We start from the raw sequence: 62,297 nt of genomic DNA, 5'->3' as shown, positions 1-62,297 counted from the left end.
TGGTGCCGTCAAGATCAAGAAATCTAGAATTGTCTATCTCGTCTTTATGCCAAGAGATCAACGACTCATATAGTAGTTCATCTCTAGGACAATAACTTACTACAATCACCCGTCGTTCGACTTTTTCGTCACCATCACAGAGATTGCAGACGAAGTTGTTGTCCTTGGCGATCCACCTAGTGATGCCGATCTTCTCGTCTACACCACTCATTGTCTTGGCCTTGTTTACAATGAGCTTATCACAACAATAAAGACTCGAGATTCCGCGACCCCTTTCGAATGATCCTTTGATAAAATCATCGACTCCTTCATAATGACAAACAACACTCAAATTTATCAGTGGTCGATTTCGAAAATATAGCCAAACATCCAAACTTCCCTCCTCGTCCACTCAAGCATGTCACCTACTCCCCAACGCCTGGTCTCCTCCCTACCCCTCTCTCAAATAAACTATAACGTTTCAAATTTGAAGACTGTACTCACTGTACCAATATAGGTCTTTCTAGTATGTATATGCCTTCATTCAAATGCACCATGAGAAACTTAGCCGGGCTCACCTATCCCCATAACCGCCTCAAGTTAAGCATGTTAGAAAAAATTAGTTTTGTACTCATTTAGAATCGATAAAATAATTCGAACAAGCTACGCGCGTGACGAACAAAATTATTTTATCAAATAAAAAGATTGAATCGAAAGAATTATATATAATATTATCATATTATATATATATTAAAAATTTATTATTATTATTATTGAAATCACACGACCAATGACCATGTGATTCATGAATTGTGGATTAGCCAAGTCTCTTTGATTAAAAGGTGCATTCTTTTATTCAAACCTTTTGTATTGAAGTGATGTATCTTTTTATGAAGAAGTGGTCTTTTGATTCAAGGCTTTTCATTTTCTATAAATAAGACCCCTCCTCATTTGCATTCATCACACCTTTCTCTCTAATTTAGTTTTATACGCGAATTTTTAAGCATTAGTGCTTAAATTTCAAATTTCCAAGATATAAAATCTTGAATTGGATTTTCTAAGCTTATAAGCTTAGATTCGAACTTTGGAATTAAATTCAAGAGTTGTCTTTAGTTTTGAGTTTTTTTTTTAAGTAATTAAGCTTAAATCCAAGTTTTGCAAGATTTAAAATTTTCGCACTACAGTAAAATATGCCTTCAACAACACTCAAAAGACAACGGTTTTATTGAAAAACTGTTGTGTTTTTACTTTTAACAACGGTTTTAACAAAAACCGTTGTGGATTAGCGTTTTTTTGGACAAACGACAAGGTTTTTGTTGAGACCGTTGTGGATTAGCGTGGTTTTTGGACAATCAATATTGGTTTTAGAAAACCATTGTCGATTAGCGTGTTTTTGGACAAACAACAACGGTTTTCGAAAACTGTTGTCGTTTCTCCAAAAAAAAACACGCGCTAATTTAATATTACGACGGTTTATTAAGACATTATAATTTTTAAATTAGCGACGGTTTATCAAAAACCGTCCCTAATAGCGACGGTTTTCGCTATTTAAAATTTGCAATGGTTTATTAAAACCGTCTCAATTTTTAAAATAGCAACGGTTTAAACAAAAACCGTCGCCAATAACGACAGTCTTTTATTAACCGTCGCTAATAGCGACAGTTTAATAAAGCGACGGTTTTACCAAAAACCGTCACAAATTGTCTATAAATACTCGTATTTTCGGTCCATTTTCCTCCACGCCTTCCACATCTAAAATACATTCTCTCTTATACGATTTTAGTTTCCAATTAGTGTAAGTTTTTTCGCTACAATTCTTGATAAATTTCTAAGTGTTAGTTAAGATTATAAATTTTATTAGCTTAGAAAGATAGTAAATTTTTTTTGTTAGATTTATTAAATTATAAAAGTAAATTTTTTTACTTAAAAAAATTAGCGACAGTTTAGTAAAAAATCAACGATAATTAGCTACGATTTAGAAAAAACTGTCGCAATGTTAGCGACGGTATAACTTAAACCGTCGCTAATTAATCAAAAACTGTCGCTAAAATTAGCGAAAGTTTAGACATAATCCGTCTTTAATTAGCGAAATTAAAAATCATCGCTAATTTCAAAAGCCGTCGTCAATTAGAGCTATGGCAACATATGCACTTTCAACAATACTGCCGATTACAACAGTTTTAAATGGTCTACGACAACTGATTTCATCTTGATCATGACAGTCTAAATATTTCAATTCCGCGTGGCTTCAAAATTTGCAGTGCTAATATTTTAAAGACGTAGTTGTTGTATCTTGGTAAACGAATTGCCAACAACCGTGAGCACCAGGGCGGGGCAATATTGTTTTAAGGAAAAAGAGTCAAACTCTTGCCTCGACTATTTTCTCATAGCTATTTGGATCACTTATTTCTATCCCGAGATTTCCCAAGACAAAATAAAAAAGTTACCTACCAAAAATCTTAAAATGATATTTGAACCAAAATGGTCTCAACTGTTAGGTAAGGTTTATTTAATGTGATGGGGCCCACATACTAAATAAAATAATAATAAAACTTCTTTTCCCACGTATCCCAGATCGGAAAAGTTGCAAAGCTGAACGAGGAAATTAGTTATAAATAGAGCTCAATTCCTTCAGTTAATGTATCCCAAAATCAAAAGCTTTTCAGCTTTGATAAAAGAGAGTGCATACTGCATAGAAAAAAAGAGTGTATTTTTTTCTTGAGTGCGAGAATTCTCTTTTGTGAGTTAGAGAAAATATTTTTTCTCGGTATACTCGGGGTTGGGATCGTGAGATATTGAGTGTATTGGTGTATACACTTTTTGTAATATTTCTTCCAGTTATAAAAGTTGCAGTGCTCTGTGGACGTAGCCTATATTGGGTGAACCACGTAAATCTTTGTGTTCTTGTTGATTATTTTATTCTGCAAGTTTGGGTACTATTATCATCGTGGTCGGCATCACTTCGGGTAATTCCCAAAAATCACAAGTACAACGACTCCAAATGTCCATCATAGAGAAAAACCTGAAAAGTTCCATGGTACTGATTTCAAGCGGTGACAAAAAAATGCTTTTCTACTTGACCACCTTTGCTTTGGCGAAATTCCTCAAAGAAGATCAGCCAACAAGGAGAACAAGATACTCAAAAGAGGGTAGCCGTTGATGCATGGAATCATAGCGACTTCCTATGCAAAAACTATATTTGAATGGACTCAAAAATGCACTATACAACGTGTATTGTGAACTGAAAACTGCAAAAGAGTTATGAGAGTCACTTGACAAAAAGTGTAGATCTGAGGATGCCGGCTTGAAGAAATTCATTGTCAAACGATTCTCAAATTTCAAGATGATTGATTCCAAATCGATTACGGCTCAAGTGCAAGAGTTATAAGTAATTCTGCAAGAAATTCATTTGGAAGGAATGATCCTTAGTGATTCATTCCAAGTAACATCCATGATTGAAAATTTGCCTCCTATGTTGAAAGATTTGAAGAATTATCTCAAGCATAAATGCAAAGAGATAAATCTTGAAGACTTGATTGTGCGCCTAAGATGGAGGAGGATAATATCGCATCCGAAAGGAAGGCCAAAAGAGCAATTTTGAGGCGAGAGCAAATTTGGTGGAACAAAACATTAGCAAGAAGAGAAAGCAACAATGAAATGGTCCAAAGAAAGGAAAATCCAAAAAAGTCTAAAGAAAATTGCTACAATTGTGGCAAACCTAACCATTTGGCACGAGATTGCCGAGAAAAGAAAGGTAATCAAAAGAAGTCAAGGGACCTAGTGAACATCATCACAGATGAGAAATTGTAAAATGACATGATCGATCTCATGCTTTCTGCTGTTGTGTTTGAATCCAATATAGTGGACAATCCAAAAGAGTGGTTCATCGACACAGGAGCAACCAGGCATGTTTGTGCCAAAATAGAAATTTTCTCTACCAATACCCCGATTAGTGGACGACAACTCTTCATGGGTAACTCTACTACGTCAAAAATCGCGGAACTTGGAAAGGCGGTGCCTCAAGATGACATCCGGAAATGAATTAACTCTTATTGATGTGCTACATGTTCTGGACTTTGAAAGAATCTTGTGTCAGGATCAACACTTGTCAAGGCTGGATTTAGACTAGTGTTTCATTCTATCAAATTTGTACTATCTAAGAATGATATGTTTGTAGGAAAAAGCTATCTAGAAAATAGCCTTTTCAAACTAAATGCGATGAATGTACTCCGTAACAATGAAAGCAATAAGAGTAAAAAATTTATTTACTTGGTTGAGTCGTGTGATTTGTGGCATGATCGTTTGGGTCATTTAAGTTATAATTCACTACGTAAGCTAGTAAATTTAAATTTATTGCCTTTAATTGACATAAACAAAAAACACAAATGTGATATTTGTGTAGAGGCTAAATTTACAAAGGCCTCGTTTCCATCCTTGAAAATAAATACAACTCCTCTAGAGTTAATTCACACTGATTTATGTGATTTGAAGTTTGTCCAAACTAGAGGAGCAAAAATGTATTTCATTACTTTCACTGATGATTGCACAAGATATTGTCATATCTATTTGCTACGTAGCAAAGATGGGGCTCTCGAAGTGTTTAAATACTATAAGAATGAGGTTGAAAACCAATTGACTAAGCAAATAAAAATTATTCGCAGTGATAAAGGTGGAGAATATGGAGTACCATTTGACGAATTTTGTTGCGAAAATGGTATTATTCATCAAATTGCTGTGTCATATTCACCACAATCAAATGGTATTGCCGAAAGGAAATATCGCACTCTTAAAGAAATTATGAACACAATGTTACTGAGTTCAGGATTACCCCAAAACTTGTGGGGGAAGCAATCCTTTCAGTCAACTAAATTCTTAATAAAATACCACACAAAGTTAAGGACAAAACTCCTCACGAATTATGGAAAGGCCACAAGCCTTCCTAAAAATATTTAAAGGTGTGGAGGTGTTTGGCAGAATTTGAAGTGCCAAACCAAAATAAGAAAAAATTGGGCCTAAGACAATAGATTGTATATTTATTGGATATGTAAATAATAGTAGTGCGTATCGATTTTTGGTACATAAATTTGAAATAAGCGATGTGCAAGAAGGAACAATTATTGAATCAAAGAATGTTGTCTCTTTGAACCAACATTTTCTTATTTAGAAAATAAAGAAATAATTCTCGAAAAAGGACTTATGAAACAGCAGAGTTGAAAAAGAACAACAAGAACCACAACATAGTAAGATGGCTAAAACATCGAAGACTTTTGGCTCTGCTTTTCTAACTTATATGTTGGAAGATGAACAAAGGACAGTTAGTGAAGCACTATCAAGTCCTGAAGCCCCCTTTTTGAAGGAGGAAATGAATAATGAGATAGAATCTATTTTGAAAAATCTTACTTGGGAATTGGTTGACCTCCTTCCGGGAAATAAACCATTAGGATGCAAGTTGATTCTTAAAATGAAAATACAAGACTGATGGATCTATTGAAAAATATAAGGCTATATTAGTTGGCAAATGATATAGACAAATGGAAGGTCTTGATTATTTTGATACATACTCGCTAGTGACGAGAATGACACCTATTCATGTATTGATATCAATTGCGGTAATACATAATCTATAAATACATCAAATGAATGTGAAAACGGCATTCCTCAATGAGGAACTTGAGGAAGAAATATATATGGAACAACCCGAAGGGTATATGGTTCCTAGACAAGAGAAAAAAGTGTGTAGACTCATTAAGTCATTATATGGGCTTAAACAAGCGCCAAAATAATGGCATGAAAAATTCGACAAAACTATGTTGTCGAATGGCTTCAAAATTAACAAGTGTGATACATGTATTTACATCAAAGGCACACCTGAAGTATATGTGATAGTATGTTCGTACGTTGATGATATCTTAATTGTGGGAAGCAATATTAATATAATCAAGATTACTAAGAAGATGTTAACAAAAAACTTCGATATGAAAGATATGGGAGAAGTAGATGTCATTTTGGGAATAAAAGTACCAAAACATCGGAAGGACGTGTTTTGTCGCAATCTCACTATGTTGAGAAAATATTTGAAAAATATAATGCGAATGATATGTCCTTGATCAAAACACCCGTAGATCCAAGATTGCATCTTTCTAAAAATAAAGGTGAACTCATATCTCTATTAGAGTATTCAAAGATCATAGACAGTCTGATGTATCTCATGAACTGCACTCGTCTAGATATTGCTTATGCTGTCAACAAACTCAGTAGATTTACAACTAATCCGCGTAATGATCAATGGAAAGCATTAATAAGGGTACTTAAATATTTAAGATACACCTTAAATTATGGATTACAATATACGAGATACCTCGCGGTCCTAGAATGTAAGGCCCGATATTATATCATTTTAATCCGAGATTATTTAATTTACGAATTTTGGAATGATGAATTAAATAATCTCGGGGCCTTACAATTCTCGGATTAAAATGATATAATATCGGGTCTTACATAGAAGGTTATAGTGACGCAAATTAGATATCTGACACAAATGATTCAAAACCCACAAGTGGTTACGTATTTACCATTGGTGGTGGGGCTATATCATGAAAGTCTTCTAAACAAACTTGCATTGCTCGATCCACAATGGAATCGGAATTTATAACTTAGACAAAGCTGGAGAAGAAGCCGAGTGGCTTCAAAATTTCTTAGAAGAAATCCTTTGTCGGAATAAGCTAGTGTCCTCAATAATAATCCATTGTGATAGTAAATCAACCATTGGAAGGGCACAAAACACTCTATATAATGGTAAGTCTCGACACATCCATCATAGAAATAATACCATACGACAGTTGATCTCTAATGGCATTATCTCCATTGATTATGTAAAATCAAAGGAGAATCTCGCGGATCCACTTACAAAAGGTATATCAAGAGATCAAATGAATTGTCTATCAAGAGGATTGTGATTAAAACCCTAAAATAAAATCTTGCAGTGGATACCCAACCTAGTTGACTGGAGATCTCAAGATCTAGGTTCAAAAAGGACAACTAAATTACAAGACTGACAGAAACACCCTGGAGAAATCTTCTTCCTATCCCTATGATAAGAGGTGTTGTCCACAAAGGGGTGCGAGGCTAGATTTTACCTTTAATGATTTCTAAGATATACTAATATGTATGTTGGAGTATAGTGGTATACTCTCCTAGGAGATCATCTGCGTAAGTGCAAAGTGTGGCCGTTTCAAATATGAAAAGCACTCGCGAAACCAAGCGGTGTCCATGGCCGAAATGGACCCAACATTGAGAACATATTTAATGAAATATTAGAAATGTTATTGTGTGAATATAATTGTCTTGGTTTACACAAAACGACGAATAATTCAAGGCAGCACGTCCACTAATTGCCAAGTAAATCTGATTATATCTTACTAAGGAAGGTTCAAAGCCAAAATAGTACCCCTTTCATTTTTTATAAATAGGACCCCCTTCATTTTCATTCATCACACCTTTCTCTTCTTCTCATTTCTCTCTAATTTTGTTTTACAATGCGAATTTTTAAGTATTAGCGCTTAAAGTTCAAATTTTCAAGATATAAAATCTTGAGTTTGGATTTTCTAAGCTTATATGTTTAAATTCGAACTTTGGAATTAAATTCAAGAGTTGTCTTCTAGTTTTGAGTTTTTTTCAGCATTTGCGCTTAAATCCAAGTTTTGCAAGATTTAAAATCTTCGAATTGGATTTTTAAGTAAACGCTTAGAATTCGAAATTAGAAAGATTGCATTTCATTTTGACAGCGTTCTAAATATTTCAAGTTCATATGTCTTTAAAATTTGTAGTGCTACTATTTTAAAGTCGTTTTCGTTGGATCTTGGGAAACGAATTGCCAACAACCGTGAGCATCGGGACGGGGCAATATCGTTTTAAGGAAAAAGAGTCAAATTCTTGCCTCAACTATTTTCTCGTAGCCATTTGGTTCACCCATTTATATCCCGAGATTTCCCAAAAAAAATAATAAAAGAATACCTACCAACAAAGCACGCTTAACTTTGGAGTTTTTAAGTGATGAGCTACCAAAAAGAAGATGCACATTATTGTTACGAGTAATATCTATCAAATATTTCATGTCTCTCATTTTGGTATGTGTTGGTTCATTCAGGCTCCTCATTACCAAGTCATTGGTGGGGTTTCATCTTTCAAATGTTAACTACCCATATTATAGACCATATGTATCTCTTGGATTACTGTTTTCTCGCACTCAAGACATAACAAAAGTTTACAAATTTTAGTTTTACATTCAAAACGTTCCTTGGGCTTCGTATAATTTAAAACATTTATAAGATGTTTAGATCTTTTTATCTTTACATATTTAATGTTGGACATCAAACCAGTCTAGGATTAATAGAGTTGCTATTTCTTGTAAATTCCTACGACGGTTCTCTTTCATTTGATCATCTAATCAAGTTCATAATCGAATACTGGATTACTTGTTTAGATCGAAGTAGAGATCTTAAACAATTTTGCGTCGAGACTGGATCGCCTAAATTCCAAAAATTCGGCGGCGATGTGGCCGTGAATTGTTTTTTGTGAAAATGGGGTGTTAGATATGAATTTTATTGTGGCGATGATAACTAAAACCAGTAGACCAGCAGACCAATTCAACAGATTAGCTTATCAGTAGCTGCTGCTCTAGTAAAACTAAAACCAGTAGAAAAATGGATAACAATACAAACCAGTAGAGAACGTTTTCTAACGTTGCTATCTTAATTGTTACCGTTAAAGAGTTCCTAGTACCAGTGTTAATTACAGCATTAAATACTATACGGAGTCATTTAATGCATATTACCCAATTGAGTATAAAACAAGACTGATTGTTTTATAGCTTTTCTGCAGGAACCTATTTCGGTAATAAAGCTGATTGTATCAGTTATCTGAAGACTTCTCTGATTATGAACGTTGAACTCAGTCGATTATATATACTTAGATCAAATCCTTGTTCGACACGACACTTCGCATAATATCATTTTAAGGAACAAAGCTACTATCTTATCAAACGAATATCAGTTTTCCTTGAGCATTTTTAAAGTTCAACACAAAGAAAAGTAGCACACGCTTCATAGCTTATATCTGATTTTTTTGAAGATCATCTTGTGCTACTAATTCTTACACTCTTCACGATCTTTACTGCACTAATATTTTATCAGAAGAGTCTGTAATCTGAAAAGAGTCTTTTTAGAACCTTGTGTTCCGCATTTTTGTAAGTTGAGAAACTAAGAGTTTCAGTAGGCTGAGGTGTAAGTCCTTCTGAAGTGGGTGTGTACAAGTGTTGTACTGTAATATCCAAAGTCTTTTAGTTATACCTTCTGGAAACAGAAGAAGGGGAGACGTAGAAGAGTTTATCTTCGAACTTCCATAAACAACTGCTGTCTACTACTTTATTGTTTTTTCAACTACTTCATCAGATTGTTTCCGCACGTTCTACTGTAATCAGGTGAAAGTATTCACACAAGATCGACTACTATCCTTAACAGGATTCTAGTACCTCATCAATACGAAAAACGAGTAGAGTTTATTCACCCCCCCTCTAAACTCAACTTCGATCCTCAACATGGGGCGAACAAAATTTTATAATGGAGATAAGGAAAAATTTTGGCGGATAAATTTTTGTCTACCAAAATCTGTATGTAAAACTTGTGTTATTTCATATGACTCTCAATAAAAAATATTAATAAGATTTGATTCATGATCACATCAGAAATCCTTTTCATATTAGGATTCATAATATTAATCCCATTAGGATTCCTATTTTAATTAATTAGTTAAAATTCTCATATTGTATATATCATACAAAGTCTACTTTTAATAATGCATAATATAAGGTCCAAAATACGATAACATAATCCAACTAAATGAAAATCTAGGGAAAATGAAAAAAAAAAGACTAATTAAATGGTTTTAATGGCATGAATTGATTATGTTGTGCATGATTACATGTTTAAATAAGGTTTTTTGTTAGAATGCATAAAACTGTATTTTAAAGGTTATTCGAGACTGGGGACCACATGCGGGAAAATATTTTTATTAAATAATTTTTTTAAAATGTTTAATGTTTGGTGTATTTTAAATGGAATTTTTGAAAATTTGGTGTTTGAGGTGTTTTTATATGACGAGTAATATTTTAAACTGATAATCGATTTTTGAGAAAAATGGGAACTTTTTGAGAACTCGGCTATTATTTTCACAAACTTTCCTAAACAAAATATTTCCGTAAGGTTTTGCAATTCTTGTGATAGCAAACTTGTACTTGCTCGCCTATTCTGCCCAAGCCTGGCAATTGTTCGATTTTTCGCAATTTTCTCCATCTCTTTATGTAAATAACCCAATATTAGTTCACAGTCAATAAGATCTTGGTCCATCCACTAAAATCCTGCCTAATGGAGAGATATGTTCAATTACGACCTTATAATGCAATCGCAATTAACTAATGGGCTTAGTGGAACTATTATACTAGGCTAATGTGCCTAAGCTTGCACCATGTGTTTTAATCAAAATAAAAGACCTAAACCCCTACCCACAAACCCCATAACCTCACGCCCCTTTCACCTATTAGCACTAGGACTCTTCCATCAGCACTCACCACACACACCACGTGAGATTTTGAAGGAGGACGTCACGTTTTTGAATGGAAATTCAGCAAGGGTCTATCTCCGCCAACGTTCCTCGTATCGCAAGTTGTTTTTGTGCGTAATAAACGAAAAGGAACGTATTAATCTTCCTTCAAACATCTTTCACATCATATTATGTATATTTAATTATATTTGCATGAAAAATATGATGCACTACTTGTATTTTCGTTTTTATGGCTTTATACGCATAAAACTAGAGTTTTCATTTTTTAAAACTCTTGCTAATGATGCACAAAAGGGCTGAAATGATAGGGGTACTTGAAGGGATGTTTTTCCACATGTTTAAGGGTCCCTAGATGCAAAGGTAAGGGCTAGACAAGGAGGAAATAAAGCTAAACGAATATTAGGAGGTTCATGGACTAGAGTTGCGGTTTTTGCTTCCTAGGTGCATGCGTCTACTAGCTGCTGTTAGGGCACTTCCAGGGGTCTCAATAGGGCTGAGCCATGCTGATGCGAACACGGGTGGTCAAGTCCCAAGGAAAGCATGGGATCCTTTGCAGTTGCCGTACGGACCAGTCACGAGGGGACGATTAAAGAAGTTCAAGGAGGCACTACAGGGAGTCATGAGTAAGCATGAAGGGGTCGTGATGCATGGGAGTACGTTTGGAGGCCAACAGAATATGATTCAAGCATTGTTGGAGTCGACCGAGACTACACGGATGTGTACACGGACCTGCACACGGGGTTCGTGTCCTTTACAGCCGAGGATAAAGAATTCCAGTGCCTACACGGACCCGAGCACGGACTAGTACACGGGGTCCGTGTCCTATGATATTTGCGAAGACAGTGTCTACACGGACCCGTACACGGAGATGGTCACGGGGTCCGTGTCTCTTGTTTCCAGCTGAGGTTTATTTCCCGAGTGTACACGGACCCGGGCATGGAGGGCTACACGGGGTCCGTGTCTGAGATGGCTTAGCGAGAAAATTTCCTTTCTAGAGTTTTAATTATTTTGGAGTCTAGATTTTTGATATCTTTTGTTAACAAAAACATATGGGGACAAAAATTTGGAACATAATTCAGATTATTATTGATATTTTATAATTGTTCTTGAGCTTTCTCTCAAAAAATTAAAGCTTTTGCTTTGTCAAACAAAATCAAACTTATCAAAGTTTTTAAATTTTGGCGTTTGTCGATCGTGCTTGTGCGGATTGTCGTAGACTTGTTCTTCGAAGGTTCGTTATAATTTCGATTGTTTATCTCGTGATTATTTGTTGCTAGACTTCTCATAGTTTAGAGGTGAAAATCACAACACACTCTTGATTCAAAAGATCGGGACAACAAGGATTCTTTGTTCGTTATTGAATTGAGGGCGCGATTTGATTTTAATCGTGTTTGCTATTCGTTCGTATAAAGATTCACATCACATGCTCCTAGGTAGGATTTACGAGGGCTGGTTTAAGGGCTAGGGGCTGGGAGCAAAAGGCTTGATGCGTGTGGCTTGTGGGCGATGAGTTGAGTGGCTGCGGCTTCTAGGCCAGATAGGTGCTGTCCAATAGGGCCCCTAGGGCTCGGTCATGGTCCTAAGGGGGTTGGCTAGGGTCCAAGCTGGTTGGATGAGGGCTAGGATCAAAGAACACAAGGTTTGGTTATGGCTAGGGTTTGGTAAATTGGTGCTGAGAAATTCAGTAGGCTCGTAGGGGTGTTCAAGGGTTTTAATTGGCTTGATTTTGGATGTACATGGTATATTTAGGTGTTAATAAGCATTGATTCAAGTTTGGTTAAGTTTCGAATCAAAATCGAGATGTACGTTTAAGTTTAAAAATGAATTGGAAAATTAGTCGAGAAGCTTAAGTTTAAGTCTAATAAATATTTATGGGTGTATTTTAAGGTGTTAGGTTAGGTTTGTATTGATTTGGGTCGTTGTTTTAAATATAAGGATAAATTAAGAAAGTTAGGGTTTCAGGGGCAAGCCAGTCATTTTACGCTTGAAAAATGTTAGACGTCCTTGCAGTTTCCTGAATGCTGTAATATATGTTAAAATGTTTATTTCAAAAGTTTATGAAATCTTATGATGAAACGTTAATGTTAAAAGACATCTTGCATACTTTGTTTTAAAAAAAATGATTTATATGTGCATGAATTTTTATAAGTGATAGAAATATGAAAAGTTGAAGGAGGTGGATTGATTATTACCAATACGATGATACAATGATATGTAAAGCCAATGCTCAGTTGAAAAGTGAGAGTGTCACTGATGTTCCCGCCGCGCGGTACCATGGTAATATGTAGATGGATCCATCGACCTACAGATAATACGAAAGTCACAATTGATGATCTGAATTCAATAAAAAGGGAAACATATACGTATATGATGAAAATGAAAAGTATATGTTGAAAGGAAAAATGTTTAAATTTATGTTTATGAAAAGCTATTTTATTAAAAGTATTTTCATTGTTGCTTGTGAATGTATATGTACGACTTGCTATCATGATTAAGGTTTGCTGAGTCAATAGACTCACTAGGTGTGATCGATACAAGTGAATTTTATATTGATGAAGGTCTTGGTGGTTGAACTAACTGGACTGGAGGTGAACACAACTTGAGGACCGTCGCTAGTTTTCCGCAAAAATTAAATTTATGATTTAAGCTATTTTAAGGATTTTATGACATATATGATTTTTATGCTTTTGAGAAATTTTGAGATATTAGGATGTTTATACTTTATTTTGAAAACGTTATATTTAGGTTTATATATATATTCGGCCGGAATGTAATTATATATATATAGTTACATTTCGGCTGATTAGATGGAATTTTTTTTTATAATCAATTCTAAACATCTCTAGAATATTCCATGAGAATTATGTACATATAGTAGTCAACACTATTAACATTATTATTTAATTAGTAGATTATAAATTACTAAATAAATATTTGTGAACTCATTATAACTTCGATTGATGATCAGACATCACTGATATATCGATGGTACAAATCTTGTTCATATATGAAAATTGAAAATTTCAAAAATCAAAATTTTTACTGATCCATCTTTGGCAGTTGTCAGTTTTGTGAACTTTTTCATCAAAACAGATAGTTTAACTCTCTTCACTTATTTAATAGTTAAGCTAACTTGCACAACTTTCGTTACATGGAAGTCACTTGTAAACTTCTTTATAAGCAATTTGTTTGATTTCCATGAAACTACAGTCATCGAATCCAATTTTTCGAACTTGACTATCTCAACGGTAACACAGAATCTGATATTTATGCGACCTTCAATAGTTCAGGGATACAGCTAGCCGTGTTTTTACAACTTAATGTGATTCAGAATAACATTTATTTTTATTCGGGCTTACCCTAATTAGCCCCATTATTTTCATCAACACATTGATCACGAATGTAAGAACTCAAGTTTGATTGCACTCATCAAATCATAATAAGAACGGCTAGTAGCATCAGCCCATGATCTCTTAAGTATCACTAATAGTACTTGCAAAAACCTTAAGTTATTGTTAGCGTACAGTACGGTCCCTTGAACTTACATTTTCACGATCGAATCTGCAATCATTTGTATATCGAGAGTTGCAAATGAACCCGATAACGATATGATGTATCTTTGAATAATAACAGTAACATGATATGTACAACTAGAAAAACACATTTTCCTAAAGTACATGTCCCTATTTTACTTCGTTTCAATCCAAATAACAACCTAAGATCAAAACGCATAACAAAATGTAAAGTAATCAGACACGAATTCACTTTCCCATTTACACAAGCATTAACACTACATTAAACACATATTAATGTCAAGAAATGAGGAAAAAAAGAACACCAACAACAATTCTTAAAGAAAGGACTAATCAAATTAAATAATTCTAAATAACTTAAAACTTAAATAAAACATTTACAATAATCTTAAGTGGAGAATATATAAATACAGTTGGCGTGAGTCGGTATGTTTGCATCGTCTAGACGTTTTTGGAACAAGAAAGAATATCCACATTAATGGAGGAGGAGACCACCGCCGGGGCCGCCGCCGCGGCCACCACAACGAAGAATAACAGGAAAGAGTTGATACGATTGGAGAGAGAATCCGTCATTCCAATTCTCAAGCCCAAGCTCATCGTTCACTTGTCCAGCCTCATTCGTATGCATAGATTTTGTCGTCCTTTTTGTTGTAATCTCTTCAATTGATGTGAACCGTGTTGCGATGAAAATGCTGTTCTAATTAAGATAATTCGGTCGCTTTGTTTCGACAATTGCTTGCAGAACATAGTGCTGATCGTGCCGAGTTTTTGAAACTCTGCAAGAGAGTTGAATACACGATTCGAGCTTGGTACCTCTTACAGTTCGAGGATCTTATGGTGATTTCCTTCAAACTTCTTTATTTTTTCGCTGCTGATTATACGGACGTTATCATGCTTTTCTTCTTCTTCTGGCTTACTTTCAATAATTTGTTTATATGCTTATTCTTTGCTTACAGCAACTCTACTCCCTCTTTGATCCTTTACACGGTTCGAAAAAATTGGAGCAGCAGAACTTAGCTAAGGATGAAATTGACATTCTCGAGCAGAATTTTTTGACCTATTTATTCCAGGTAACGTGGTATCATGCCAACAGGTATGAGCCTTCGGTGGAGGCTTTCTAATTCTGAAAGTCAGAAACTTTGTCATCATGGTCATATATTAGATTCCATGAAAGAATCCTATGTCAAGTATATCTGCCTATGATTTTGCTGCAGACCACCATCCATTACCCTGTCTCAGATATTACTAGTCAGGAGTTTCCTTTACAGTTAGGACTATGTTTATACTCCCCTGCCATTCTGCCCATCCTTGAGGTGGAGGGGGAATGGGAGAGGGGAAATAAAATCGTGGAACAACCATTCTATTTTGGTGTCTCCTTGATTCCTTTTTCTGCAGGTTAACTACAATTTATTTGATCATGCAGGTTATGGGAAAGAGCAATTTTAAGATAGCCACTGATGAGGAGATTGATGTTGCACAGTCAGGGCAATATCTTCTCAATCTTCCCATTACCGTCGATGAATCTAAGGTAAAATTGTAAACATGGGTTTCATTAAAAGGCATTGTGCAAAAATAAGATTTATCCATTTACATACATATACAATAGCATGTTTGTTCATGGTACAATTTTTTTCTGAATGTAGCTTGATAGAAAGCTTTTGAAGAGTTTTTTTGAAGCACATCCTCATGAAAACCTCCCAAACTTTGCAGATAAGGTCTATCTCTCTCTTTCTGTGTGTGTGGCATCTTTAATTTTAATTTCACGTTCCGATTTTTTTAGATGAATATAATTTTGATCCTTGTATAATCTTTGACTCAGGAGAACCAATTTGCCATATCCTTAAATTTTAGTTTTTCTATTAGTATTCTTGATCTGTTGTCACACACACATATTTTGTTAAGTAAAGGAGTGATAAATATCAGATTACATAAAATCTTCAATCGTATCTCATAATGAATAAAATGTTCAAATTATATAAATGAAACTGATTAAAGAAGGAAGGACAACAAGCAAAATCCGTGCAAACAATTAAAGAAAATAAGAACAAGATCAAATAATAATAATCTTATTAAATCGAACATATTGTAAATCAACTTATCCACCTTTATTAACTTATTCTTAAAGATTTGCGACATCCTTCCTCAAGCTGAATGATATATGTTGGGCATTCACGGCTTGCCAACTAGCTCTATAAAGCTTGATTTGGATAAACCTTTTTTGTGGAGGTCTACAACTTGTTGCTTGGTTGGAATATCATTCATCCATATATAATGCCATTTTGTTTATATTTTTTTTAAAAAATGCAGTGTTTATCAATCTCTATATGTTTAGTTTTGTTGCAATAATTGGATTGTGAGCGATGCTCATTTTTGTTTTGTTATCTCATATCCCTTGGGCTCACCATGCTATACTCGCAAGGGAAGGAAAATCGAGAAGCTTTTTCCTTCGCTTCGAGCTGTAATAAGAATACGGGCACGTTGGTAAAGTTAAATGATAACAATGCGTATTCTCAACTTTTATTATATTCTATTATATATACATCAGCGGATGATCTAATTTTGCTTTCTAATTCTTCCAATAGTCTTTCTAACCAGGTATCATCCTTGTGCTATAGGCAAAATTCAAATTTGGGACCACTTCCTTTACAACAACTGATTGTTTATCTCTACTCTAAGTTGTCTTATACACATGTACAATACGACAATTAACTGAAGTTGCTTGCTTGATGAGTATGGACCTTACCAAGTCTGCATCTATTTAAATGTTTTATGTTTCTTTCATGATGTTCTTATAAGGCAAATTTTGCCTTGGAGCATCTAAGGAATCTACGAACAACATCTTGCTTAGTGTAGTTGCCCTTTCAGGTAGTCCAGGAAGGGATTCTTGTAAGCTACTAACAGCATTATCTGAGAGTTATCTACTCATAGATTTTGACCTAATCCATTTGTAGTTATCTCATTACATTCTACATGTAATATAGTCGTATGAAAATAAAAAGTATGATCTGTGAAATGAAAATTAGTTTCAAGTTATATACTTTGTTTTTTCTTTAAAATCAATTTTAATATGCACTCAACATTCTAACATTTTACTTGTACGCATTTCCTGTTAGTATATAATCTTTCGACGTGGGATTGGCTTCGATAAGACCACTGATTATTTTTTTATGGAGAAAGTGGATGTGATCATTGGACGTTTCTGGGCATGGATTTTGAGGAAAACCAGGTGATTGACTTCTTACGACTTACTGTCTAGTAGCATTACTAGGGGTATTGATTCAAGTACACGTAAAACACATGTTATCTGTTCAGGGCTCTATTGGGCACTTTTGTCTTCCCTTTTGATTTTTTCATGTTTATATACACTGAACTCTAAGCAAGCGTTGTTTTGTAATATAGATTAGAGAAGGTTTTGCAGAGGAGGTCAAGCTCACACCATAAAACGAATCCAAAAAAGGATGATGAAGTTACCTCTGGGACTGGAAATGAATTCCAAGTTGAACGCATTCGTCTCGAGAACATGGAAATCAGGTCTGAAAATTTGTGTTTTTATTCCTAGTTATTATGGCCTTTTACCTTTTTTCCCTTATCCTTCAGTTATTTTCTTTGTATTCTCATCTAATTAATAAAAACTTTTTCATTAATGCTATTCACTCAATAGAACGGAACTCAATTATGGAAATTTTTTTATGTGTTTAAGATTTAAAATTGGGCAGGAATTGGTATGTCATTCTGATCGGATATCTTTTTGTCCTCGTTCCTCCCTTATGAGCATCAAGGCTCCTTTTTTTTTTCCTCGAGGGACTTAGGTTTCCTTTTTTCCTCGATGGACTATTTTTTCCTCCTGAGTTGTTTTTAAAATATATTCTCTCAAATTTACTAATAATTTTGAGATGGAAAAATACGAGATGATAACAGAAGATTGCCAAATATTCACATGCTTTTTCATCTTTTGAATATTGATGAAATAAAGTAGATTTATGCTAAAACTGTCGATTTATTATTTGTGTATTGATAAGATTATCTTGCTAATTGTTTTTTTTTCAGTATGCTTCAGCTTTCGGAATTTTCTAAGCAAAACTACAATTCAAGAACCCACTTTTGATAGGATCATTGTTGTCTACAGGTAATATTTAATATTTGTTATCTTGTTAAAGCATATCATTTATATTTATTTTACAATTTTTTCTTATAATTTTCATATTCATGTATATAGCAATGTTCTAAAATTCAGCCTAGGCGCTAGACGCCGTCCGACTACACCGAAAAATTGCTAGTCGGCCAGCCTAGGTGGGAAGCACGCCTAGGTGCTGACTAATCGGCCTATGCATCCTAGACGCCGCAAACGATTAAGGCTTTTAGGTTTTTTTGGATGTTTTTTTTTGAAAATTTTTCAAGTTAAAATCCAAATTTTAAAAATGAAATTATTTTTTTAATAGGCCCTAACCCTAAACCAAAGTCCAACAAAAAATGTGATTTGTTGATTGTCCTAATATACCAAACTATATCTTCGTTTACGATCTAGAGCGAGAGAACTTCATGAGGATGATTTTGCATCCGAAGAATTTTGCATCTAAAGGAGAAGAGAAGGATTATAACAATGATATTGAGTTTGTGCCTGACAACGAACAAATTGTTGAAAATTTATGGAGAAAAAGCGAAGTAAATTTGTGATATTCTATTACTTGTGTAATTTTGAACGCATTTTAAATTTGATATTATTGTGTTGGAGTTATAGTTTGTGATTTATTATGCTGATACTGTGGAATCCGCCTGGCAGCGGCTACTTCTACCTAGCGGCGCATAGTCTCCGCCTAGGTGGAATAGGTGCTGGTCTGGCGCCCGACTAGTTGAGCTGAGGGATGAGGAAGTGATTGAGTTGAAGAATCAGAGGAGGGACTTGAGCTTTTCGTGAGGATCTTTAGGGAGGAGGGGGGTGAGTGTGTTAAAGAGGGGGGGAGGGGGGGGGGGGAATGTGTTGACGATATCAGGGTCTGGGACGGGGATCCTTCAGGAGTATTCTCAGTCAAAACTTTCTCTGAGTCTTTCTTTCCAATTAGTGGGTTTCCTTTATTCCCTCTCTTTTATGTCATTTGGAAAGCTCTGGTCCCACCAAATGTTCAAGTCTTCTATTGTGAGATGATGCAAAAGATGTGGTCTTCGTGCGCTCTGTGTCCGAATTGGTGTGTGTTGTGCTAGAATGAGGTGGAGAATCAGGACATCTACTTATTCATTGTTCTTTCACGGGCTACCTTTGGTTCAGAGCTTTGGAGGAGATGAGTCCGATTTGGGTAGTTCCAAGATCTTCGCAGGAGGGGTATAATTTTTTGGATAGTAATAGTTCATTGTATTTGTTGCTCGGTATGGTTGGAGCGGAATAGAATGATTTTTGACAGCTTTGAAGAGTTGGTTGAAGAGTACTGGGACAATATTAAGATTCGGGTTTCTAGTTGGATTGAGAAGCATGTAAAGTTTAAGAACTTCTCGATTTCAGTCATAGTGAGAAATTGAAGTTATATATGATGTCGATTTGAGCAAGTTTTTTTTTTCTTTTTTCTTTCTTTTTTTGCAGATCATTTTTTTCGCTATCTATAATTATTGCTTTAATTAATAAATATAATATTGTTTCCTATAAAAAAAGACTCTGAAATCCTTATCTGCAATCATCGTTATGAAAGTTCTCTAGGTGGGTGCATCGGTTTATAAGATCGCCTGAAAAAACCTTATGAAACCCCTATTTAACGTGTTTCTTCTTGATGTTATTAATTGGTTTTTACCCAAGGTAGGGTGATTACCTAGTGCTTATGGTAATCTGAGGATCTTTTTGGGTTTTTATGAACAACAATTATCTATCCTTCTTTGTATGTTAGACTGAAGGTTGATGGAAAATAGTTGTTGTGTAGGAGAGCTACTTCCTCGACAAACCCAGAACGAGGCATATTTGTGAAGCATTTCAAAAACATCCCTATGGCTGATATGGAAATTGTTCTTGTGAGCGATACTTTTTCCTTGTACTTAGCTCGTTTCCATTTTGTGCTATTGTGTCTTCTTCTAGCATCGTATTTTGAATTGCAAGGCACTAACCAAGTTCAGACTTTTGCTTTCTTTTGATAGCCTGAGAAAAAAAATCCGAGTTTAACACGGATGGACTTGCTTAAATTTATTGTATCGGCGGTGGTTGGACTGGTAAGATATCTCATGGCATTAATAACCCCCTTAGTTTGAATTATCCTAACAACATTAATGTTTTTGATATGCTTGTTTCGTGGACTCTTCCAGGTTGCTGTAGCTGGTTCTATTGAAATGCCCAAAGCTGACCTCTGGGTCATTTTTGCTATCCTTTCCACGGTGATTGGTTATTGTGCAAAAATATACTTCACGTAAGTGTTCTTTCATCGGACTTGGATGCTTTGCATTGTATATTATTCAGTTGAAAATGATAAATATCTGAAATCAACGCTGTAAGAGAAATTATTTACTGTCAATGCCATCGAGAAGAATGTGTTATTTGTAAACCTTAAACATAAATATCCACCATGGGTATCCATTAATGGCCATTTATGGAACTTCAGGACAAAATAGGTTCTCCATGCCCAGTGGAATTTTTTGGATGCCACTTCGAATAACTTCTTGCTTGCTAGTATTTACTATCCTATGTAGCAAACTGAACCATCCACTCTAAATCTTGACTGAGAATTAGAAAGAACCAACTGTTTCCGTATCACGAGGCAGCTTAAAATGATCTTAATCCATCATCACTTTCGTCTTAGACGTGAATTGTCTGATTATTTAATATGATTACATCAATATTCATTGCTCAACATTGCTTTTTTATTGTTAATTCTAAGTTTCTAAATAAGGTTTGTTTACTTGCTCGCAGGTTTCAGCAGAATATGGCTACATATCAGAACCTAATCACGCAGTCAATGTATGACAAACAACTGGATAGTGGAAAGGGTACTCTTCTCCATTTGTGCGATGATGTTATTCAACAAGAAGTAAGTTGTAAAAATACTCTTATTTTTTAAAAAAAAAATTGATAGCCAACTTATTACTTGGATAAATTTTTCTTTTTTCTTTCCCAAAACACGAAGTAGCCGTCTATAATGTTTTGGTGAACTTGTTAGACACAATTAGCAACTTTGCAAACTCCATGTATGATGTACAACTCCCACGATCTAATATTAGCTTACATTCATCAAGTAATTATCACAAACTAGTGTCTGTCAACATCAATTTTTTTTTCACTCAGTTTTTGTGAGACGGGCTAGGCTTAAGAAATTTATTTACTCTTAATATACATTGCTTGGCCGGATATAGGAAGTTTCAGTTTGTACATGTGGCTTATTTGGTATTTTAATATTTGTTTTCCATATTCTTTCGTGAATTTCAAATATGCAAAATTTCTAGTTTCTTAATGTGATATGCAGCTGTTTATTTAGATGCTTACTGCTGCGAAACCTCCATGTTGCAAATGTGCAGGTGAAGGAGGTCATTATTTCATTCTTCATACTAATGGAGCAAGGAAAGGCTACTTTAGAGGTGCACAGAGCTGGTACTTATGGACATCTTGATGTTTATCTGCCTGTTTGATTTCGAGTTTGAAATGCTTGGATCTACAAGTACTGACATGTCATTTTTATTGCTCAAAAAGGATCTTGACCAGCAATGTGAGGAGCTGATTCAAGATGAATTTGGTGAAGAATGTAATTTTGATGTTGATGATGCACTCCACAAACTGGAGAAACTAGGCCTCGTGTGTCGGGTGAGATTATTTTCCATCTGTTTTGTGAGGAGTCTAGGGGTACCCTTGATACATAACTAGGGTTGAAGATAAATTTTAAAAAAATCCAGAAAAGGCTTTGAGCTGTGTATCCTATGTTGCAGATGTGACCATTTTACCCCAGGCATGGCTTTGCAACTATTCTCACGCACAGCCACTGCATGCCACTACACAAACTATCTCGTTTCCTTCTTTTTGAAATAATGTCATTTTTTCGGGGGACTCGGCTTAAGGGATTAAAATCAATTTTTTTTTTATTTTTTCCATTTAACTTGACCATAATTTTGTAACCAGTGTTGAAAATATCACGAGGAAAAAATAATCATGAGAGGTTTTTGAGTACAGAAAGAAAAATGAGGTGGCTGAAGTCTGGAGGAAAGGGAGAAAATGACAAGGAATGAGTAAACTGTTTTGAAGTGGAAATGAAAGGTGCAATGGTAGATGTCACTTTTACGGCGGGTGCGGTGGCTGTAGAAGGGGAAAGGAGAAAATTACAGAAAGAGGTTGAGGGTATTTGACAATTCAAAGGGTTGATTTTTTAAGTTTTACTTTTGAGTACGGTATTGTAGCAGGGTCCAAATTTAAAAATACAAGGAAAAAAGATACAGAAAATGAAGAATAATAGAGAGGTAGTAGGAGTTGCAGACTCATTGATTGTTATATAATTTAGTATCTGCACGTTCAACGAGATGAAGCTCTAATCTGTTGAATAACTCTTCCAAGATGATAATGGCTTCCTCTTCCCAGTTTTGAGTAAAGCCCTTTTTTGCGCCTTTATTGAATTTTGAGGGTGGTATTAGTAATGCTATCAGGTGTTGTTTCTTTAGCATATTTTTTTGGAGAGGTATAACTTTGAAGATATGAAGAGTTTAAATAAGTATTATTGCTAATTTTTACATAATAACGGAGTGACTAAGTATTTCAGGATACAATTGGAAGGTATTACTGTGTTGGCCTAAAGCGTGCGAATGAAATTATTGGAACGACGACTGAAGAACTTGTGCTGAAAGCTAAACAGGGTTCTGGTAATTCTTGATCTTCCGATGAACGTCGGTCACGGTTATCAGAAGCAAAGATCGATTATCTTCTCAAGAACCCTTGAATGCGAGGAGATTTATGTATAATCTTTTCCTTTGTTCATTAATTATGTTTCAGTTCGAGGGAACGAGTTTATATAAATTAGTTTAAATTGTTTTGTAAATCAAGGAGTAGTTTTGTTTGTTTCATATCAGGTTTCGAGTTGAGAAGTAAGTCTAGCTTTATACTGCACTGCGAGTTGTGCTTGCGCAGTCGTATAATAAGTTTATCTGGGTCATTTGAAATTCGCGATATCAAATCTAATTTTGTTTTTGTAGATTGTTCTGACTGAGCCGAATTTCAATTTCATTATTTTTTAATTTACATCATTATAGTAATCAATGCAGTAGATTTCAGGTGCACCGATCGCATGTGTAATTTGATCATCTGTCTCATTTTCGGTAAAGTAGACCCTACCCCTGCGGGCACTGCTCGCAGGGTAGATCTAACGGTTCGGAAAAATCTGAGCCAATTTTTTTTTTTTTTTATACATGGTGGTGGGCCCGGATTACTCATGTGGAGTGATCCGGGCCGTTCCCTTCCCGTGCAGGCAGTGCCTGCATCAGCTCCGCCTAGTTCGATAATAATTTCATTATTTTACGATCGGTAAAGATGGGAAAAGTCTCATATTCGATAAGAATACATTGATAATCCCAGATCATGTGAATTGCATTTAGTCTCATGAGGTTTCAATAGTCCTCAATCGCAAGTTTTTAACATGTCCGTCCTGAAACAGTACACACACTAATTCAGCAAAATATTTAGTCAAGTAGGTCGGCTGCACATTTAGACGGAATAATTGAATTTCAAACCATATGTTCAGACAATGAAATTGTGCGGAAGGTTTTTGCGTTCAGAAGAAGAATTGCATCTATAAATATATGCATTCCTTCGTAATTCAAATTATCATTTCTTCGAGTTTTTCTCATCTAATAGCATTTGAGTGTTTAGTTTTATTATATTTGTGAGGTGTTTGTTCTCTAGCATTAAGGAATGTGTGTTTTTTTTGGAAATACAGTGAACGTGCAGAGCTTTTACTTCATTTGTCCAACTCACTTACATGGGGGATAAAATAAGGTAAAATGAACGTGCAGAGCTTTTACTTCAAATTCTATCAGATTCATATGATCAACTTATCATCAAGATAACCAACAATATTTTTATGAGCTTTCTAAAATTCGACGATGTCTTAACTGCGTTTCTCGGCGAAGAAATCTGGTGCAACAATAAGGAAGATAGGTTGGTAACTTCGAAGCAGGCAGATGTTTTACCGATGATAAGAGGATGATTTATGGACCGTGACTTCATTGGGAGCCAAATGCGAGGTAGATCAAAGTCAAGAAGTAAAAAGAAAAATATTTACTGCTTTAAATGTGGCGGTAACGGGCAATTCAAGAAAGAGTATACAAGTATCAAGAAAAGTTCTCAAGGAAATGTGGTCAGTACTTCAGGCGGTGGTGAAATATTATTTAGCGAAACAACAATAGTTTCAGAAGGCAGACACAAATTTTATGACAATTAGATTATGGATTCAAGAGCGACGTGACACATGACGTTTCAAAGAGAATAGTTTGATCATTATGAACCAGTCTCAGGAAGATCGACATTCATGGGAAATGATTATGCTTTGGAAATAGCTGGTTCGGTACTATCAAAATTAAACTATTTGATGGCACAATTTGTACCATACAAAAGGTACGACATGTGAAAGGACTGACGAAAAATCTTTTGTCCTTGGGGCAATTGGATGACATCGGGTGAAAAACCCGTATCGAGAGCGGGATCATGAAATTTTGAAGGGCGCGCTTGTGGTTATGAAGGCGGAAAAAGTTGATGCAAATCTGTATGTACTTTTGGGAGAAACACACAAAGAGGCGGAACTAGCTGTTGCATCAATTGGTTCAGGAGAAGAATTAACAATGTCATGGCATAGAAAGCTCGTGCATATGTCAGAACGAGGTTGAAAATTTCTCAGAACGGAAGCTACTACCGGAACTTACAAAAATGTCACTACCTTTTTGTGAGTATTGTGTTACCAGTAAACAAAACAGATTAAAGTTTGACACTTCTACTGCCAGGAGCAAAATCATACTGGAGCTAATTCATTCGGATGTTTGGAAAGCACCAGTTGTATCCCTAGGAGGAGCGAGATACTTTATCTTGTTCATTGATGATTTCTCTAGGAGATGTTGAGTGTATCAAATCAAGAAGAAATCAGACGCTTTCCAGATCTTCAAAGATTTTAAAGCGCGGTTTGAACTTGATTCTGAAAAGAAAATCAAGTGTTTGGAGACTGACCATGGAGGAGAATATACCCGTGACGAATTTGATGCATATTGTCAACATGAGGGCATCAAAAATAGTTTACAACAGCTTACACATCTCAATAGAATGGAGTGGTAGAGTGGATGAACAGAACCTTGTTGGATAGAACAAGAGCTATGTTGAGGACTGTGGGTCTAGACAAGTCATTCTGGGCGGAAGCAATCAAAATCGCTTGTTATATTATCAATCTTTCTCCTTCAGTGGCGATTGATCTGAAGACTCCGATGGAGATGTGGACGGGGAAGCCGACAGATTATTCTCATTTGCATATATTCGGAAGTCATGTGTACGTTCTGTACAATGAGCAAGAAATATCAAAGTTGGATTCAAAATCCTGAAAATGTATCTTTTTGGGATATGCTCATGGAATTAAGGGATTTCGTTTGTGGGATCCTACTGTCCACAAGCTTGTAATAAGCAAGGATGTTATCTTCGAGAAAGATAAAGTAAAGGGAGGCAAAGACACACTGAATTCAGAAACTACTATATTTCAGGTGGAAAATAAGATAGACGAAGGTCAAATTTTTTGTGAAACAGTACCAGAGCAAGAAGAACAAGAACATGTTGAGTTTGATGGTGAGCCATTGAGTTTCTACAAGGATACATCCAAAGCTACTCAGAGCTTGGATGTATCCTTGTTGATGATAGCAATGCAAGAAGAGTTGGAGGCATTAGGCATGAATAAAACTTGAGATCTTGTAACACTACTACGAGGGAGGAAAGCCATTGGGAACATATGGGTCTGTAAGATCAAGCGTGATGGCAATAACCAAGTGGAGCGGTATCGTGCTAGATTGGTGGTAAAAGGGTATGCTCAGAAAGAAGGCGTTGACTTCAATGAGATCTTTTCTCCCGTGGTTCGACTTACAACAGTCAGAGTGGTGCTGGCATTGTGTGCAGTGTTTGACCTATATCTAGAACAGCTAGATATGAAACTGCATTTCTTCATGGAGATCTCGAAGAAAAAATCTATATGGTCGAGCCAGAAGGTTTTGAGAAAAAAAACAAAGAAAACTTGGTTTGCGGGTTGAACAAATCTATGTACGGTTTAGAACATGCGCCGATGTGTTGGTACAAAAGATTTGATTCTAATATCATGAGCCTTGGATACAACAGACTGAGTGCAGACCCTTGTACATATTTCAAGAGGTCTAGTGATGATTATATCATTTTGCTGTTATATGTGGAAGTCATATTGGTAGCAGGCCGCCCCAACAAAGATCAGGTCCAAAGATTGAAGGCACAGCTGGCTAGAGAATTTGATATGAAGGACTTGGGACCAAGAAACAAGATTCTAGGGATGCAAGTTCACCGAGACAGAAGTAACAGAAAGATTTGGCTTTAGAAAATTATTTGAAGAAAGTCTTGCAACGCTTCAACATGCAAGATAGAAGCCAATATCGACCATTCTTCCTGTTAACTTAAAGTTATCCTCCGAGATATGTCATAGCAGTGAAGCAGAGAGGATGGAGATGTCTCGAGTACCATATGCATCAATAGAAGGAAGTTTGATGTTTGCCATGATCTGTACAAGACCGGACATTGCTCAAGCAATGGAAGCAGTTAGTCGGTATATTGCAAATCTTGGAAGAGATCATTGGAGCACGGTTAAGAGGATCCTTAGATACATTAAGGGTACCTCAAATGCTGCATTATGTTATGGAGGATCGAATTTTACACTCAGGGGCTATGTCAATTCAGATTATGTAGGTGATCCAGATAAGAGGAAATCTACTACTTGTTATGTGTTTACACTTGTAGGGGGAGCAGTAAGCTGGGCTTCAAAACTGCAAACAATTGTGATAGTATCTACAATGGAGGCAAAATACATGGCAAATACTCAAGCATGTAAGGAGGCAATATGGATAAAAGGTTATTAGAAGAGATCAGTCACAAACAAGAGAAGGTTTCTTTGTTTTGTAACAGCCAGAGCGCCTTGCACATTGCAAGAAATCCAGTCTTTCATTCCTGGACGAAACACATGGAAGTCCAATTTCACTTTGTATGGAAAGTAGTAAAAGAAAGAAGCGTGGATATGCAGAAGATCCAAATAAAAGACAACGTAGCTGATTTTTTTAGCAAGCCAGTCAATATCGAAAAGTTAGTGGTGTAGATCCTCATGTGGCCTAGCAGAAATGTAAACAGCAGGGAATGACAAGATTGAAAAGATTTGTGGAGATATGTTTGATTCTCAATTAAATCTTCAAGTGAGAGAAAAAACTGCAAAATATTTATTCAAGTAGCGCGGCTGCACATTTAGACGGAATAATTGAATTTCAAACCAGGTGTTCAGACAATGAAATTGTGCGGAAGGTTTCTGCTTTCAGACGAGTAATTGTATCTATAAATAGATGCATTCCTTCATAATTCAAATAATCCATTCTTCAAGTTTCCTCTCATCTAATATCATTTGAGTGCTTAGTTCTATAATATTTGTAAGGTGTTTGTTCTCCTGTATTAAGAGAGTGTGTTCTCTTTGGAAACACAGTGAGTGGTTGTACACCGTAAAATATTATAGTGGAATTCTTTTCATCTTGACCTTGGTTTTTTACCCTAATAATTTTTAGGGGTTTTCAACGTAAATCTTGGCATCTAATTTATTATTTATTTTTATATTTATTATCTCAAATTACCACACGTAAGCCCAACATCTTAAGCGTTGCAATGACATATCTGTGTATACAAATTATTATCCAATAAAACTAGGGGGAAACTTTTAGCACAAGAATCTCTCGTACCCCTGGTTAGATAATTGGAAAATTCATCTTAATCTTCTATACATTGTATTAGTAGTGGAAACAAGATGCATAATTACATCAAAACCAAGATCCATGTTGTATGAATAGAAATACCATTATTAGCACTATTTCTTGCATGTTAGGCCAAAGGAGTCGATCAAGCTACGTATAATACCTTTATCTGCAATTTATAATGGATGTTAAAGGTGAAAGTGCATAATGATTTTCTCGAGGCTAATGCGATGATTGGAGATATAGCAGCTGAAAAATTATTCCGGTAACATATATGCAGTGTTTCATTTGACCAACTTTTCTTGTTTAGAAATCATCATACTTTGATTTGTCTGGGATGGACCAAAATCGAAGATCTCCCCGAATGAGTATATAGCACCAACTAACAACAAGAACTATTGAACATTATTATGGTGACATCGTATAATCACTTCTCCAACCTTTTATACACAACTAGCTATATCGAAATCAATCATGTGCGCATTACATTTGAGATATTTTCAGAAAGAGTAAGCCTATATGGAACAACACAATGACAGAATTCCTCTTTCACCTCTCAAGTGCCGGTTCTTTTGGTAAAAGTTTCTAAAACACATAATAAAATAACAGCCATTGTTCACTTTGGGAAAAAAATATACAAATTTAAACGAGTATAAAATAAGAATTGTTCTGTATTACCTGCCGCACGCAAGCAATACCATCCCATTGAGAGGAAAGAATCAAAAGATTAAGTTCTTCAACCTCTATCGGATGGCCAACAATGAGAAGCTGAGTTTAAGTTTGAACCATCCTCGAGTCAGAAGCAGTAAATAGAAGAGTATACGTTATAAGCTTAAAGAAAATTATCATAAGATTCAAAACTTAAATTGAATTATGGTTTGATTGGCCGTCAGTTAGAACCTTAACAGTTTAATTGGATTTCGGTTAGAACCTTTCAGAACTGTCAAAATGTCCTGAGATAAACTGATTTTGACATAAAAACTGAAGCATACTAGAGGATTGTGGCATAACATCATCACTCACAGCAGCCAGTTCTTTTGGAGACAAATTTTCAGCAGAGATTTTGTCTCGCCCTATATACTTTAGAACACTAAGATTTTTGAGACATAATTGCTGAAAAAGAGAGAAAACGGATTACAAACCAAACAACTGTTCTGTGCATATCGGTAAGGATGACTCTACACATTATCGGTGAAAAGAAGGACAAATTACATTCAACACCTCTTTGAAAATTCAAAAAAGAATAAAACCGAACATGTAAAATAATGGTCCTTTTTAAACAGTATTTTTTAAACTCAGGCGTAAATATAAATGGAGGAAATGCATCTGATTTTAAAAATATAGGATTTGAAGAGTGTTCTAAATGGCAGTTGAGTCAGCAGCCTAAACGGTAGACGACCCTCGACTGCCCCGCCTACACGTGAGGCGGCAGTTTTAGGCGGTCCAATCTATACGACGATGGGTAGACGGTTGAAGGCGGTGGGCAGAGGATCGAGGCGGGTGGAGGCGGTGTGCAGGCGGCCAGGTGAGGAAGTCGACATTTTTTAGTTGTAGTAAACAAATTTTAAAAATATAATCAAAGTCAACTAATTTTAAAACTCAAAACCCTAGTTATTTAAATCACACCCTACTTTTTTTTTTTTTTTGGCTTTCATTCCTCACTATCAACCACTAAGCCCACCACACAAACTGTCTGCTACCGTCGCCCGTCGCCAAAAGCTTTAGGTTAGACATTATATATTTATTATTGAACTTACTTTTTTTATATATATAGATAATATTTCAGATTTTGTGATTTCAAAAAGCAAATTTGTTTTTTTCCTTATTATTATTGATTTATTGTTGAATATTAATGGCGAAAAAAGATAAACAACAGGAGTTGGACTTTAAGCCAAAGTCTAATGATGTTGTTTGGAAATATGGGGTGTTGAATAAAGAGAAAAGAGATTGGATCACATGCAAGTTGTGTAAGAAGCTTATTAAAGGAAGAGTTTATAGGATGAAACATCATATTGCGGGTATTTTAGGATAAGTTGAAGCATGTCCTAAAGCATCCGATGAAGACCAAAAAAGAGTGAGAGACTACCTTGAAAATAGCATGAATAAAAAGAGACAAAGGGTAGAAGAACTAAAAGAAGAAAGGGCGGGGGTAAACATTGGTCGTGATGGAGAGGATGATGATTGTCAAGAGGTGGGGGATACTTCAAAAAAGAAGTCAAAAAACCTCGGGCCTATTGATAATTGGACATCCACAATCAATTTAACAAAGGCAAGACAACAAAACATAAATGATGCCTTGAAGTTAAAGTTTACAAATGATGTGTATGAGTATGTTGCTAGATGGATATACGAAACATGGGTTCTTTTACATTCAATTGACAATCTAAGTTTTAGACAACTTGTAGAGGCGATTGGCCAATTCGATCCGGGCTACAACCCTCCAAGTCAATATCTTTTAAGAGACCACTTTTGAAGGAAGTAGTTGAGAGGACCAAATTTTCTCTAAATCAACATGAAGAAGAGTGGATGAAAAATGGATGTTCAATAATGACTGATGCATGGACCGATCGCAAGAGGAGAACATTATGAATATATGTGTTAATTGCAAGATAGGCACTTCGTTCCTTGGTTGTATTGAATAATCCATTGAGGCACACACCGGGGTTTATATCTTTGAGTTTGTTGAAAAATATATCATTGAGATTGGCCCGAAACATGTTGTTTAAGCAGTGATAGACAATGCCACAAACAATATGGCGACGGTGGATTTTGAAGGTTACACAACCTCAAATTTTTTGGACCTCTTGTCTGATTCATACAATCAACCTCATGCTTGAATCAATTGGAAAACTACCCAAGTTTAGCGGAATGATTGAGAAAGCAAAGGCCTTGACCATATTCATCTATGCACATCATAGAAATTTGGTTATTATGAGGAAATATACCAACAAGAGTGATATTTTGAGACCCGGGGTGATTAGATTTGCTGCTTCATTTTTTACTTAGGAAAGTCTCAAAGATAAGAAAGATCAATTGAGACTCATGTTTACATCCTAGGAGTAGAGAAAAACAAAGTTAAGGAGTAGTTTAAAGGGAAAGTGTGGGAGGCGACGGTAACAAATATATCTTTTTGGAATGTGTTTCTTTGGCTTTGAATGTTTTCATTCCTTTAGTGAAAGTTTTACGTCTTGTTGACGGTGACAAGAAGCCCTTAATGGTCATTTTATTGCTTGTTGTTAAACAAGACAAAGAAGATATTGAAAAGTTTTTCAAAAAAGAGGAAATTTTCATCCTTATTTCGAAGACTATTGATGAGAAGTCTAAGGGTAGACTAGATAGTCCTTTGCCATACGCCACTTACTTATTGAATCCGTTTTTTAACTTTAAATATTCAAGCATATCAAATGACACCAATGTTATGAATGAGTTTTTGAATTGTGTTGAGATAATTTTTCTCATTGGCGAGGACATGCAATTTACCATTACTAATGATGACTTGTTGAAGTATAAGATTAAATCTGGAAACTTTGGAAGAAAAATGGCGGTTGCGACATATGAGAAGGTGGATGTGTGCCATGACTTTGACCCGGGTAAATCTTTTTTCCTTTATTTTTAATCATGTTACATGTATTTTTTTTACCCATCTTTGGTTAATTATATTTTTTGTCTCTTTTCTTTTTAAAGTTGGATGGTGGTCCAATTATGATGGTGACACTCCACTTACAAAAAATAGCAATGAGATTTCTCTCTTTGACGAGTAGTTTATCGGGGCGTGAAAGAAATTGGAGTCAATTTGAAGGGGTAAATATTGAGAACTAATTCATAAATTATGTTATCTATCTTTTTTTTTTAATTAATAACAATTGTTTAAAAATTTTAGATACACACTAGGAAGAGGAATATACTTAAAATATCAAGATCGAATGATCTTGTATATATCAAATTCAATACCAAGAAGAAGAGTAAAAGAGAAATGGGTGGAGATTTGCTTCTATCCTCTCAAGCTATTAAAGCTCGCAGTTGGCTTGTTGATGGTGGTGATGAAGATGAGGTTGAGCCGGGTTCAAGACGTACTTGGAGAATGGTAGCGGAGGTCTCGGGAGCGGATGAAGTGCTAAAACCAAGGAGGAGTGCAAGGAACATCTCTATTAGAGAACTTGACAAAGATTTAGATACATTGGAGGAAGAGAATGAAGAAGATGTTGATTTCGAATCCGATGATGTGTGGATTATGAATGTAGTTGATGGTGCATATGTAGATGATTTGGAAGATTAATTATGTTTAGCCTAGTACTTATTCTAATGATGGATTGAAACTTTGAAATTTAAACTTAGTTTTTTAGTAAAAGTAATTATATTACTTTGTTACAATAATAGCATTAATATGATGATGAATCTTATTAATTATTTTGTTAGTTTGCATTTATATACATTATCTAGATGATATTATATTGTATTAAGCTTCACTATGTTTAAACATTATTTAATTATACATTTTACAAAAAAAATAATGACTATTTGTGATTATATTGAATGATTATATATGATTATCTATATATATAAAAAATCACTTAAAAAATTCAACCGTCTAAGCGGCCGAGACGGTAGGCTGCCACTTTGTGTAAGTTTTATATCATAATTTATGATTAAAAAAACTAAAATTACTAAAAAAAGACTAAATTTTCTAAAAGTTGAAAGAGATACAATTAAAACTTAAATTGAACATAGATGACCAAAATAGCAAAACAACACCATATAAAACCAAAATTACAGTTTTTCCTTAAAAACATCACCTCATTACATCAAAATCGTTACATCCATTATTTACCCATTTTATTTCTAAAAACCTAATTTATAAATCTTAGAATAATTTCCCCAAATCGAGATTTATTGACTTGAAACGAATAACAATGAATGAAAACATGGTCGTTAATATAGTATTACAAAAATACTTTTTTTGTAAAAAATTATAAAATAATATGCTTCTTATATTAAAATAATATATTTAACTTTAAATATATATTTTTATAAAGTTCAAATATATTGAATAATTACATAAAATAATATCTTTTTATAAAATCTATTTTTTTAAACTTGATATAGAGATTTATTGTGGAATACATAAAAATATATATCAACCACAATATACATGCATGTAGGGATATTGGAATCAAGCCGCTCGAGAGTTATTTGGAGTTCTGCTTGATAAAAAGCTCGTTTGAGATAGTTTGTTAAGCATATCGAGCCGAGCTTGAGTTTAAGGATATTCGATTCAGAAACTCGCGAACTCGAACTCAATTAGTTTTTTCAGCCATGAATTTTTTTCTTACATTACTATTTTAGTAAAATTTAAGAGATTGAAGTGCTATAAAATGAGAAGCTTACCTCTTAAATTCTAATATTTTAGTTGACATTTTGGCTAAAAATTCTCAACGATATCTAAAACAATATTGTTTAACGAGCTCGAAAATGAGCTATTTTAACGAGCTCGCTTAACAATTCGAGTCGAACCATGCTCGTTTAACACGATAAACGAGCTATTAACGAACCGAGCTCGAGCTATTCGATAGATTAATAATTTTCAAATAATTCGAGCTCGAGCCTAATGATAAAATATCGAATCGTGCTAAAGCCGATCTCATGCCTATATATATCCGAAACAAGCCGAACTCGAGCCTGATATTGTTCGTCTCGGTTCAACTCATTTACATCCCTACATGCATGTACATGGCGACGACACCTTTGTGACTTTCATGTGCGTCATATGAAAATTTAATTTTGTATAGTGGAGTGCAGGATGCATCCATCGTGATGCACCACGTACAACTTGTGTGCTGCAGATTAGTTTAAGATATTCTGGGATGCGGAGTGCACGGTTTAATGGTATTCTTGTTCATCTGTTAACAGTCGAGTGCACATTTCATGCCTAGTACGTTTGTTTGTGGTGGATGCCATTGCCAGCAACAAAACTCTAGAAGGATCTGAAATACAACCAAAGATATTGATGAAGTCCGGATCAGATAGGTTTCATAATTTTTATTGAGGTGTGAATGTCTAGAAATGAACATCTGGAGAGTTGTTCAACACATAACAGTGGAAACTCGATCTGTTAACATGTCAAGATTGAGTTTTGGACCTAATTCAACTCCAAAAGCTTGCACAATTAAGGATGATCCTACATGTCCATATATACAACTCTCATGGATTTTAACCAAATGATGTGGGACAAATAACTATTGAGATTGAGATTTGGGTCTAACTCAACTCAAAAAAGTTAGCTCAAGAGAGAAGATTGGTCAAACTCATATGTGCATATCTCACGGATTTTATCTAACTGACACAGTCACGCTCATGACATATGGACCGTGGAATTTACAAATGACCCAATTATAAACAAAAATAATGAACTAACTATGGACAGTCCAACACATGAACTGGTATATTAACTCAAAGAATTGTTCAAATTATTATATGGAACTCGGGTTTTTATCCGACCGACAACTAATCGACACCAGTAACTTCTCTTTCTTCCACCTTTTGGTTTTTTGGTCGCTCCCCCTTGAATTCTCATGCCCATGTCCATGCCCTACATTTGTACCTTGATTTTTGAATTATTCACATGTTGATTGGATTGTTAACTTTCTCGCATCGGCTGGTTTGAATTGCTTCTTCGATTTTTTAATTGTGATGAAATTCCAGGAGCTAAGCAGTTTATATACTTGCATACCAGACTCTGAGGGCTGCATTTTGAATTCAAGATCCCTCTTTTTGGTTTTTGATGGAATCTGAATTGCAGAGGAAGAGCTAATGCGGGATGGAAGATATATATGGTGTGATTGCGATGCCCAAGGGAGAATTCCAACTCCATCCTCTCTCTCCAAGTTTAAAGCAGCTTCAGTTTGCTGTTCCGGATCTAGGGCGAGCTTTTCAGGTCTTTTTCTCTTCCCCTTTTTTGTTTTCTAATATATGGATTCAATTCTGCTGGACCTACATCGTGTTTAAATTGCTTTGTTACCGCGAAAGGGTCATTTTGGAGATGAGCGGACCATGGGGTTTTGTGGAGTGGCCGAGTCGTGGAGAGGAGGCGAAACATGATGTTAATTTAGAAAACTTGAAAATGCTTTGGCGCTGCTGCTTTTGGGAGTGTGGTGAATGGGTACCTTTAGTCATAAATAATTTCATATATATATGCTATGGAAAATACATTTATTGTAAGTTTTTTTTTTATATCAGAGTATCACTTGTAATTGATTAATACATGGCGTTTTGCTCCAAGGAGCTTCAAGTTTTACGATCAAATATAGTTTGTTTAGTTTACCTTGTAAAGCTTTGAGGGGAGAATTTTTTTTAGCTTTCCTGGAAAAGCAACTCATTTGATTCACTTCAGGATTTTGTGAGAACTAGAGAAGTTGCCGAGTTCCTCAGTGGTGCATTAGCAGGGGCTATGACCAAAGCTGTTCTTGCTCCACTGGAGACTATCAGGTTTGTTGCATCTTATTGCTCGCTGATCTATTTCTCCCAAGTTTTATCTGGTACCTGGTTTATGGCTATGACTAATTGTCTTATTTCCTTATATAATGAATTAATATGAAAGAATCTGCGGATAGTAGTTCCTGTCAAGCTTGTCACTAACTGAAAAACATTGGCACATGATGTAACCCTTTGCTTTGATCGATAACTTTCTAAACAAGAAAGAAGTTTTTAAGTGTTACAAATAATCTCTTTCTATAGACTGGGGGATAAAGAAAGCATTGTGATCTACTTATCTGCTATTTTATAAATTTTTGTCTGCTGTAATATCACAATTTGCTGTGTCAGAATTTGTAGTTTCTTTGACTTGGTTATTGGTGTACATCATGATTTGTGGAATATAAGAGGGAGTGGGTCGGCAGCAAGGAGAGGGTTAATTCGAGCCGTACTAACCAAGGAAAAACCAGATTTAATCCTACTCCAGGAGATTAAAAGATCAACGGTGGATAGGAGATTTATTTCAAGTATTTGGAAATCAAGATTTGTGTAATGGGTTACCCTACCTGCGGAGGGTCGGTCTGGGGGCATTTTGATTATGTGGGATCCAAGGGTTATTGCGGTTAAGGATAATTTGATCGGTGAGTTCTCGGTTTCAATTCTTATTCAAAAGGAAACTCAATCAGAATGGTGGTTCACAGCTATTTATGGACCATGTCAACCAAAATTTAGATCAGATTTTTGGGATGAACTTGCTGGACTGAGTGTCATTTGCGGTCATAGATGGTGCTTGGGGGGAGACTTCAATGTAGTAAGATCAACAGGAGACAAAATCAACAGCTTTTCAACCACGTCGAGTATGGCCTGCTTCGATAATTTGATACAGGAACTGGAATTATGCGATCCGCCTTTGCTGAATGGAAAAATCACTTGGTCCAACCTTCGGAATCCTCCAATTTGTTGCAGGCTGGACAGATTCATGTTTACATCGGGGTGGATGGAGATATTCCCAAACTACAGACAATCAATTTTGCCGAGAATGACATCAGATCATTTTCCCCTCGTTCTTGATTTGACAAAATCAAAATGGGGACCAACACCATTCAGATTTGAAAACGTGTGGTTAACAGATTCGAGATTCAAACAATCGGCACAATTGTGGTGGTCAAATGCAATTTCTCAAGGCTGGCCAGGCTACAGCTTCATGATGAAACTAAAATCAATCAAGGGAGAAGTTAAAAAATGGAACAAAGAGGTGTTTGGCAGGGTGGATATGAATGTAGCAGAATTGTCAAATAAAATCAGCAGAATTGACAAAATGGAGAGTGAGGGGAGGATTTCGGAGGACGTGATCACTGAAAGAAAAGAAACAAGGATGATGTTAGAAAAGGGGATAAGTCGGATGAATCAAATGCATTATCAAAAAAGTAAGATCAAATGGATTAAAGAAGGGGACCAAAATACAAAATTTTTCCATTCTTTACTAAGCTACCGTAAAAGCAAATGCACCATTGAAAAAATGGAACGCAATGATGGTTCCATTACAACAAGCGAGGAAGAAATTGTTTCAATCATCTTAGATTACTTCACCAAATTGTACAGTTGCTCGGCACATGCAAGTTGGGGAATTGAAGGAGTGGAATGGTGCCCAATTGAAGAACAGATGAGTAGAGAGTTAGAAATAAAATTCACGGAGGAAGAAGTCAAGAAAGCAGTTTTTCAATGCGATGGAGGAAAGAGTCCGGGGCCGGATGGATTTACTTTAGCGTTCTTTCAGGAGTGTTGGGACTCCATTAAGATGGATCTTATGATGGTATTTGAGGATTTCTTCCAAAGTGGGATTATAAATAGAGCAACGAATGAGACTTACATTTGCTTGATTAGGAAGAAAGCTGATTCATTTAAAGTCAAGGATTACAGGCCGATAAGTCTTATAACCAGTTTATACAAGATTATTGCAAAAGTCTTGACAGCTAGATTGAAGAAGGTGATAGCTGATACAATATCGAATTCACAAAATGCATTTGTTGAAGGCAGGCAGATTCTAGACTGCGGATTAATTGCTAATGAGCTGTTAGAAGAAGGGAGGAAAAAGAGGAAAAAAGGATGGGTGTTGAAATTGGATTTTGAGAAGGCATATGACAATGTGAGTTGGGAATTCTTGGACTTCGTTTTGCTGAAAAAAGGATTTGGAAGAAGATGGAGATCATGGATGCAAGGCTGTATTTCGAATGTAACATTCTCGATCATGATTAATGGGCGGCCGAGAGGAAAAATAAGGGCTTCCAAGGGCATACGTCAAGGAGATCCTCTATCTCCTTTTCTTTTCAATTTGGTCGTCGATGTGTTAGCAAGGCTGATTGACAAAGCCAGAGAGTGTAATCTTGTAAGGGGAATAGAGGTTGGTACCGAAAGGATCGAGATCTCACACATCCAATTTGCTGATGACACACTATTCTTCGGAAAGGAAGATGATCACATAGAGTTCATGGTTCAAGTGGTTAATTCTTTTTGTGAAATGTCCGGACTAAAAATCAATTGGGAGAAAAGTGCGTTGTTAGGAATCAATCGTGACCAAAGAGAAGTTGAAAGATTGGCACAACACCTAGGGTGCAGTGAGGAAAATTGGCCAATTATTTACCTGGGAGTACCGTTGGGTGGAAATCCGTTGAGAGCATCGTTTTGGGAACCCGTTGTTGCTAAGATGAAAAACAAATTGAGTTCGTGGAAGAAAGCTTTTCTGTCAAAAGGGGGAAGATTGACATTGATTTTGTCGGTTTTGAATTCCATTCCGATATACTATATGTCTTTATTTAAGATCCCCAAAAGTATAGCCGATTCAATGGATAAGATCTCGAGGAATTTTCTTTGGGATGGAGCGGATGGAGATGATCACATGCATTTAGTTTCATGGGAACAGGTCTGCCGACCGAAGGAGAAAGGGGGTTTGGGAGTGGGCAAAATTGGTTTAAAAAATAAGGCCTTGCTTGGGAAATGGTGGTGGAGATTTTTCCACGAAGAAGGAACATTGTGGAGGAGAGTAATTGTTAGCAGATATGGGTTACAAGAGAATGGTTGGGATGCGGGGTTAGCAAGAAATGTGACTTTTAGATGCCCGTGGAAGTTTATTTCCAGAATATACCCGACTTTTAAACAGAAGGTCTCTATTAAAGTTAGAGGAGGGAATAAGGTGAGATTCTGGGAGGATAGATGGTGGGGGGATTCCTCGTTTAAAGATTGTTTTCCTGCTTTGTTTCAGCTTTCACAGATACACAATTTGCCAATTTCATATTTTACCATTTTCGATCCAATCTCATTAAATCATTCTTGGGATTTCCAGTTTAGAAGAGGGTTGAGAGATGTAGAGATTGATCAGATGTCGGAGCTATTAGGTATCTTAGAATCGGTGAGGTTAGTGGAAGGGGTAGATGATTCGATTGAGTGGTCTGGGGATTCTTCGGGTATTTTCTCTGTCAGTTCATTTTACGATTCTTTCTTTCCTCATACCTTATTTCCTACTTTCTCCCTGTATGATTCTATCTGGAAAACACCGGTCCCAATCAAGATTAAGATATTCTCATGGACAGCTTCTTTGGGTAAGCTTCCGACCTCGGAGATGATTCAAAAAAGATGCCCAGGCATTGCACTTTGCCCCAGCCGCTGTGCCTTATGCAGAAATGAAGTAGAAACTCAAGACCACATCTTCATCCACTGCTCATTCACGACAAATTTATGGGCTCGAGCGTTACAAGAACTTCAATTGGTTTGGGTTATACCGAGGTCAACGAAGGATTTATTACAAATGGATTTGGGACGGCTTACTGGGACTAGAGGTAGAATTTTTTGGCAAGTAGCGGTTCTTTGTGTTTGCTGGACTGTTTGGTTGGAAAGAAACAGAAGAATCTTTGAAGACATTGAGGACAAGACCGACAGTTGTTGGGAGAAGATCAAGATTAACGTTGCCATGTGGATTGGAAACCATAAAGATTTCTCGAATGTATCAGCTTTAGATTTGATAAGACATTGGGAATATGTGTATCACTGAACTAGTTTACCATTTGTTGCAACTCTAAGACAGTGAACTTCTAGTCCACTGATGTACTTTTCAGCAAGTTATATTAAATAAAAAATATCGTTTACTATAAAAAAAAAATTAGTTGTTATTGCTGGTTTATGAGTGTAAATTTGATTTTTTTTTTTTTTTTTTTACTTTTTCACGTCTAATGTGAGTATTTGAAATCTGCAGGACAAGAATGGTGGTTGGAGTCGGGTCTAAAAACATTTATGGTAGTTTTATGCAGATAATTGAACAGCAGGGGTGGCAAGGACTATGGGCTGGAAATGCTATAAATATGCTTCGCATAGTTCCAACCCAGGCAATTGAGCTTGGAACTTTTGAATATATCAAGAGGGCAATGACATTAGCGCAAGAGAATCGAAATCAAACTGAAAGCCCGAAGTTGCAGATTGGTTCGATTAGCCTCAGATTTTCTCTGTCATGGCTCTCTCCCATAGCCGTGGCTGGTGCTGCTGCTGGAATTGTTAGCACCCTTGTGTGTCATCCTCTTGAAGTTTTAAAGGTATGTGTGCAGGTAGATTTGTCTCTTTGGAGACTGAAGAAAATGAGGATAGTGAAGTACATTAAAATGTACAACGTGGATTCCTTTCCAGACAACACACACGCTGATTCCCACCAATGCTCAAAATGTTGAACTTTAATATATACTTCTCCAATAAATTTCTTTCTTTCTTTCTGTTTTTTCCTTTTTCTATCTCATATTTATCTATTTCCTTTAGTTCCTTATTAGAGCAATTATGATCTGGAAGTCTATCTAGGGCAAGTGTTCAAATCTATCATGACATAGCCTTGAGGTGCTCTACAGATCTCACTATAATCTAAAATACTTCTTGTGACTATGAATTGATGCAAAAAACTATTTTCTTGTGCAACGTGATGAGATGAATTACTCTATTCCAACGCACACTGGCAACCATTTTTAACAAACATCCTGCTACATCTCTCATCTTCTTTATATTATCACCAGTGAAAATTTTCATTTGTCTTACTGTTATTATTGAGTAGGTTCTAATCTTCATTATCTGATTGCGTTCCCTATCTAATGTAGGATAGATTGACTGTAAGTCCTGAGGTAGATCCTAATCTAAGTATTGCAATGCACAAAATTTATAAAGATGGCGGAGTTCGGGCATTCTACTCTGGGATTTCACCCACATTGATTGGCATGCTCCCTTACAGCACATGCTACTATTTCATGTACGAGACAATGAAAAAATCATATTGCTTAGCGCAGAAAAAGGAATCTTTAACTCGAACAGAAATGCTCTTAGTTGGTGCTCTTTCTGGTATAACTTTTATATCAATGTTTCAATGTGTTCTTGTATTGTCCTACTATCAGTGGAGTTTCATTATAAGGATACCTATTTCTAATCACCTTTTAATATGACAATCTACACATGGGTTGAACAGCAATTTTGGCTGCAAAAGAGAAAAATACATGTTGTGGTGGTTCGAACCTTGTCTGATAACCGCGAGTCTATTATGAAAATTGGAAAGCATCAAATTTATTCTCGTGGTTTTCAGAATTCACAAAGTCAGCAATTTTAAGAACTAGGAAGTACATTGAGTAGAATATTGTGGTTATAAGCTAGTGCTTAACATGTTTCAGGCTTGACGGCTAGCACGATTAGTTATCCTTTGGAGGTTGCAAGAAAACAGCTGATGGTTGGAGCTATATGAGGTAAATGCCCACCCCACATGGCAGCTGCACTCGCACAAGTTGTCAGAGAGGAAGGGCTGATGGGGCTTTACAGAGGCTGGGCAGCTAGTTGTTTGAAAGTCATGCCCTCTTCTGGTATCACCTGGATGTGCTATGAAGCTTGGAAAGATATATTGCTAGGTCGTTAGTGACTAGGAGGCACAATCTTCTTAGTTTCAAACCATTTTTGAAGGGGTTTCAATGGGCGATCTGGAGAACCACTTGTTTCAGGCCATGTATACCTTTTTGTAATTGTGGGAAGGCTCTGGCTGACTTTTGTTCTTATATCAGTGGTGCACTGGTGGCAAAGATAATAGATGAACCCAATCATTATTATAATTTTGGAAAATATTCCAGTTGATCTACACTTATTGGGTGCATAGAATTTTCTTCTACCCCAAAACAGCCTTTAGTTTATTTTTTCCCTTGATGTTCATTTGGTGGATTCTTACTCCAGAGCTATCCACGCATGCTCATGTTGTAAATGTTGTAACCCCATGGAGAAACTCGGTATTACTCCAAGAATCTGAACATGTCCGAAGTGGAATTGTGTTGCTGTTTTTGATGTTGGATGTTTCTGTAAAAATATTAATTTCGTTTACATCTCTCTCTCTCGTCCGGACAAGAGTTCGACTCTATCCTGTTCAAATGTCATTCATAAGCTCGACTCATATTGGCTATGGCCCAACAATTTACACTCGAAGTGTCTCCTAATCAACTCTTACCACATATCAATAGCTAAATTATATGCCATTCATTTCTTGAAATGTTGGCAGTCGTTGAATGAGTTTCAAGGAAGTTGTGAATACCAAAGTCGTTGAATGAGTTTCAAGGAAGTTGTGAATACCAATGTCCAATGTTCTACCACTTGAAATGGGGAAAAAAAAAAAAAAAAAGGTTGACGACGGGAAGAAAAAGTTTTTGGGTCAATGCATTTCCGTGGTGAGGTAGAAACAAGGGAAATGAATATAATAATGACATGACAAACTAAAAACAATACAAAAATAAATAAAATTAGTATACAATTCGGAGCTCAAACAAGGTGTCTACTCTCGATCAAGAGAGACTACAGTTTTGTATTGGGGATTTTAAGGCAATTTACCCATTATTTTCATTAATTTAACAATCTCTGCATAACTTTTTGGATTCGCCGGTGGATTTGCACTATTTTCTTTTTCTCTTTATGTTTTTAAACAAAAATAATAGAAAATAATATTTAATTTGATAACAAATAAAGTGATAAAAATAACAATACACATGAAAAAATAAAAAAATAAGATTATAATCCAGATTTTCGTTGGTAATAAAAATAATGATGATGATATAATAAATTAACAACGACAGTAATAAATGACATACTATATAAATTCAAATTTGGTTTAACTTGAAAACAGTTCTACGGTCAGCGACGGTCAAACAGAAAAATTGTTATATTATATAAAAAAATGATTAATATAATAAATAATATATTTAAATTATAAAGATTTTAAATATGTATATAAATAATAAAAATATATAGTTCTCCTAAACATACGTATAATAAATTAAAACTTAAATAACCATATATGTATATGTATATATATATATATATATATATATATATATATATATATATATATATATATATATATATATATATATATATATATATATATATATATATATATTCAAAATATCAATTATAGTTATATATTTTTTAAAATAAAAAACAATAAGTTAAATAAATTATATTATCAACCGGGTTAGACCGATTTTGATCGATCGGACCACTAAATCGGTTTTTAGGGTGATTCAGACAAGAGCTGTGACCAATTTTCGGTTGAACAGACCTGTCCAATCCGATTCTAGAAACACCTTTTAATATGATATTGTAAGTATAATTTTAAAACAATCTAAATTATATTTTTATTTTCATTAATTGGCAAACAAATATTTATTTTACATGTTTGAACCTTGGACACTATCTCATATTGCAAAATGAAAATTGTTCTTACTTTATAAAGTTTATATATATATATATATATATATATATATATATATATATATATATATATATATATATATATATATATATATAAATATGATAACAAAATAAGGCTTAAATTTTATCTAACCACTTGTATACATGAATAAATCTTATTATTCAAAAAACTAAGAAAATCCATAAAGCTGATGCACTTAACAATACTACACCTACATCAACTTAAAATGGATATCCTGCATACTTTGACATAGAACATCATATCCTTCCATCCTTTTTTTCTCAAGAAAATTCCAAAACTAATCTTGTCAATCACGCATGCGCGCCGTAACACTATCTAGCATGATCACGGGCTCATTGTTCATGACGATTTAGGTTGACGGCTATGTCGTTGAACTTGTCGGTTTTTGTTTACTCGAGCAGGCACACTTTGCTCTTGCATCCGTGAGTGTCTATACAAGAATGGGGGAAAAGACATGGAGGTTTCAAAATAAGGTTGATGTGATAATTGTAGTATGAAAGTGATGGATGTGTTTCATTACCATGACTTGTTTCTGCAGGACTTTAATGTGTTCAACTGCCAAATCTAACATATCTGCAGTGTTCGTTTGCTGCCAATCCAAGACATCATGAAAAAGGGGAAAACAATAATATATCAAAATCACTCACTCATTGGTTAGCATAAAGTAGATTGATCGATCATTCATAAATTCTTTCATATGTGATATGTCCATTTCATTGAAAATGAAAATTTCGGCAAGCATAACATATAAAAAACTTTAGATATTGATTGAGAGAGGACACAATTTTATCCTCCTTTTAAAACATGCACATACAAAATTTGGTACTTTAAATGGTTGCACAGAATATGATTACCTTGTCCATATTTGGAAAAAGATCTTGCAACTTCTTCATTTTTTCGCTTATCCGGGTCCGCCTCATCTAAAATTCAGCAAAGCACAAAGTTGTAATCATCAAAATCTTTGCTATTTACCGCTGTAATGAAAATTTTCGTTTCAAGTGATCAAATGCTGGGAAAAAAGAAAATCTTTACCCTTTCAGCTATGCTTCTTGGATGAGTGGCAAAACCTCGTTTGGCCCGGGTTTGACAAGGGACTGTCTCTTGCTGAAAGTGTAGGAACTTTTGCCCATTTGCCACTTGAGCTTGGTCATATGATTTTGGCAAGCTTAAATGGTGAACTAAACCATGGGATCTCTTTCTTGTTTCCTCATTCTGTACAGAAATGTACAATAAGAAATAAATAACCAATTAGTTCCCAGATGACAGTGTCAAGCCAAAAGCATAAAAGGACACCCAAACCTCAAAGGCTACCCTTGTAGGTGGGATAGGGCATTAAGCTTGTTAGCCTTTCGTATCGCAATGTCGATGCAGGAATATAATAGGCAGACCAACAAATTTCACAGAAATATAAAGGCGTGTGTGCACCGAATACATGTTTGTACCAGCTGAAAGCAAAAGGGAAGTTGAAAATTAGCCACATACCGGATTCCCCAATCCATTCGAATTGGAAAAAGCCTTCTTTCGTTCATCATTCCATGAGTCCTGAGTAGAAAGTGACTCGAATTCTTCTATGTTCCTGAATCCACCATTTTCAGAGCTACGTGTTTCGTTCCCATTTTCGGGTATGCTGGGCATGAACCGAGAAGTTGAAGACGGAGGAGGAGAAAATTTCATGTGATTTATGTAACCGCTAGATGATGGATTCGGGTCATTGCCATTCTGGACTCTGTAGTTTCCTACCTCTCCCATTATGCCAAATTCTGAGGTCAAAAGACAAGTTCCAACCATTTTCAAGAATGTAAAAACTAGCAATAACAAATTCATACCTTTGTTTATGTTTCATGTTCAAGCAATGTAATGAAACAGCTACATAATTTACTGCTGCATTTGAAAGAATGAACTTAAAATGACTCCAACATTTAAGGATTCAAAATATCTTGATTTAGTTCAAAATTTTAAAAATACCAGATAAAATTTTCGAAACCCATAACTTTTGAAATCCAAATGCAGCCTAAGGAAATTGAGCTACCAAACAAATGATTAATAAATTACAAACAAATTTCTGTGAGAGTAAGCGTCCAACAAATCAACTTGTGGCTTAACCTTTATTGACTCTTATGTAATAAACAATCTTTATTTTAAATGATGATATTTACTTTGTATGCATACTTTTGAAAACTGCATAAATAACGAATTTGAATATACTAAGGTACATATGTTTTCATAATCGGACCAGTGATCGAACTGGTCTACCTTATAAAAACGGTTCAATCGATCGGATTGTTCAATTAGATGGTCGGACCGGAAAATAGGTATATTATATAAAATAATAATATAATATAATAAAACATACATTTTAAATTTTAAAAATCTTAAATATAGATATAAATAATGAAAATATATATTTATCAAAATTTAAAATCCAAATAACGTACATATAATCAATATAATTGTATCTATATTTTTTAAACAAAAAATTAAATCAAAATAAGTTCTAATACTACTAAAATTAATATTTTTTACCAAAGTTTAAAATCTACATAATCATATATATAACTAAAAATAAAATTTAAAATACAAGAAATATTTTTTTAAAAAAATATATAAAACAATAATCAAATTCTAAAAAGAGAATTTAAACATTTAAAAAAAATTAAAAGTGATGAACCGGTCAGGACCAGTTTGACTAGGTCCGGACCGGACCCGTGGCAGTTTCCCAGTCGAACTGGCTGATCCGGTCTGGGTTTAAAAACAATGTGTGGTACAACAAGTTCGTACATGTCACATTGATCATGAAACTCATTTAATAGTACTAAAATCGTTCCTTGTCGATCCAACAATCTAAAATAAGAATAAAGTCGCTCGAGACTAGCATCTATAAATATTAAACGACATGTTTCATTGGTATGGGCATGGAGATGTCCAATCATACAAATGAGTGATCACATGATGAGTCACTGAACAACCTCTTCTCAGACTTTCCAAGTGGTTATCATTTATCAAGTGAATTAGTCTGTGCTTATGGTTGTACATCATTAGTCTTTTGACATGGGAACAGGGATTACAACTTTCCCCATGGGTTTGGGGCCCCACGGGGAAAATCCGAAACGGGGATGGGATCCCTGATTTTTTCGGGTTTGGGTTCGGGTTCGGGGCGGGTATGGAATACTATCCCCATCCCCGAACCCGTCCCGAAATAATATCAATAATAAAATAATAATATTATCAGTATCAATAATATAATAACATTATTATTTTTTAAAATATTAATAATATTAATATTGATATAAATATTAATATAAAAATAATATTATTATTATTATCTTGATATTAATATTAATATTAATATTAATATTATCACTAATAATAATAGATAATAATAATAAGCTTTGATTTGAGAAAATCTCTGAATCCGTCATCGTCTTGTCATATTAATATTTTTGAAACGGTGATGAGAAGTTGATCCCCGAAGTTTTGGATTTAGGGATTCTCCGAACCCGAAAAAGCGGGGATTGAGACGGGTATGGGATTCGGGGATGGGGATGACAAACTCGCCCCCGCCCCAGCCAGCCCCGCCCCGCCCCATTGCCATCTCTACCTGGGACAACATAGGGCTCAACATACTAATGCTGCATTTTGACTCATTTACTGACTCCGTGAGGGTAATTAGGTGAAGAGATTGGGTAGTTTCGACATACGTAGAAGGAGATGCACTGCAATCGGGGATTTGCCACTCAATTACGGGTGTTGATATCTTTTGTGATATGATAAGTTAATAGAGCAATAAATCTCTGATCATAATATGAGTTGTGCTCACGAGAAACGAGAAATTTTTCCCTAGTTGAACAAACGATGCCACTATTATCAAAGTTATACGTAACTCTCAATATATCAATGGTTGTGATAATTAGTATGACGGCTAAATTTGTAAAAAGAATGCAACTTCCTAAAATTTGTGAAGGAGTTGGAAAATAAGCTGCGGGGATTATGATGAAACCACAATCATGGATTTTTTTATTAATAAACTTGGATTTTCCTAGTCAAACATAGAGTAATAGATTTCTAATTGGTCAAATCAACCAAGAGAATTCTAGAAGGTTCTAGAAACTTATAGATAAGTAAGGGTTTCTATGATCCTATCAAATCTGGTTTACTTAAAAGTTGATAAGATAAATATGAGAGATTTGACAAGAGAGAAACTCTTAGTTTTAAAAGGATCAATGCATACTTGAGAGACTTTAAATATATGTAATCAAAGGTTGATTGCATAACAACACATCAAAGATCAAGATTTGAAAATAAATCTAGACAACTAACTCTCTCCTCACTTGGATTTCCGGCAACCACCCCTTGGAGTACAACCACACGGCTGGGCGCCACTTCCACCACCGCAGGCTGTTGTCCCGCCACGTCGGAATCTCGCCGTCTTCCGGCCATTTGGTCTAGATTTCTAGTGCAATCTATACAAGGAGAAAAACTTTCAATCATAGAGCCAATTATTGGAGGTTTAAGAAAGGCGACTTCCAGTAGATCGTTCGTAGAGATTTATACGAAGAGTTATTTTCGCTTCAAGTTCAGAATAGTTGCATCAAAGCGTAAATCACTAAAGGTAAACTTTCAATAAACACCATATGAATGGATTTAAATTATAAGACACCAAACCATGATTTGATTGTCAAATGAAAAAAAATTTAAACTCCCGTTGCGTCTTGAGTGCGAGAAAATGATACACCAACAGTAATATCAGAGCTCAGATTCTTGTTTTCTGATTGAATCGTGTTGAGTAATTTATTTCTAACCGCATAAAATTTATTGCATTGTCTAAAAATCAGATTTTTGGAAAAATAATTATGTGTGGTTGCCCGTAATAGTTTCAAGCAGCCCAAGCGCGCAACGGCTGCTCGCGGGCAGTCTGCAAAACTGGGCAACCGTGATTTTAATAATAATAAAAAAATTCGAGACGGGACCCCTGCCCGCCAAGTTGCTGCCTGAAAAATCCAGAAAAAATTGGTCAGTGTAGGGCGCACGGGCCCCGAGGCAATTTTTATTTTCAAAAGTTTCGAGATAAATTGATATTTTATGAAAATTTGAATAATATTCCCTTATAATTAATTTATTTTTGATAAAATTGTGTATTTTTTTATAAAATAAATAACTGAAATAAAATTTTAATTATTTATGATAAAAATGTGTTTTTCCAATAAATTTAATTGTTAATAAATTAATTTGAAAAAATAAATAAAATGTATTTAGTTTATTTACTTATTTAATTATGGTGATTAGTGACAAATTTGCAAAATACAAGATTTAAGCATAATTTTTGATATTATGATTTTTTTATATAATGTGAGATATATTATATAGTAAAAGACGATCGAGAGTCGTGATCAATAATTTAGATATATGTTATGATATTTTACAATGTTATAATTTTTTATTCTTTGATAATTATTAAAGTGAGCCTGATTTATAGCATGTTCCCACCATTAAAATTGTATCACAATGTACTATATAAATTTTATATAAATATTATATTTAATGGGAGATCGAGAATGAAAGATGGTGGCCCAGATTATCAAGAGTTTTGAGACATATAAAAAAATTAGAAGCTTATGTAATATCGCATTTACATCCCACATACCTATGTTTTCCATGGATTAAATAGATCTCGTTTATCGATCATCCTTTACTTATTTATTTATTTATGATGTATATGATATATTAAATAGTCAATATGTGTGCTATTATTATTATAATTACAAGAGTTTCATTAATCGGGTAAACATAAAACAAACATGGCACGATTTTACGATTAAATGATGAGATTTATTTTCAAAATTAAAACACCTCATTTTGCATAAGATTCAAAATTTATATCAAGACTATAAAAGAAAATTTAAAAGAGCTTAAATTTTTCTTGTCTTCTATCAACGGTAGTTGTATGACGAACACTACCCACGTTCAATGTCTGACTCGTATTATTGGAGAGGCCTAGACATCGGAGAGCTGTGACTTCCACTTACATACTTGATGTAAATTTAGTGGAACTCCCAAAGCTTCGGCCAATATTATTGAGGGATCTCATGGAGACCGTCCACTACATTTCAACATTGATGGGCCGAGCTAGACACACGAAGATAAACGTCATATTATTGGACCCTTATCAAACGTGATGCAAAATTATTTGGGGTTGCATGATATGCAATTGGGCTCTACATTTTGGAAATTGTTGATGATATTATTAAGGATAATAATTTAGCAATTGAGCCTCGCATACTCACTAAAGAAATTGAAGGTGATGAAAATGTCAAAATAGTAGGAGGTAATTCATAAAATTAAAATCCAAGATTTTTTTTCCATTTTCATTATATTAACGATGGCGTCGCGAAATTCATTATAGATTATCAGTCGAACACTCCATTGCATAGGAAAGCCGTGAAAGATATTCTTAAGTACTTGAGAAATGAATAAGAATTTGTTCATGGGTTCATAGGGGTGGAGAATTAAAATCGGATGTTTACATTGATTCTAGCTTCCAATCAAAGGTAGATTATTCCAAATTAACATCTGGTTTGGTATTAATGCTCAACGGTGTTGCTACATCGATTTAACCACTGAGACCTAATACATAGATGCATCGATTGCATCAAATGAGGCTATTTAGATGAGGAATTTTATCCAAGAGTTGGTGTTATTTCAAATGGAGTTTGTCTAGTCCCAGTGTACTTCGACAACACTGGTTCCGTTGCACATTGAAATGAATCAAGGTCTCATCGACGATCCAAAATATAATGAGTAAGTTCCACATCATCCGAGGGATTGTCGGAAGATGAGACATATTGGCAGAGAGAGTCATTTTTGCATATAACGTTGTTGATCTACTTACAAAGCCCCTGTCATGATCCATTGTTTGACAAACATCGTGAAACAATAAATTTAACATCTACGGGTAGTTCGCTATAAGGCAAGTGAGAGAACTTTAGATTAGGTGTTCAGCAAGTCAACTAGTGGCTTGGACTTTATTGACTTTTATGTAATAAATATCTTTATTTTAGAAATATTTTACGTAATAACAAATTATGACATTACTTTATTTGTACCTTCAATATACTATGGTACAATGAGGACGTACATGTCACGTCGATCAAGAAACTCATTTAATAGTGTTGTATATTCTAAACTCATTCCTAGTTGACTTAGCTGCATAAAATAAGGATAAAGGTCACTCAAGCTCGAAACTATCATCTGTGATGTTAAACTCCACGTTTCATTGGTATGAGCATGAAGATGTTCAATCATACAAATTGATGATCATATGATGAGTCGTTAAACAACCCTCCCTCGTACTTTCTAAGTGGTTATCACTTATCTAGTTGACTAGTATGTGGTTATGGTTGTACATCATTAGTATTTTGACCCGTGTGACAACATTGCTCGATGTACTAGTTCTGCATTTTAGAAGGCTGTTCAGAATTAGTCATCCCTGTACATGAAACAATAGTAACACGCTCTTTCTTCCTCCCGATATCATAGACGCAAAAAAGAAGTAAACTAAACCCCAGCAAAAATCAGTTCAAAGATCAAAACCAAACATTAAATATACAGATAGTTACATATAAACAGTCATACCAGAATAGAATTCTGCAGGAGAATTGTTTTGGGTACCAAGATTCGAGGCATTAATATTCGTCTCCATTCCAACTGAATAAGACCCCTCGATTTCCCCACCACCAAACTCATTTTTCCCATTCCGGGCTTCCTGTTTATTAAAATACAGCATCTCCTCGCTATCTTTCTGGTTCAGATCAAGTGACCCATTTTCCATTAAAGCACGAAAGAAAGCTTCGGACTCCTCACCGTCGTCGCTATTTTCTGTGCTAGATTCCAGAAGGGATCCGAGAAACGAGCCCGGAGCGGAGCGATACCTTGCTAACCCACAACTCTGCTGGATTTTCTGCGGCTGATTCTGATTCCCAAACATATTATCGGAAGTACCCATAAGTTCTTTACTCTTCAATAACTCTCCCTCGGCTGAAACATGCTTGAAATTGTTGTTATTGCTCGAGAAAAGAAAGCTGGTCCCGCTGCTTCTCCTCGTGTCTCTTGGGATTGTTTCCGAGCCAAACATCATTAAGTCAGAAAAGAAAAAACCCCTCAAGAAAAACAAGATTTATGTGGGAAATCTGCGGGAAAATCAAACACTGATGATAGCAGGCTTAGGATTGGTGGATTTGAGAGGATCAGCAGATGAAGTCTTGGAATCTCGAGTGTCGGGTTGAGAACAGGGTAACAAAAATGGAAACCATCTTATCTCCTAATGATAAATCAACTTTTTTCTCTTGAAAAAGAAAGAAAGAAAAGAAGAGAAAAGAAGAGAAAAGAAAAGAAGGCTGAAAACAAAGGCGGTCAGAGGGACTGAAAAATGAGTTTCATCTATTTTGCTTTTTTTCTGTGAGATTCCAACCTGCACTAGAAATGGCAAGACCAAGTAAATCAGATATGTATGTACGTCTTAGTCTCTTTTCCGTATACATACAGACCATGTCAATTTAGTACAAATATTTATTTCGTCTAACTCTACAAAATATTAGAGTTTTAATCATATATATTGATTTACAAGCATTATACAATAAGATTTACAGCAACACAAACTTTTGAGAACAGTTCTAAATCGTGCTCAATATGAACTACTTTAGGGAGTTTATTAAAACCATTGAATTCGGAATTCGGTAAAGTAGCTCCGGGATCGGGAACAACTCCTTCTATAAGTCTTGTCATGGCTCTATTTGCTGTATTTCTATCTATTATTTTGGACATTTATAATTCTTCTGTTTTATGATGTTTATAAAGTTTTTTTAATTACTTATTATTTTTTAGAAAATCATAACATGGTATTTCTTAAGGAGTAGGGTAGCATGAAGGTGATACCATCGGACAAAAATTGTCGGTCTAATATCATTTGCCTTGATATCGTAATAAATAAATAAATAAATAAATATATATATATATATATATATATATATATATATATATATATATATATGATGCTTTCATTCTAAAGTAGGTCTCATGTGAGACCGTCTCACGGATATCAATCTGTGAGACGGGTCAACCCTACCCATATTCACCACAAAAAATAGTACTCTTAGCATAAAAAGCAATACTATTTCATGGATTACCCAAATAAAGATCCGCTCACAAAATTTGACCCGTGAGATCGTCTCACACAAGTTTTTGCCTTCATTCCATCTTATTTTATTTTGTATGGGGAGTAGTGTTCAAGGTTGCCTTCCCACAGCCCACGGTTTTCTGCTATAATTTTGAATTTTTTGGGCACATCACTGCATAAATTTTAATTTTTAAAGTAATTATTTAAATATTATCAAGTATATAGAAGTGTGTGAAAATTTCATATTTAATTATTATTCTATATAATAAAAATGTTTATAAATAAAAAAAAATGTTATTGATATCTCTAAATTTGGTCACCACTCGGTGCAAGATATTAAAACCGACGAATAAATTTCAAAAAAAAAACATTTTTCTTCTTTTCTTCTTGGAATACACTTCTTTTCCTTTTTAATTTTACAAATGAACTGCTCAAGAGATTTTTTTGGACTACGAAGTTAGCATTTTCCATAGGGTTTTACAGTGTAGATCTTCACCCACCACAAGTTCTATGCCAGCTCACTCTATTTCTTCATTTGGCATTTGTGGTAAGTTATCTTTGTTGGTGTATCACTTTTTCGCATCCAAAAAACAGTAGAAATTTAAAAAAAAAAAATTGACACCAAATCATGCTTGGGTTTCATATTATTTTAAATTCATTCATATGATGTTCATTGAATGTTTACCTTTAGTGTTTAAAATATGGTTGTAAGCCTGTAACTACTATTCTGGATTTTAGTTAAAGATAGTCTTTCTTGTATCTCCTTACGAACAATCAGCAGGAAGTCACCTTTCTTCAATCTCCAAGAATTGGGTCCACGATTGAATGCTTTGTCCCTTGTCTATACTGGACTAGAAATCTAGATAAAATTTGCACTGATAATCAATCACAGGAAATCAGTAAGATTTCGATGGCTACACGACGGCAATGCGGCGGGGAAACGGCGATGCACGGTCACGGAAAGGCGGTCACGCACCTGAGGGACTGCCTTGTGGTTGATTTTGTGTATTGGAGGAGAGATAGGGAGAATCTAGATTTTTTTTTCAAATTTTGATCTTGTTGTATTATGTGTAATCAATCTTTGATTACATATATTTAATGTTTTTCAAGTGTACATGTATCCTTCTAGAACTATGATTCTTTCCTTTGTCAAATCTCTTATGCTTATCTTATCAACTTTTGAATAAGGTTTGATAATATATGATAGATCATTATCCATCCACTGGATTCTAGAACCTTCAAAAATTTTCTTTGTGTGATTTGACAATTTAGAAATATATTATTTGGAAACTCCAAATTAATTAATCAAGCAATCCATGATTGTAGTATTATCATGATCTCGACCGACGATAAAAAAAAACACTTATTTGACGAGGGTATAAAACTAGTTATTATGATGCAAAGTGAAAATTTCGAAGATTAAACTTCCACTAATTCATTTTTGCAGGTGTCAATTTTGGAATTTCTTCCTAAATTTTAGGCAGTTTCACTCTATTAACAAATTTAGCATTCATGTTAATTATCACAACTTTCAAATATGAAATTCACATATAAACATCTTTATAAGTCATATATTTGATCTCCATCAAAGTAAATTATCAAATTCAACTCTTTGAACTTGACTAGGGAGCACAAAATCCAATACTTATGTGGCATTCAATGGTTTAGGGATTCAACTAGCCATGAATTCACAACTCATGTGATTCGAGACAACATTTATCTCTTATATTTTTTTTTAATGAAAATGACTTCATTAAATATGGTAAAAAGTTAAAGTACAAGTACACCGGGCATACCCGGGAAGAATTAATCCCCAACCACCCGAATCACAAATCAATCCATAGTATCAAACATGTCACTAGAGCTAGGAATACAACGAAAAACAATAATCTTAATCTTATGCACCAAGTCTTCAATCCTATGATCTTCTTCATCGAACATGGTCCTATTCCGAGCATTCCAAACTGTGTAAATAGTTGCTGCAAGAGCCGATAATCGCATCCTAGCTAGAACCGATTTCCCACCATAAGTTGTTCTGAAGGCTCTCAGAATTGCCGTTGGAGATTCCATTCTTTTAGACATTCCTAGCCACGCTCGAATATCCTTCCAAATTGCCGATGAGAAAGAGCATTTGAAGAACAAGTGTTGTACTGATTCAGGCTCGCTTTTACATAATACACACGATTTCTCAACAACAAATGGAAGCCGATCTCTTGTCAGGAGCTTTGCATGAGCCAGAAGCCAAAACGTAAATATGTGTTTGGGTAGGATGAATGATCGGCTGATCAGTGGTTTCCAAGGCCATTTACCAGTCGAGTTGTTGAAGAAGTCATATGCACTACGAAACCCGTGATTACGAGCAAACCAAGAATTCAGCAAAGTAGAAGCAGTAGCCACCGAACCTGATCTACGAAGGAGCTCATCCCGTAATGAAATGATTTGCTTAATTAAAGGTGATTCATCCTTGTGCCATCCCCAATGCCAAACGTCTCCAAAGTGGCTATAAATATGATTAACCCATTTGATCCACAAGCTCTCCATTCTCAATTGTATCTTCCAAAGTGTTTTAGCAATTAAAGCTTTGTTCCACGCCATCAAATTCTTTAGTCCAAGTCCCCCATCCTCCAGCGGCTTACACAGATTTTCCCATGCAATAGGAGGATGTTTTGAATGCCAAACAAATTTTCGGCATAGAGAATAAATGGACGAAATTACACAATTGGGGATTGGCAAAATAGATAACCAATAACATTCAATACCTTGGACCACCGATCTGATTAACTCAATCTTACCTGCATATGAGAGGGAGTGCCTAGGCCATGAATTGATCTTAGCTGCAATGGCATCCACAAGTTTGCAATAATCTGATGATCTCAATTTCCTTGCAGCAAGAGGGATGCCGAGATAGCGAAACGGTAGTGTACCAGGCGAGAAACCAGTGATGCTAAGAATATCTTGTTTGGTTCTTTCATCCATCCCCGACAAGTATATATTCGACTTGAGTAAATTGACTCGCAATCCAGCCATGTCCCCAAACTCATTCAAGCAATTCATAATCAGCCCAACACTCACAGCATCACCCCGAGACAGTAGTAGTAGGTCATCAGCATAAGCCAAATGCGTAATATGAAAGTTAAGGCACTTAGGATGAAAGCCATACCTCGGAGATCTAGACATACGTTTTAACGATCGAGAGAGAACTTCAATACAGAGAGTAAAAAGGTAAGGAGATAGAGGATCCCCTTGTCTTAATCCTCTCTGTCCCTTAAAATGACCATAGAAATGTCCATTGAGTGCTATGGAGTAGGAAGTGGTTGAGACACATTCCATAATCCATTTACACCCATCGAATCATGGTAAGAGCATTTAATAGCATCGCTCCATAATTCCCTAGGTATCACTGATAGTGTTAGCAAAAACTAGTAGGTTATGATTAGTGTATATTACAGTCCCTTCAACTCATATATCGCGATCGAATCTACTACATTGGTTATCGAGAGTTTGATATGAATACAATAACGATGTGATGTATCTTTGAGTAATAAAACTGGCATCGTGTGCGCAACTAAGCAAAGACTTTTCCTTTGTCACAACTCTTTTTCTGGCCAGAGATTCCTTTCATTATTAAGTCATAATATCACATAGGATATTCAAACTTGTATGTGAGCGATAAATCCCCAACTACAAAGCATCGGATCCTACGTATGTCTAAAGTACACACAATCTCACGACCTGATGACCCTTACAGAGTCGGTTAACGAGTCAAAGTGTAGAATTAGTATGCAGAATCTCTATGTTGTTCCGGATCAAAGGACTAATGGTGTGCAAATATAACTACAGACTAATCAACTGATAAGTGATAACCACTTGGAAAGTCCGAGAGATGGTTGTTCAGTGAATCATCATATGATCACTCATCTATATTATTGGAGAGCTTCATTCCAATACCAATTAAACATGACGTTTAACATCACAAATGTCATACTCAAGCTCGAGATACATTTATCTTTATTTTAGGCAGGTTGAATCGACTAAAAACGCATTTAGAATATACTTTAACTAAATTGTGTTTCATGACCGATGTGAAATGTATTACCTCATTGTATCATAGTGTACTTAAGGCCTTTATTTATGCAAGTTGCATTAATATATAAATAAAATATATAGCAAATGAATTAAAATTTAAAATATTATTAAAATAAATATTGTTTATAACATAAAAGTCAATAAAGTTCAAAACACAAGTTGATTTGTTGGGCACGTACTCTAGCATCCTCAAGTTGTAGAGGGTATAGTACCTTCCAAACAACCTAGTTGGAGATCAACTTAATGATCGTAAGGGAGAGAAAATAAAAAAATTCTTCATGGTAGTGGACTTAAAATTAGAGTTCCCAAAGCATATGAGGATATAATATCGGAGAAAGATTTTATGCTTTTATGGCCCCAAAACTCCTGAACTGTAGAGTACCACATGTTGGAGAAAAGACGATAGAGGTGGGATTTATTTGAATATTGTTTTCTCACATTCAATGTGCAATAGAAGTTTAAAAATTTTAGTTTTGACGTTCAAATGCTTATTGGGAGCCGTATGATTTAAAAAATTCATAGAATGTTTATATCTAAATTACACTTGCGTATATAACTCCGGCTCTAACTATTCCAGTTTTAAAATGGTGATAACTCTTTTTGTAAATTACTACGAACAAATCTTCCTCCTTCGATCATCAAATCAAGTCCACGATCAAAGATTGAATTCCTTATATAGATCGCAATAGAGATCTAAACGAAATTTATGCCGAGACTGGATCGCCGAAATTTCAGAAATCCGGCGACGGCGTCATGACGATGGCATAATGGAGGATAATGGCCAAAATATCTTTTCCAAAATATAGAGGTGACCGATTTTTTCTTGTCAAGGTAGAGAGGAGAGAAAATTTTGGTGGTCAAAGTTTTGTGTGTAAAAAATATGATATTTCATATAACCCTTAATGGAATATTTATAAGTTTAAATTCCTGGTCTAGTAAGGAATCCTACTTGAATGAGGATGCAATAATTTCATTATTCAAAATCTCTCATTTGTGTTGTGGGGACCCGGACGCTAATCATCTTCTTAATCTTCTTTTGGGATTTAATTATCAGTTCTGATAAACAGGGTCTAAAAAAAAATTTCTTTTTAAAATATAAATGCGGAAGGTAATGGATTCTAAATAATATACATCTCAGTATAAAATACATTTCAGTATTAAAAGTACAATACTGTACAATCTAAGTCTAAGGTTCGGTTACTAAGTTCAAGTAATAAACCAATCTACAGTAAGTCCGGAATCACCACGCTAACTCTTCTTCTCTCCTCATCCTCTTGACCCCGATCCAGCCCCACCTGTTGTCATGCACATATACAAAACAAGACAACAGCCAGATAATTTCGTTGAGAATAAATCTCAGTATAAAACATGGTAAACATGCATATACATAAAGTAAATCATGAAATATTCTATCATGAATATAATTCAAATCAATAGATTTCATACTCTATGAAATTTAATCAAGATAAGCATGCAATTCGAATCAGATAAACATGCTACTCAAATCAAATCATAAAAACATGCTATCATGACTGAAAGCAATAACAATGGGTTTCATAATCTATGAAACCACATCCATAAACGCATGCAGTTCTAGTCAAATCATGTCTAGACTCGACTCAACTATAACTCTAGGGATCCCGGTGTGAATAAGACGTCAATGGCTGTCACCTACCCTCCCACTCGGGGTGACTGTACGTCTTATTCCTAGACTTCGGTCTGAGCTGTATCAACGGCTGCAATAGGAGTCAGAGCTGCTCCTAAGCTGAGATACACCGAACGTCTAGAAGTCTGACTATCTGTCAAACTTTCCTATCTCAAATGCAATGTATAACAATCTGTAAACAAAGCATGTTCAATTCAAAAGATTTGAATATAAAGTCTATAAACAAATCATAATTATATCAGAAGATAAACAATAATCAAGTATGTGATTTTGTTGGGAAACTCAAATGAGATCTGATTTGAGTTATATCTTCCCAGATATCACATGAATTATACATTTGTCTTCCCTGTCTGACGAAGACGATGACTTGTATTCAAATCTGTCCATATCCAATCTGAAAAGACAATATCGAATACATAGTATCAATGAATAACTCAATTCACAATCTGTTCTGATCAATACTCAAAGTAGTACATAATCTGATCAATGTCTGAACAAGATACAATCTAATTCATATCATCGACCTCACAATATAATCGAAATCATATCTGAATCTAATCAATCTAATTCAATACTGATGTTTCGACGGCATAACAATACAATCTGAATAACCCCGTCAATCTAACCATCACATATATAATATCAGACTTCGTAATCGATAACAATACCAGTCATAATCTCAATAACAATACAATTCTGATATGAAATCTCAGTCAAATCGACTCCAAAAATCATAATAAATACATAAACAATTTGTTCTTCAGTCTGACTTCAATTCTATAATGTTTACGGTAGTAGAAACACCATATCTGAATCGTATGCAATTCTAGCAACATCATAAATTCAAATCTTGTCTAAACGTAACAAAACTTACGTCCAGTTGTAGCTGTCGTTGTTAGAAACACGATACCGAAGTCGGATTCAAAATCAGACGAACGAATCGTTCTCAATTTCCAAATCTCCCCTCGGTTTCCTTTTTTTCTTTTTCTTTCTCTTCCTTCTTTCTGAAGAAGAAATCGGTTGTATATATATATATATATGTTGCATGATACAAGGGCAAGTGGCATTGTGCATGTTCTGCACGTTTCGCGCATATGCGCGAACAATGTCGCGCATATGCGCCAGTTATGCAAACTAGCGCTTGGTCTTCTCGCGCATATGCACCACTTTTCTCGCGCATATGCGCCGAACCTACTGGACCTCCCGCGCATGTGCGCCATTTCCGTCGCGCATATGCGCCAATGCTACTGGACGTTCCGCGCATGTGCGCGCATTCAAGTCGCGCATGTGCGCCGATGTTTCTGTAATTCTCGCGCATGTGCGCCGATACATGTCGCGCATGTGCGCCAATCCTATTCTTCCCTGATTCTTCTTTCGGCTCTCGAGATCTGATCCGTTCCATTTATAATCATCTTAATCATCATCTATGATTAGAATAATCATTTCCAAATCTTTTCAGATTAACCGGATTAATTTCTCGGGCCTTACATGTGTATTTTTTTACTCTTGAAGATATCATTCATAGTTAAATCATTATAAACTTTTGATAATACAACTTTTGATATTACAATATATATTCATACATTCATGTACATGCATTAATATATTTTATACTCTTCTAGAATGTTTCGTGAGAATTTTAATTTAGGAGTCACGACTACTAATATTATTATTTAATTATTAGATTTAAATTTACTAAATATATATTTGTGAACTTATTATAACCTCGATCGACAACCAGATACCGCTGATATATCAAGAGTTCAAATCTTGTTCATATAATGCAAAATGAAAATTTCAAGACAATTTTTTCACTATTTCATTTTTTGAATCTGTCAGTTTTGTGAACACCTTCATTAAAACAGGCAATTTCACTTTCTTCACTAATTAGTTGTTAAACTAATTTTCATATCTTCCACTACATGGAATCAATTTATGAACTCGTTTACAAGCATTCTCATCGATCTTCATCAAACTATAGCCGTCAAATTCTTAAATTTGAATATCTCAATAGGAAAACATAATTCAATACTTGTGTGGTCCTCAATAGTTCAGCTATACAACAAGTCATGTGTTCATAACTTCATGTGATTCAGAACAACATTTGTTTCTATTCAAGCTTACTCTAATTAGCCTCATTATTTTTATCAACTCCTTGATCAAGAATGTAAGAACTCTAGTCTTATTGCACCCATCGAATCATGGTAAAAGCCTCTAGTAGCATTGCCCCACGATCCCCTAGGTATCACTGATAGTGCCTATAAGAACATTAATTTATGGTTAGTGTATAGTACTCTATCTTCAACTCATATATCCTGATCGAATATGCAACCATTGGTATGTCGAGATTTGCAAATAAATTCGACAACAATGTGACATATCTTTAAGTAATAATAATGACATGGCATGCGCAACTGAGAAACACCTTTCCAAAACTCTGTCAGATATTCCTTACACTATTAACTCATCATATCATAAGATATCCATACCCGTAGGTGAGTGGTGAATCCCCGACTAAATGCAATGACTCCTACGTATTTCGAAACTACAACAAACCTCGTCAGCTAATATCTCTCAATGGAGTCGCAAACGAACCAAAGTGAATGCTAGTACATAGAGCATCCATGTTTTCTGGGGTCAAATGACTAATGGTGTACAACCATAACCGCAGACTATTTAACTCGATAAATGATAACCATTTGGATAGTCTGAGGGATGTTTATTCAATGTATTATCAAATAATCACTCATCTGTATGAATGGGCATCTTCATGCCCTTACCAATGAAACATGAAGTTTATATCATAAATGATAGTGTCAAGCTCGAGCGAATTTTATCCTTATTTTTAGGCGGCTGAATCGACTATAAACATGTTTAGAATATATGATACACTTCCTAATTAGTTTCATGATCTTACGTTGAGAGATATACATCATGATACTTATAATATATTCAAGAATTTTATCTATGCAACTTGTGTGTGTATAAAAATAAAATAAATGTCATAATTGAATAAAACCGTAAATTATTATTAAATAAAGATTGTTTTTACATAAAAGCCAATAAAACTCAAACTACAAGTTAGCTCATTTGACACATACTCCAACTTTATTTCGAACATACCATCCCTTGCCCAAGGCTCATTATCTTACTCCAACAAAGGTGTTTGTTTCAAGAAATGTTATATTCTTAGAGAACGAATTTATATTGGATAGAAATGGTAGAATGATGGAACTCGAAGAGATTCGTGAACCACCCAAGGGTCTCAAAGCCATCTAAGAGGATGAATCTGGTTCTTGAATAAAATGTCAAGATGAGCCTATTCTTGGTTGTGATACAAGAAACTTTAAAGAATCGTTTTTTGATGCCGATTCATCTACATGGCTTGAATTCATGAAGTCCGAGATGGACTCCATGTATTTGAACCAAGTACAGTCCTTAGTAGATCCACTTGAGAGAATTGTTTCCGTAGAAAACAAATAGATTTACAAAAGAAAACTGGGGGGATGTTATAATGACATTCAAATCAATATTGATATCAAAATGATATACTCAAAGGCACTGTATTGTCCATTCAAAAATATTTTCTCTAGTCGCAATGTTCAAGTCAATTAGGATATTACTAACAACAATAGCATTGCATGACTATGAAATATGGAAGATGGATGTAAAGACAGCGTTCTTTAATATTGACATTAATGAAGAGATTCATATGTCTCAACTTGAAGGATTTACATCAGTAGAAAGTGAGCATAAAATATGCAACCTCCCAGATCCATCTATGGACTCAAATAGGCATCAAGGAGCTGGAACATCAGATTTGACAACACTATCAAAGAATTGTATTTTTTTTAAATACAAGAACGTTAATGGGAGTTCAGAGACACTCCTAGTACTTTATGTTAATGACATACTGAGAATTGAAAATGATGCAGAGATGTTGCAGTCAAATAAAATATATTTAGCTAGTAAATCTTGCATGAACGATATGATTGAATCATCTTATGTAGTAGGAATACAAATATATAAAGATAGATCAAAGAAGATGTTAGGGCTCACCTGGTT

At 35.1% G+C, this 62,297-nt stretch overlaps 3 protein-coding genes across 3 annotated transcripts; 2 read left to right on the top strand and 1 right to left on the bottom strand.

Annotated features, from left to right (window-relative positions):
* The first annotated feature begins 14,535 nt into the window (after positions 1 to 14,535).
* LOC140809143 (uncharacterized) lies at positions 14,536 to 23,266 on the top strand. The gene is made up of 15 exons (XM_073166636.1): positions 14,536 to 14,749; positions 14,872 to 14,966; positions 15,086 to 15,199; positions 15,553 to 15,657; positions 15,773 to 15,844; positions 17,243 to 17,355; positions 17,529 to 17,660; positions 18,187 to 18,255; positions 20,033 to 20,120; positions 20,244 to 20,315; positions 20,409 to 20,509; positions 21,010 to 21,127; positions 21,612 to 21,671; positions 21,784 to 21,894; positions 22,838 to 23,266. The coding sequence occupies exons 1-15, from the start codon at positions 14,608 to 14,610 to the stop codon at positions 22,946 to 22,948; spliced, it is 1,503 nt and encodes a 500-aa protein (XP_073022737.1). The 5' UTR covers positions 14,536 to 14,607; the 3' UTR covers positions 22,949 to 23,266.
* An 11,298-nt stretch (positions 23,267 to 34,564) lies between these two features.
* Positions 34,565 to 41,872, top strand: LOC140809096 (probable mitochondrial adenine nucleotide transporter BTL1). The gene is made up of 5 exons (XM_073166580.1): positions 34,565 to 34,995; positions 35,452 to 35,546; positions 39,778 to 40,111; positions 40,658 to 40,895; positions 41,219 to 41,872. The coding sequence occupies exons 1-5, from the start codon at positions 34,879 to 34,881 to the stop codon at positions 41,287 to 41,289; spliced, it is 855 nt and encodes a 284-aa protein (XP_073022681.1). The 5' UTR covers positions 34,565 to 34,878; the 3' UTR covers positions 41,290 to 41,872.
* A 1,534-nt stretch (positions 41,873 to 43,406) lies between these two features.
* Positions 43,407 to 51,781, bottom strand: LOC140809606 (transcription factor bHLH130-like). The gene is made up of 6 exons (XM_073167294.1): positions 50,941 to 51,781; positions 44,794 to 45,071; positions 44,344 to 44,523; positions 44,166 to 44,231; positions 43,832 to 43,900; positions 43,407 to 43,741 (listed from the first exon to the last, which is right to left on the bottom strand). The coding sequence occupies exons 1-6, from the start codon at positions 51,440 to 51,442 to the stop codon at positions 43,673 to 43,675; spliced, it is 1,164 nt and encodes a 387-aa protein (XP_073023395.1). The 5' UTR covers positions 51,443 to 51,781; the 3' UTR covers positions 43,407 to 43,672.
* Positions 51,782 to 62,297: the final 10,516 nt, after the last annotated feature.

This window comes from Primulina eburnea, chromosome 13 (assembly GCF_022965805.1).
Source record: "Primulina eburnea isolate SZY01 chromosome 13, ASM2296580v1, whole genome shotgun sequence".
NCBI classification, from domain to species: Eukaryota; Viridiplantae; Streptophyta; class Magnoliopsida; order Lamiales; family Gesneriaceae; genus Primulina; species Primulina eburnea.
The sequence above is the reverse complement of the archived record's forward strand: the minus strand, read 5'-3'. Positions and strand labels throughout refer to the sequence as shown.

Bases quoted from the DNA above. Each gene is read 5' to 3' on its own strand.
- LOC140809143 (XM_073166636.1), top strand. From the start codon at position 14,608: ATGGAGGAGGAGACCACCGCCGGGGCCGCCGCCGCGGCCACCACAACG. The intron at 15,845-17,242 runs GTCTATCTCTCT...ATTTCCTGTTAG, and splicing joins TCCCAAACTTTGCAGATAAG to TATATAATCTTTCGACGTGG. The intron at 20,510-21,009 runs GTAAGTGTTCTT...ACTTGCTCGCAG, and splicing joins TGTGCAAAAATATACTTCAC to GTTTCAGCAGAATATGGCTA.
- LOC140809096 (XM_073166580.1), top strand. From the start codon at position 34,879: ATGGAAGATATATATGGTGTGATTGCGATGCCCAAGGGAGAATTCCAA. The intron at 34,996-35,451 runs GTCTTTTTCTCT...GATTCACTTCAG, and splicing joins ATCTAGGGCGAGCTTTTCAG to GATTTTGTGAGAACTAGAGA. The intron at 40,896-41,218 runs GTATAACTTTTA...AACATGTTTCAG, and splicing joins CTTAGTTGGTGCTCTTTCTG to GCTTGACGGCTAGCACGATT.
- LOC140809606 (XM_073167294.1), bottom strand. From the start codon at position 51,442: ATGATGTTTGGCTCGGAAACAATCCCAAGAGACACGAGGAGAAGCAGC. The intron at 45,072-50,940 runs GTATGACTGTTT...TTTTGACCTCAG, and splicing joins TCCTGCAGAATTCTATTCTG to AATTTGGCATAATGGGAGAG. The intron at 43,742-43,831 runs GTAATGAAACAC...ATTCTTGTATAG, and splicing joins TCCTGCAGAAACAAGTCATG to ACACTCACGGATGCAAGAGC.